General features: G+C 40.0%; 1 protein-coding gene across 1 annotated transcript; it reads right to left on the bottom strand.

Moving 5' to 3' along the window:
• Positions 1–26293: 26293 nt before the first annotated feature.
• NPY (neuropeptide Y) lies at positions 26294–49180 on the bottom strand. Its single transcript, XM_089531351.1, has 4 exons — positions 49080–49180; positions 45384–45571; positions 29190–29270; positions 26294–26806 (listed from the first exon to the last, which is right to left on the bottom strand). The coding sequence occupies exons 2-4, from the start codon at positions 45569–45571 to the stop codon at positions 26782–26784; spliced, it is 294 nt and encodes a 97-aa protein (XP_089387477.1). The 5' UTR covers positions 49080–49180; the 3' UTR covers positions 26294–26781.
• Positions 49181–72089: the final 22909 nt, after the last annotated feature.

The raw sequence follows: 72089 nt of genomic DNA on the forward strand, positions 1-72089 counted from the left end.
TTCCCCATATCAGCCATGTGATCCGTAGACATTCTTTTGTCTTTTTCTACTTGGCAAAATGGTACAAGATCTTGAGGTACTACAACTTTAGAAATAGGCAAACTAGAGAAGGGGGAGCGAATTTATAGAATTATAAAATGTGTGTGTGTGTGGGGGGGGGGGGGGACGAGGTTGATTATCCCAGGTTAAGTGGGTTTTTTTAGCAGCTCCACCTCCAACTTAATCAAATGCATTTGAAATGCATGTGAATAACAAAGATTCAATCCACATTCTATCTGGATTATTTTCACCGTCTGAATAACCCCCGGAGAACTCCTCGGGGCTATTCAAATGGTGAAAATAATCCAGGATGAATCCAAGTTGAATCTCCATTGTCCACATGCAAACCCAAGGCACCCAATTCAGTTTGGGGAGGGGCTGCCAAAAAACCCCACTTAATAACCAATGTGAATAGATCCAGAATAATTCAGGATTAAACTCTGCATGCCTTGAATACATTTTGAATACATTTGCATTGTTGACTCCATGGCCCGTTACAAACGGGCATAAAGTATGTCCCCAGGACTTATTAGGGATAGGAAGGGGCGTCACTTCCTGACGCACCTAACCCTAATACGGACTGGGTCCGTACAAAATGGCGGCACCCATTCCACACAGGTGCCACCATTGTTACGTCACAACCACGCCGCCTCCAAACGAGGCAGCGTGAAAGTGACGTACTCATGCCGTGTGAGAGTGCCTGGGGCGCTCTTTCGTCAGCGCAGGAAGGAGCTCCGTTTGGGAGCTCCTTCCAGGATTTGCGTCGTTGGCGCAGCCTCTACGTGGCTGCACCAGCGACGCAAATGAGAAAGGGGCTGAGCGGTCCCCGCCGCCATCAGGTGTCCTTGGGGCATGAAGCCCCAAGGACACCCCTTTCCCCGCAGCCTGGAAAGCGGAGGATCGGGGGCCTCAGAGGCTGCCGCTGTGGCAGCTGTGGCAGCTGAGGCCCCGATACAGCTGGGAAAGGGCCAGTTACAGGCCGCCCCAAACGGGCGGTCTGTAACTCACCCAAGTTTATTAAAGTGCTGGCATGTATGAGTAACTGAACTCCCAGAGCTGCTCATAGATGCAGATCCATATATTTTATACAGATCCATATATGTGAATAACAAACCCAGAATGTGTGAGTGAGGTCATTCACATCATTCTGCTAAAAAAAAAAAAGACTCTGAATGACCTCCTGCTGAGACATGCTGAAACCACCAGCTAGCTCCCTTTAATTTGAAATTATTTACATATTGAATTCTAGGCTTACCAGAAATCAGAACCTTCTCCCCATCCACCACCATGAACCTGGGATTTAGCCAGAAAACCTCATTAGACTGGCTATTTTCTCTCTTAAAGTCTTTGTTCTGGCCCAGAGGATTTGTAGTAAGTTTGTCCTCTTCTGGGATCTTGGCCTTTACATTGCTCCAACCAGAATTACAATGCTTCACAGGACTTCTTCAGGAAAGGTAATCTCTGACTGCATTATGATTGATTTATGACAGAATTATTATTGATTTATGGCAATTTTATGATTGATTTATGACCTCTTTATTGTACATTAAAGTTGTGGCCCTCATGAAACCCAAGTAACAGTGTCTGGCCCTAGTGTCTTTGTCCCAGCTTAATAAAGGACGTTAATAAAATGAAAACTGTAGAAATTACATATGCAGATAGAGCCAGCCCAAAACATTTTGCTGGCTGAGGCAGAACAAATGGTGCTCACACCACTCACCCAAGTCATGGTACATGGTACCTTATGCCAGCCAAATGATTACGGCACCCGAGGGAGGAAATCCTACAAACACCTCTACAGTTGCCTGACAGTGCAAATAAAATATATTTGCTGCCCTTTCATTATACTTGAAACATACTATCTGAGGTAGCCATCTCATTCTGCCTAATGGTAGGGCAGAGTTCAATGCAATAGCTGGGATTTAAACTAAGCATGAAACACACTGGTTCTGCTTATGAAGGAGAGAGCAGGTAACTCAAAACTCCAGGGAGTTCTGTATGTACACATTTGAATATGTGGGAGTGAAGTGAACTTAAGCCAGCTTCATAGCAATCACATTTTCTTGGATTGTTCTCTCAGTAGTTGATGATTGTACCTATTTGAATGGAAGGCAGAAAGGAATTCGGGTAATTTAATGAAAGCAGTTATCCAAATGCAATTGCACTGCTGTCACCTCATTTACATAGTTTTTTCCTTATCAACATGTATGAAGCCATTGCTGACACTGCAGACTATAGAGAAGAGAAATGTGTTAAACAATTCGTTTGGCTTATTAAAGAAAACCTAAAGCTTAATATGTGAGTTATTCACTGGCCTTATTTTCATGTTAACAGTGAGCCAGGATAAACTGCAGTTATTCTAAATAATAGTTTGTTGAATCAAAGTGTGTGACATGGATAGGCAGTTTCAAGACCCTTGCTCTCTTTCTTATGGTTTTTTTTATTTAACCTGGGCTTGGACTAGCAGCCATTCAAACAGAAAACTCCATATCATAGAATCATAGAATCTTAAGAGTTGGAAGGGACCACAAAGACCATCTATTTCAACCCTCTGCCAAGCAGTAACATTAGTCTATAGCACTCCTGAAAGATACTCATTCAAGCTCTGTTTGAAGAACTCCAAAGAAAGGATTTGCCATTTCTGTTTGAAAAAGCTATGTTTTATAATTGAATTCTGTGCTACAATCAAGTTTTATGTTTTATGGTTACAAGCTACCTTGTCAGGACTTAAAATAGTGTATACTATGATTAATAAATACTTTTTAAAATACTTTAAAATACATTCTGCTTTGAAATACTTTATGTGTATGTGCTTTCAAATTACCTGCCAATGAATGGCAAACTTATGAATTTCATAGGGTTTTCTTAGGCAAGGAATATTCAGAAGAGATTTTTCCTGCTCCTTCCTTTGAAATACACACAGAAACTGGCATTTGTTGGCAGTCTGTCATCCAAATACTGAGTACCTGCATAGCTTCCAAGATCAGATGGGATCTGGTGCCTTTAGCATATTTAGGCCTTATTTAAAGGCTACAGAACTACAAACGTTCTGATTTTTGTCACTTTGAAAGCCTTATAATCATTCAATTTAATAATGTTCCCAGAAATTTTGATCACACACACACACACACACTTAGGGCTGGAACAGACTTGCCCAAATGGGCGGTGGGTGGGCGCCCACACACCACAGCCCCAATCCAGCCAGCTTCCACCCCAAATAGGAGTGGAAAAAGTCTGCTCCTATTTGGGGTGGAAAAAAGCCACCCCGTCACCTCTAGAACTGGATTTTCATTGGCTCTGTGGTGAGTGGCATCTGAACGCCATGCCCCCAAGTCATCCGGAAGCTGGCTGGTGTATAATCACCGCCACAGCTTTCAGGCGACTTGGGGACGTGATGTGTCTAAATGCCACACCCCCAAGCTGGCTTTACTGGGCAGTCTGTTTCAGCCCTTATTTCTGTTTTGTCTTTGATGTATGTCAAGAGCCAGAAAGAGAATGAACACACACAAACATCACCGTATGTAATTCATGGTTGGATATACCCTTCTGAGACTATAGTACAACATACCATATATACTCACCTATAAGTTGACCTCATGTATAAATCGAGGGCAAGTTTTGGGGCCAAAATTATGGAATTTGACATGACTTGTAGATAGGTTGAGTATAAAACTTGGAGGCTCCTTCAGTGTGTGTATGCGAACAGCAAGAGGGAAGCAGCAATCAATACCAGGTTCCAGTGTTTCATCTCTCTATGGATTTTATCACAAGGGGGCTTACTGTGAATAAATTGTCATGCAATCATCATAAATCGTTAAAAAAGCATCGGTATGCTTCTCCTGTCTGTGAATTGTCACAGATGTGTCCCTACTCGCCTCTCCTGTGGGCGGTGGCAACACTGGCGGGTGACAGTGGTAGAGGTTCTCTCAGAGGCAACAGGAGTAGCACTATAGCTATCACTGTGCAGAAAGATGTATGGCAAACATAGAAAAACAGGACTTCTTGTTAATCATAGGTGATTGGAATGCGAAAGTAGAAAAAAGAGCAGAAGCAAAGATTGTAGGGAAATTTGGTTTTGGACCAAGGATTGAAGTAGGAGAGTGACTGGCTGAATTTTGTGAGGCCAACAGTTTGTTCACTGCAAACACATTCTTCAAGCAACCAAAGAGGAAACATGGAAAACAAAAAATAACAAAAGGAGATGACAGCAAAAAAGGAAGAACATGAGACATCTTCCACAAGATCCAAGGAATCGAATAAAAATTTAAACCCAGAGTGGGAATGATATATGACCAGCCGGGGAATACATTACATGACCACATAGAAACAGACAGTGGAAACAATGCACTGAAAAACTACTCTGCTCTGAAACTATTCTAGTTCTAATTAAAATCTACCAACAAATATGGGAAAATTGAACAATGGGCCACAGATTGGAAATGTTTAATATACATTCCAGTCACCAAGAAGGGACACCAGGAATTTCACTAATCACTAGACCACTGTTTTAATGTCACATGCAAGCAAAATTATATTCAAATGTTACAGCAAAGGCTTTTACCATATATGGAGTGAGAAATCCTAGATGTCCAAGATAGGTTCAGGAAAGAAGAGGAACTAGGGATCATATTGCAAACATGCCTTGATAATGAAGTACACCAAAAAATTTCAGAAGACAGCCTATGATTTATGGATTATAGCAATACCCTTGCTTGTGTAGATCATGAAAAACTATGGCTTGCTCTTAAAGAAATGGGTTGCAACAATATTTAATTGCCCTGATTCATAACATACACTTGAGACAAGAGGCCACAGGACACAATACAGAGAAACAGAATGGTTTCCAATTGGCAAGTGGGTCAGGCAAATTAAACACCCTATCTGTTTAGCATATTATATGTGAAACAGGATTAGACTCAGAGCAAGGAGTTGTAAAAATTAAAAGAAAGAACAACAACAGTTTAAGATATGCAGATGACACCATACTACTAACAGGGAATAGCAAAGACCTGGAACAATTACTGAAGAAAGTCAAGGAAGAAAGTGCAAAGGCAAGTTTATATTGTTGAAAGGACACAGAACCATCCGCCAATACCCAAGAAGACCATGTTGCCCCTGAAAGGCTCAAACATAGTAGGAAGTCTTTATCATTCTTCCTGTCCAGGAGGATCCATTAGCCAACATTTTCAAGAGGAGTGAGTCCTGGGGTTTGAGAGTACTTCATGACCTAGAAGATGCTGCAGCTTGCAGTTAGTTCCTGTTCACATGTGGAAGCTCTACACACATCTCCAGATCAGCAGTTTGAGAATGTTGAGAGCAGTCTTTCATGTTCTCCTCCCTTAGGTCAGGATGGTCAGCATACATTATATTGTTTTTACACATATCAAGAAACTTCTCATCTGACCACTTTCTTCCCATCTGTTCATTTTCACTGAAAATATGTCATTGGCTAATAGTAACCTACATGTACTTTCAGAACAGCTATTAGATCAAATCTCTGCAAGCATCATGATGATGATAATAGCATAAAGCATCTTCTTTATTTGGTGTGGAACTAAGACTCAATTATGTAAATGAAATAACCAATTGACCCCCTTTTCTGAGTAGTTCTTAGCTGGAAAGTGTGGAGGGCCATTAATTATCTGTTTGTCATCCCTGCCTACAACCAGAGCTTGGTGCACAATGGCATTAAAGTGAAAGGTGGGTGGTATAATTTGCATTCCATGTTGCTGTACCTCTTAATTTTTCGTTTATCTTCCAGTGCATCTCAAAAGATATTGCTATGCTGTTCCAGAGACTGTCTCTATTCCTCACAATCAACAACCAGTGAATCAATTTTGTTAAAATTGTTCCCATATTCAGCAGAATTGCTGGCTGTAGTGTATTTCTTATCTAAAATTTTACAAGCTGCCTTTAGAAGTGAAATGGCATGTGTTTTTGAGGCATGTAATTTCTGCTTATGAAGATGCTTAAAACTGCACAAGTTGATGACAATTATTTTTAGTGTTTTTAAAAAATGCTTCATACATATATGACATATTTAAAAATTGTATCCAAAGAAGCAAAAAAAGATAGAGACATAAATGTGTTTGAAGACCTGAGTTATACCTAGATGTTCCAGAAACCACACCAGAAAGTCTTCACTGTGAACATATTCAGTGGTGTCACTATGGGGATGCGGACCACACGTGGTGACACCTCAATGGGGGTGACACCACTCTCCTCAAATACCTGCATTTTGGCAGAAACAAGCTGTGGGATTCGCTTGTATCTCTTTAAAATGCTGAAGAGATGGTGTGAATGGGGTGAGGCTCGGAGGAGAAAGGAGAGGCCCCAGTTTAAACAAAATTTCAAAATTTAATTTTTAAAAAATTAAAAATATCACATTTTACCAAATTTTCACTTTAACCACATGAAACTATGTATATGTAAACACGTTTATTCTGTATGTATGATATTGTAACTTAAAGGTATAATTTTAATGTTGCTAGTTGTTTATGTCACAACTATTACCATTGCATCCAGTGATATATGGGAATTATGATTTATGAATAACATTAATACAAAAAAAATACTAAAGATTCTGCATGGTGTGTCATGGGAGGAGTCAATGCAGTGGGGTGACACCAAGTGACACCAATCCTAGTGACGCCCTGAACACCATTATTTATCTTCTTTTATATGCTGCTCTTTCATTAAATACTTGAGTTGTTTTATAGTACTTTACTGTATCTTATAAAATGCTTTTTTTTAAATGCCAATGCTGTGCTGCCAATGATAGGGTAAAAGTTCACAATATGAACTACTGTGTAGTCTGAGCTACTGTGAACGTTGCCTGACTATATTGCCTCACTCCAATTACTCCATTCACGGTTAGAATCATTCTATGTTGCATTATTTGTTTGTTCACTATTTTTATATATGGTGTGAATATAATTGGGCTGTGGGACATATCCTGCGGCTGATTTGTGGTCCTGGATGATAGCAATGCTCAGACAGTCTGATGGGGGGGGGGGGGGCATTTCTTGGTTCCTCCTTCCTAGGAGGCTATTTTGGTGCCTTCATGGCAAGACATAGGAAAATCGACCAATGAGATTCAAAGTGCTGTTATGGAACTCGGGGTGTGTGGCAGCAAATATGGGTGGAAGCACCTTGGCCCATGTGTATCTGTCCTGTCTCACATCCATTTCTAGCTACAGCCAGTGGGTAGTTCACTGACCAACAGGTGGGTTGGTCAATGCCAGAATCCAATCCCATGTGCTTGCCAACCATATGCAGCTTTAATCAATAAATAGTTGTGACCTGTTTGCTTCCAAAAATTTGGAAGAATTTCTTTAAAACGTACGCGTGAGAGCCTTCCACTGCATCTGCTGCCACCACCCCTGTCATCAGTTGCTTGCTCTGAGTTCAGAACAAGGTGCCCAGCCATATGATCAAGGCTGGGCACCTTGCTCTGACTTCAAAGGGAAGTAACCCGTAGCAGCAGCAGCAGATGCACTGGTCAGCTCAGTGGGACACATGTGCAATGAGCTGCCCAGCCTAGGAATGTAAGGCCGGAGGGTTGAAGCAACTCTGGGGCCAGGATACGCTAGCTGCTCCTAACCTTGTAGACAGCCATTACTATCACAAATAATCTTAGCTGATGATTGTATTGCATCTTGGCATGTTTTAATTGATTATTTTATGTAGTATGGGTTGTGTAATTGTATCGTTTGGCTTTTATTAGTTGTAATCCTACCTCGATCTGCAGGGAGAGGTGGGAAATATAAATAAAAATTTATTATATTATTATTAGCTATCATGAGACATTAGTTGATAATGTTTGCTGAAATTCAGTAATACATCTTCATAAGTGGACTTACATCTACATGAAATAGAACTGAGCAGTTTTGCCATGTCCATATCCAGCAAGGGCTGCCATAATATTATTATGTACAGAGCCAGTGAAATGACCAGCATGCAACTGGACTGATGCACAATGGACAGTGTGCATGAGGACATCAGCTCTGAAGTGCTGATGTGCATTGATAGAGTTTGATGCACATTGGGACACTCTGGCCAGTGTCCTGATTCACATCTTTGCAATTCACTAATAGGTTCTCTTAGCACCTCTACTACATAGCTAAATATATGTAAATTCATGTAATGTAGACTGCAATAGAGAATTCCAGTCATAGGTGCTTTGTAAATAAATAAACCTTCCAATTGGAGGTGTAAAGAAGAATAGTAGTAGTGGAAAACAAAGGATGTCTGCCAAGGGCAAGACAATTCTGACAGGTCTTTTTAAAAATAGACTTGAAAGCTGGTATTTGATTTGAAATTTTGAAGCATTTAAATCTGTTTTAATAAATCACAACAACCGAAGCACACAACCATTCTCCTCATCATATGTACATGTTTGCTAACTGCTAACTGTAAGACAGAACCTTGGGGGTCCAAGTGCCATTAGGTCTCCTGCTGTAATACTCATTGAAATATTGTAGCTGAGTGCTCCAAAACTGTTTATATCATGAGGCCTATAGTAATTTAAAAATCATATTAACAGCAGTCAGCTTAGAGGAAAAGCAAAATACAAGTGAAATAATTATCAAAATGTGGGTATTTGTCCTCAGACAGATGAATCAGTCACGAAAGCACTGAGGTATTCTATATGCAATACTCTAGAATGCTTTGCTCAAGAGTAGTCACATTAAAGTCAGTAAATTGTTCTTATGTAAGTAGACTAAAAGCTGACATCTTACAAGGGAAACTCAAATCTGGACATGAATCATTGTAACAATTATCCCCAAGTTTTCTTTTACAGAACAACATAAAAACAGATGTGAATCAATATTCTTTATATGAAGGGCAGAGCTGGTGAATGAACAAAGTAAAATGAACAATAATTCATGGATAACTGTGGCATAGAAAGCGTTTTACGTTGCATTTACAGACACCTGTTCACAAAAGAGACACGTTATCTCTGCAGATGGATTTCACTGCTATATTATCTTTGACTATTATGTGGGATTTAACATTATCTCACTGCAAATGTGGGTGGGAGAAGGGGTTATCTGAAAGATGAGGGAAAGATTACAGGATCATTTTCTTCATTTCCATGTCCCACTGCAACATTCTTATGGTTGTAACTTTCCTCATGTTGCAGACTAAGGGGATTACTACATGTGTCTTTTAAACTGTGATTAGACCTGGAAGAAAAGCAGTGTTGCAATACTTACCACACAAAGACATCTCTACCTTGTGTCCTACAAGTGTAGTTGGGATGTTCCTTTTCATTGCCACGGGAAAACTCATCAATGACATCCCAATCACACTAGTCCCCAGGTGTAAAATGTCACTGCCAGGACAGCTGCATTACTGACTGTCACCTGGTGTCAGTGTCCCCTTGTCTCCCCTCCTGCTCGCTATTCACAACCAGCCTGATTACCATTATATATATTTTTCAATTTTCTATTTTCTAACGCAGTAGCAGAGCTGTAGAAATGAACAAAAAAGTGAAAACAAAAATAAATTTAAATTTAAATTCAAAAACCTGAAAGGCATGCTGGGTAGGGCATAGGGCAGGGTTAAGGGGGAGTCAGGAAGAGAATGTGATAGCAGCAGCAGCCCCACCCATGTGGTTGCAAAGGTGTTATCGTGCCCAGCTTGAAGGATGACTCGGAGCACTCAGACGATGAGCCAAAGCCTCTGGGACCTGAGCCTGCAATTTGGGGAGATGCTTGCTGTAGCAGAGTCTGTGGCCTCTCCAGAGGTTCAGCAGCCAAGTCTGTCTGGGGCCAAGGCTGTGGACATAGAGGAGGATCGGGACTGTGCCTACCTTTAGGGAGCGTCGAGCTGAAAGGGAGGGCCTTTGCAGGTCACGGAGGCTTTATCAGAAACGAGTTGGTAATCACACACACCTGAACGCCTGCTGCCTGCCTATTTAGGCAGCTGGAGCATGAGTGTCTGGTTGTCAGTGATTATCTGACCTTTTTGGAGGAAAGACTCTGTCTCCCATGGCTTTTTGGACCAAACCTTGATTTCTAGATTGCTGCCCTATCTTGATTATCTGGAACCCTTGACCTTGGACTGCCTTATCAATCTGCTTGTGTGATACCTTGAATCTGGGACTGTTTGACAACTCTTTTGGTAATCCTATTTCTGATACTGCCTTTAAACTCATAGACTGTATTGCTTGCATTGACTCTGCTAGCCGGGGGTTTGTTTGTGAACTTGGCTGGCCTTATCAACCATTTGGCTGCTTTCCCAGACAGGTGTGCAGTAAAGGCTATTATGCAAACAGGTACAATTCCGTTTTCATTAACACACATGATTATGGCCCATGCGGTAAAGCCCTAAAAGCACTATGTCCCCCTTCATATGTATTTGGTTTCCCTTCACTTTAGCCCTATAAGTAATAGGCAGTGCTCCCCTTTCACAGGTGGTGAACTGAGGCTGAGAGAATACACTCCAACTCTTTTTTTATAATCTTTATTCAGCAAAATTCCATCCATAACTTCTACCATATCATATTTTTCTATATTACAGATCACTTTCTTTACATCATCTTCTTTTCTGTTTTCTGATTTATAACAAATGTATTAATTCTTTCTGTTTTCTTCTCTTGTCTTCCTGTCTTCTTTCTTTTCTTCACTTCTGTTCTCCTATTTGTGTTTACAATTTCAATTTTTATTCTTTACAATTACCTTTTATTAATATAAATTTTATCTACTTTAATCTCTCTTGTATTCCCAATTTTGATTACCTCATTTTACCTTTTCACTTTTCTCTTCCTTTCTTTTGATCCTACTACATACCATTTCCTATCTTCTTTTCCCCCTTACTTTCTTCTTAAGCCAACTTCTTTTCTTCTGTTTTCTTTATCCTTCTTTCACAGCATCTTTCTCTTTTATAACTCTCTTAACATTTCTCTGTGATCCTTCTTCCCCTCTTCCTCCCTTCTATTCCTCTCTCTTTACCCTTCCTTTATCTCCCCTTTTCTTCTCTTTCCAACTATCTTCTTTATCCTCTCCTCTACTTGCTCTTACCCTCACACATTCTCTTTACCGTCTTCACTTGCTTTACCTTCTTTTTCTTTTCTTTCTCCACACCTTTTCTCTTTTTCTTTCTTGCATCTCCTTTCCTATTGACATCTATCTCTCTTTTTACTTTATTCTACCTCAGTTCTTCCTATTCCTTCCCCCCCCCTCTCTTTTGCTTTGGCAATATATTAAAAATAAGTTAAAATAAAGATAAAAATATAACCTGTAATTTTTACATTCTTTCCTATTTCCCTTACTCAGCTTCCCACCTTAGGTTTCAGATGTTATAGCATATTTTCTTTCTTCTCCCCTTCTCTGAATTACTTTTTTGTTTCATTACCTTCTAAACCAAAATGGCTTCACTACTTACCATTCCATTTACATCCTATTTTTCATATATCAAACTCCAACTCTTGAGACTTAAAATGAGGACCTGTTCTCAGTGGGTGCTAAAGGTTCATCCACAGCCCACCTGTGGATCTTTTAACCCAATGGTCAGAACCCATTCACCATAAAGTTGCCCTTGGGTGCTCACTCATGTTCCTGGGCAAAGTCTGCACTAACCACAATGGATCAGTTACAAGCCATAAATAAATAGTGACTTGAAGGCACAGCCTCTTGCATGCATACTCCAAACCCACTCCTGAAGGTCAGGAGCTGGGATTCTGCACCATTTATATGTTCAGCTTCACTCAGCAAGTACAGCTCCACACTAATTTCTCTCATCTCCAGCAAATCATGTGGAGAGCTGTCAAACATGTGTCGAACATTGCTGTTCTCTGCTGTAGCTGGGAGGAAAGAGAAGGGAGGTGAATCAGATGTCCAAAAGCATCCTGTCTTGACTACATGGGGAAGAAAAACAAGCTTATTATCCATCTTGTTTCCCTCCCCTTTGTAGCTGAGATGGTCTATTTCTTAGTCATCTGAGTCACCTCTCACTTCCCCTCCATCCCACCCAATGTTTTAGAATTGCATTGGGTGGGAGGTTGTGGGTAGCGCATAGTCTCTTGACATTCCCAAGATCTTAAGATATGCACATGTATATCACCAACAAGTTTCCAGCCAGTGTGTCTTCCAGGATAATATGAAATGAAGCATAATTGTTTTGTTAGCAGACCAAGGCTGAGAATCAATAGAAATCAGGAAATAATATCTCCTGTTCATGCCAGCAGTGCCTTTCACGCAGTCTGATTGTTCCAGAGTTCATGTGTTCATTGTGGCTCACTTCCTATTAGATACGTTTAGGATGGCACCCTTAATTATGGAACAGTTTGGAACCCACCAGAACCACCCAGAGAAATATGTATTCCAGCCATGATAGATCGTATTGCCCTAAGTGATAACAGAAAACTATTAAACATCAATATGTGTAGCAAAAGAGCATATCAGTGCAGAAGACAATGTAATGTATCATGAGATTCCCCCCCCCCCCCCTCAAGATGTGGAAAAAGCATATTGCTCAAACTGTCTTTTATTGCCATGGAACTTCGTGTGTGAAATGGGATGGTTTTTCATTCAAGCAAACATTACAAGGTTGTTTTTCATTTACAATGCCTTACACAATAGATGTGATCATGGAGTGAGAACAAATTAATTTTGCTCTTGGGTATGTAAATTATTTTTTAATCTTCTGTCTGTTCAGTCCTATTATATATGTAATCATTTATTTCCGAGATTATGAGGGTGGGTCTTATGTGGTGTTTTTCTTTTAATCTGTTAACCATTACAACAACAACAAAAAAAATCAGCAATGCATCACATCATAGATGCATATTATTAACTCTTGTTTGGCTGAGCCATGGGGATATCTGAATAGTCACATTGGATAGGTCAAATTAATCTGGTTTGGGGTTTTGCTGTGAGAAGATTTCAGTGGGATAAGAGCATAATACCTAGCTCAGGGCTGGATAGGTTTTGGGGAGCCATTTTAACCAACTATCCAAGTCCCTCTGTTGGCCACAGGATCTCCTCCTGGCAAAATCAAGAAAAGACAGAAAGCAAACATAACAGATCCCTCCATTCCTGATTTTTACAGACCTGTAGTGAAGACCATGATGCATCTATATATCAGATGAGGGGCTGAAATAGACAGGCCAAAATAAAACTGCTCCGGGTCACTTTGGAGGTATGCTGTTTAAATGATGCATGTGTCCTAAGAGGTTGGAAGCCACTCCAAAGCCACGGTCCAGTCCTAAGGACTAGAGCGCAGTTTTGGCACTGCTTCTGGCCTCTTAAGATGTGTGTGTCATTTAAACAGCATACCTCCAAAGTGACCCGAAGCAGCTTTATTTTGGCCTGTCTGTTTGGGCCCATAGATTTGCAAAACTTGAGATCTAATAAAAGAATTCTCTGTCAATGATACCCAGTTTTGTGGTTATATAGAGAACTACTGCACCCTGTACCTTATCATCTGAAAGATTGTATCTCTCACACAAACAAAACCCACACATCTATATATCTATTTTCATGCTTGTGAAATCCTATAGATTCCTATGCAAAAATTGCCCACTGGAAACTCAATATGGAGAGAGTCAGCTTGGAAAGGAATTCCACAGACGAGGTGATACTACAGAGAAACCTCTGTCTCATATACATACCTCTTGTCATAGTGGGGACACCCAACAGGGCCTGTGATAAAGATTTCAGATTCCAGGCAGGCCCCTTTGGGAGAAGGTCGAAATGGTTTGTCCTACATGGTTTGTGTGGTCAGATGATAACTTATCCAACAAGCAGGCATTGCTAGAGGTGGTAGCTGCATAAGGCTGTTGTAACAAAAACATTCAACAAGTTTCCTCTGGCATCAGCCTTTGTGAACAGCAGCCCATTTCATCAAGCTCTTTACTCTTTTTATCTATAAATAAATATAAGCCAGGAAGATTTTATGCTTTAGCCCAACTAGAATGGAAAAACTGCCAATGATACTACTACTCGATGACATGTATATAAATAAGTAACACCTCCTGGCCTAACTCTCCAGCCCACTGTAACAACCAGCAGCCAGATAAGGTGAAGAAGGCCTGTTCAGCTACCATTTGGGACAAACAAGTGATGGTTTTTCCAAACCTTTCCTGTACTGAGCAAATCTGCAACAAGGAACTGGAACAGGGATCTCAGTTCTGATTGTTGCAGACTTCCTCTCTAGTGGAAAGTGCTGGAAATGTTATCCCTCTTGAGCCTCTATCAGCAGTTGAACAGATCTCCTTTGCTTGGTGCAGCTGCTAACTGTTAAGTTGGGCTGGCATGTGTATAGTTTTACACTAAAGGCTAAATATCCTAAAGGCACCAGATTCCCTTTGATCTTAGGAGCTGAGCATGGTAAGCCCTGGTTAGTACTTGGATGGAAGACCACCAATGAATTCCAGGTGCTATAGGCTATGGCCCAGTACAGACTACCACTATGCAGCAGCCTGGAGCTGAAATTAGGGCTCGGGAGCATGGAGCGTCTGCACGCTCTGTGCTCTCCCAGCACCATTTTGGCACATGTACATTCACATGCCACGCACGCTGATGATGTGCCTTGTATGGTGGATCCAAATGATGTGCCACACAAGAGATGTCATCGCGCCCTTCAGGGCGCTAATTTTGCCTTGGCAGCAGCATGGGAATGAGCTGCTTTTTGCAGTTCCTTTTTGAGGCAGATCATTGCTGCGCCCATGCAGTTGGTGCAGCAATGATCCAGGACAGAAAGAGGCGGCGTCTCACTGTCCCTTCCGGCCCATCAGTACCGGGCCTATGTTTCAGAGAAATGAACTGGCAAACCTCCTATGAATATTCTTTTCTTTAAAAAAACCTCTATGAATGGGGGTCACCATATGTCAACAGGTGACATGAAGGCATTTAAATACACTAAACACATTCACTAAGACTATGCAGTCTTAGTGAATACAAAGCTGTTATGGATTCATGCCTTCAGGTTATGAATCAGAACTGCAATACTGAATTCCAGCTGTTATCTTTTGCAGTTAGGGACTATGCATAAACCATTCCCTCCATTCCATGGTGAACTTTGTGGATGGTTCCTAATAGCAAAAGAAGACAGTGAAAAGGTTATGACAAAGAAGAGACTTGGAACTGATTAAAACAGTATATTGTGGCAAGACAGTAGGAGATTGTATGACTTATGTATTTAATTTAATGCTATTTTAAAAGTGACAATAAATATGGGCAGTCCCTTAAATTTTAGGGCCCACAATACTCAAGGGTCTGAACTATTTATATATACTCGCTTTCTCAATTAAAGAAAGATAATTTTAGGACATTGCTTTCCAAGCAATGAATGAGGGGTTTTATTTTTGCACCAGGCTTTCAGAAATAAAATTCACGGTTTCATTCAGTTCATCAAACTCTCTGAAGCTTGAGGCTGGATTACAAATTAAATTATCTGCTACAGAAAATGAATTTTGCAGTCAAGTAATAGAGAGAGGGAGGGGTAACCCCAGACATGCTCATTTTGAATACAGAAGGAAAAATTATATAAGGAAATCTAAGAAAAAATGGGGAAATAATAAGAAAATATTAATGACAAAATCTAATTTTTAAGAAATGCAAGTTTATGTAGAGGAAAGGAAAGGGAGTAAACAATGCAAGAACATTTCCACAGTTTGTACATAATGACTAGTAATGGTGAGTTTAGATTCATTTGAGCTTGAATATACTACAATGGACTCTTTTGCACTACATAGTTATAGCACTGTGAATCCACTTTAACTGCCATGGTAATAATTTATAGAATTCTGGGATTGGCAGATTAGGGAGAATTATTTATCCAAAGTTCAGCATCTTGCATACTTCAGGCTAAAACCAGAGTTGATTCACCGCCTCACTGACATCAAAATGACCATTCACCACTGCCTATTGTGTTAGGCATGAAATTTTGTATCTGTGGTAGAAGATTAATTTTCTAGAAGACTGAATTCATAATTTTAGAAAACTGAACAGTGTCCATACAACCACCATTCTGTGTTCACTGAATGCTTGATGTGACAGCAATCGCTTTTTTCCCCAGAGGTGTTCTCCAAATAACAGAAGACATCTGTTTGGCATAGCACATGATTTTACTTACCAAAGTATCTTGCATCCAGTGGCCTTCTTTTGTGATTGGTCATGCATACTCTGAGCCACTCCTGAAAGTCAGGGGCTAAGATTCTGTTTCATGAATTCAAAGGATAACACATGGCGTGCATAGCTCAACCCCTACCCTGCTTCCCCCCCAACAGCAACCTATTTCTCCATGAAAAGTTGTTGTGGTGGTTCACAAACTGAGCAGAAGGGAGAGGAGAGGAATCAGGTGACCAAGAAGCAGCCTGACATCTTGAAAAGAAATATAAGAAATGCTGTCATTTTTTTTAAACAGTAGTTTTAAAAACATCTATATGTAAAACTAAATTATTTCAATACTTTTAGCCCTGTCTTATATTAGACAGGAAACAGATATCTACAGTAATCTAGGTGTAATTCTAAATAGAGAAGGGTAAACATTCTGATATAAGAGGAGCTGTAGCAAACCCCATGTAGACTACACAATAATAACACTTTGATTCCAATTTTACTGCTCTGGTTCCATCCAAAGCAGTATTGACATTTGCAGTTTAGGTGCCAGCCAAACAACTATATTGCTTTAAGGATGCAGCTACAGCACTTGAAGTGGAATCCTAGTGCTATAGTGTTAAACATCCCATGTTTCCATGGGTATAAAATCAGAAGAGTTACTTTTTGGGCTACAACTCCCAATATCCCTTAGCTAGGGGATACTGGGAGATGTAGTCCAAAACCTCTCCTAAGCTCTGACATGAAGGAATGCAAATAGCATTTCTGGCTTAGCTAGATAAGACAGCCCCATTTCAGTTGCAGTTTTTTGCAGTTTTTAACATGATTCATCTTTTTAATGTAGGTCTATATTAAGGTCTCTGTGTGGCATCATATAGCTTTCAAAACAGGCATCATCATCATTTCCTCTCATTTCCCTCACTATCAGTCTGGAGGCAGGGCAAAATAGAAATAAAATCTGGAAATGTCCACCCAACTGTAAATGTAAAAGGAAAGCTCATAATCATTTCTGAGCGAAGTTACCACCTGATTTGTCAGATGTCCTTTGCCTCAAAAGAAGTGCTCCAGTCTGCCATGACTACTAATATTCTGTGAATAATATTCATTTTATGCCTTGTCAGTTAATTTGGGATCCTGCCTAAAGCTTTGAGCAGCAGAGAGAAGAAGTGTGATAATGGAACAGGCTCAGATGTACTAACTTAGGGCAGAATTAATAACTGTTGTTAAATAGTTTAGGCAGTGACTGACTTTATTACTGTGACATGCTTGGAGATATTTCCTGTCATTAAGTTTAGCATATGCTTACAGTGATAACACGTGCTCATTAAATCAGACATTTAAGTTGTCTTACCACAGGCCATTTTAATGATATTTCTGATATCAGTTTCATAGATCATAGTGATTAAGGACAAATCATTCAGGCTGGCCAAGCATGCATGCCTTGTTCTGGTCTTATATATATCTGCATGTTTAAATGTTGGATGTTTTGAGAACTGCATGGCCAATTTCAGCCCATCTGAAATGGAGCATTTTCTGCTACAGTGTACGTATGAGAGATTGCTACCACTGTGTTGAAATGTGTGTCCAGTGTGTAACAAACAACATTACAGTTTGAGTATCCCTTATTAGGAATTCTTAAATACCAAATACTCCAAGATCCAAAATTATCCACATGGGTAGATCAGATAGTGACACATTTATTTTCTGATGGTTCGGTGTATACAAACTTTGTTTCATGCACAAAGTTATTAAAATATTACATATAAAATTACCTTCAAGCTATGTGTATAAGGTGTATATGAAACATACATGCATTTCATGTTAAGGCTTGGGTGTCATCTCCAACATCTCATTATGTATATGCAAGTACTACAAAATTTTAAAAAATGAATAAAAATAAAAGCTAAAATACTTCTAGTCCCAAGCATTTCCGATAAGGGACACTCAAGCCTGTATGGGTGAAAATGCTGAAAGGTTTTTAAAATTCTGGTTATATGGAACATTTTTTCCCCAGTATCAAAAATAGAATTACTGTTGGCCCTCCCTGTTCATGGATTCTTTATCCATGGATTCAAGCATCCACAGTTCAAAGATATATTCAAAGAATATATACATTTCAAAAATGGTTTTGCCATTTTTATAAGGAACACTATTTTACTAGGCCATTAAATTTAATGGGACTTGAGCATCCATGGATTTAGGTATCCATGGGAAGTCCTGGAACCAAATCTCATTGCATACCAAGGGCCCACTGTATAATGCAAAAAAAAGATTAGAGACTGGAATAGAAAGATGGATCCTAACCTTTTCATGAGGGAATTGATCACTGTGAACAGCATCAGGATTGAACACTACCGTGCATGGATAAAAGCCACCAGTCATAGCTCTTGGGATGTTATAGAAGGGAATTAAGGGGGAAATAATATAAAAAGAAGGGCTTAGCTGTTTAACTGTTAGGAAAAAATTACAATACGATGAGATAGAAGGGTCAGATAGTGGTGAAGCAAAGATGGAGTCAGTTAGGGTAGGGACAGAGAATAGATAGGAATGGATAAAATCCATAATGGAACAAGTTATGGTCAGATCCAGAATGGAACAAGTTAGTGGACAGTTATGGTCAGATGGAAATAGGTAAGGTGATAGATTCTGGTTCTTTGGGAGTTTGGTTGGAGTGGTCGGTGATGAAGTGCCTGGGAGTTCATGGAAATTGTTAATAGTTAACAGTGATTTAAAATATATCAAACCACTTTATACGTTATCCAATAAACCTGTCATGGCTTGCTGTTACATATCTGCCTGACAATTCCACCACCACCCCATCCTCCAGTCATCTGAAGTGTGAGACTCAGAAATAGGATTCCCGTCACAATTCCTCTTCATGTTAGAAATCACTGGCAGGAGGGCAGTGGAAATGATAGTATGCTGCACCCCAATGAATAGGAGAACATACCTTTGTCTTTTGCAGCAGCTTCTGCGCAGTAAATTAGGATTGGGGAACGTTTACTATCATTATCAGCAACAAACCATGCCCAAGACTTCCCCGTAAATGGTTTGTTGCTGGAGCATTCCTGGATCTTCATTGGTTAAGTCCTAGATAAGCGTGATGCATCTGAAAATCTTCAGCACAATCGCTCAGCTTTGCTAGGAGTACGCCTTTTACTCCCAGTGTTTTTCCCCCCATCTGATAATCTCCTATGAATCAGTTATATGTGTAGGTTACACATCAATAACTGCTATAGTGATTTCCAGCCATTATATTTGCCTAGGTTATTGGAATTTACCTCCATTTTGCTTCTTTGGCAATCAAAATCCCCATATTTCTTTTTGCCTCTATTGAATCCTCCCAATAAGTTGCCAAAAGATATGGCTATAGGTATAAATATAGATATAAATAAAACTATGTGTCCATATTAATCTACTGAAGCAAAATTAACAATAAGTTTGAGCGACTGTAACAGAATTTCTGCAACATAAGCTTTTGTGGACAGATTAAATGGGCACTAGACCATAAAAACATACATCACAATCAATTTTTTAGCCTTTATTATATCCCATGATTCATTGTTATGATTGGCAGCAGGAACAGTGCTCAGCCACATTTGCCTGGGGGTCAGTTCTCAGTTGGATTATAAATCTCTTGGGTTGATTCATCCTAATTTTTTGGTAAAAGAGAAAATACTCCTCACTCCCCAATCAATTCTCCTCACTGAGACACACCGAAATTGATCTTTCTTTCTTTCTTTCTTGTCAGATGCCTGTTCCCATCCCTATTCTGTCCTAGTTAATCAATATCAGCATAGGAATGTACAGATAAAATATATTTTCATTTCTATGTTGTTAAAAGAACAGTATGATTTATACACAGAGAACAGTAATGTTGGAGGCTGAAAGTATATCTGTGTCTCTTTCCACCCTTACCTTTCACTTTAGCCTTTACAAAGAAATATGTCTGGGGGGGGCTCCATATTCCCTTTGTAATGATGTTGCAGTACAAATCAACAGTGTTATTGCATGAGCTAAAATACTAGGTGACATTAAAACTGCACATAACTTGAGTAAATTGCAGCTTCCATGATTTTACATTCGTTTTTGACAACGTTGTATTCAAAGTAGTCAGGCTACTGGAGGACATCTTAAAGGGTTGAAGTAAATGTATGCTACTGCTCTCTTTGTCTTTTGTCCTTTTAAAATCTTTGGCGGGTTACAGACGGGCAAAAAGGGGTGTGTTCATGACGTCATGAAGGTATAGCCTTCAGACAGCCCTTACCTGAATACCGCCATGAACATGCCGCCCGCACGCCCCAAGCGGGAAGAAGCGGCATTAAAAAGGTGCTGCTTTTCCCCACTTCTTTTCTATATACTGCGCAGCTGCGCATCTCCGTCTGTAAGCTGCTGCACCGGTACGCCAGAATTGTTACGCCGCTAATTTAAGTTGCCCATTTAAAAGCTCCGTGTCTGCTGCGTCGCATAATGAGTCGGGGTCCTGGAACATGCGCAGTTTGCACCGAGGCTCTAATTAGAGCGTCAGATGCCATGCAGATGTGGAAGCTGCAGCACAGCTGCACTCTATTTTAATGCTCGTAACCCTAACCCTAACCCTAACCCTAGAGCAACATGTACGCATGCACTGCTAGAATTGGGGAAAGTTTGGAATTTAAAGTGAACCCCTACACACATTCCTGTGCCATTTTCACCTAACAATAAAAAACCCCTAAAACTTTAAATATTTACATATGTACAAGGGAGGAGATGGGGGATGGCAGGGGGACAGCGGTGGCAGCGACGACAGCTGTGGCTGTGCACTGCAGATTCAGCAAGAGCGTGGGGACCAAAGGAGAGGAGGCATCCATGATGCTGGTGACACTACCAACGTGCAAGCGGACAAGGATGCCAACACCGGCTGATCACCAGCTGGCAGGAGACCACCATTGTTCTTGGGCAGGGTGAAGGAAAAAGTTTAAAGGGGCCTGGGCGCTTTAAATGTGCACATAGGCTTTCTGCCGCCGGTGCTGAGCGCCGCAGCTGCGCATCCGCCAGCCGGCAAAAGAAAAAAAAAAGCCCCGTTTTTGGCCGCCCGTGCAGAAGCTGCCTCTCTCTTTGCAGCGTCCTCCGAGGCGGCGGTATGGAAACTGCGGGTCAGAAACGGCCCCAGGTGAGGCGTCTTCACTGCCCCCATGTGGAAGCCCCATACACCTGAGCCACGCCCCCGGGGCGGGCGGTCTGGAGGCTCCGTATTCAGCAGAATACACCTCCAAGAAGTCTTCCTCTGCCCATCTGTACCCCGCCTACGTAGCCTAATGAGTGTGAATAAATGAGATACATAGTAGAAGAAAGAGACAGGGACTTCTTTCATTATTGTATTTCACACCAGTAATGGCATTAGATGCTATTAGAGTGGAATTAGGTTCTGTCATTAGCCTCTATGGGTCTTGCCAGCCATCTCCAAGATTACTTTTCATTTCTTCGATAAGCCACCTCCAAGAGTACTTTCCACTTCTTTTATAAGAAAGAAGTGGAGCACTTCTTAAAGATTTCAGTTTTACATTGTGCTGTGATTTAAAAGACAATCTGTATGAAATGATGTATAGATGGTATCTAACTCCAAATAAGCTGTCGAAAATATCCCAGAATGTTTCAAATCAATGTAAGGGATATTATGATAAGGGGAGGTCCTTTTTTCCTATGTGATGGACTCATAAGAAAGTGAAAAGTTTTATATATTAATATGTTTGTATGTTAAAATTTATGTTAATCCCAAAAAAATTAAAAGTAGATTTTATAATGTTACCAGAAATATTTTTGTTGGATATTATGGATAAAGAACTAGAGAGTAAATATGGATTACATCTTCAAGATATTACATCTTCAGTATATGATGGCAGCAGCAAGAATATTGTTTGCTCATACTTGGAAATGGACTGAAATACCAACAGTGGAAGACTGGATTGTTAAAGTTACTGAGTTAGCCCAAATGGCCAAATAGATAAGATAAGCCAAGTGAAGACTTCTTGAAAGAGTAGAAAACCTATGGATCTTTTAAGCAATAAGAAATCTAACAACGGAATAATCTTTGGTGATGGTTTTTAGTAATTTAAGTAGGAGCATTTAGTTGAATCTGTAACGGTACCCCCCCCCCCTTTTTTTTATCTCTCATTACAGTCAGGATGGGGGGGGAGGCCTATTGTGTATTAGTTATTATTTTTCTTTCACTCTTTATTTTCTTAATGTAAATTGGTATTTTGTAAATTAGATTGTTCATGTTAAAATTAATTTAGAAAGAAAGAAAGAAATGGAGCAGGGAAAGATTAGGAGCAGCAATGAGATTACTCTCATGAACACTCCATTATTTGATGTCTGCCGCTTTCGACATTCAAATACAGACCTTCCTCCTTTTTTCTCCTGTACTTTCTAAGTGAATTATTCACTAAGTGAATTATTGCCTAAGTGGGGAAAACAATGATTTCATCATAACTGAATGACTCATTAAGCTGGCAGCACAAATACTGTTGATATACTAGGGTACTTGCACGTCACAGTGACAATGCCTCCATCCATGTGGCAGAAATAATCTGGTTTGACACCACATTAACTGCCATGTGGAAAACTGTAGTTTGTTGTGGCACTGGAGCGGAGCTCCACTTTGGTGCCACAGTAAACTACAATTCTCAGAAATTCATAGCAGTTAAAGTGGTGTCAATCAAGATTATTTCTGCCATGTAGACACTGCCAATAATGATGGACATGCTGTGGGCAGAGCCTGGGAAGATTCATGGCCATAATGGATGGTATATCCTGGAGTTTGAGTCGCAGAAATAATGGCTGGTATCCTGTTCAGTATTTGCAATATTGTAAGTCTGACTCATGGCATAATCATTATTCCAATTCATGTTTATGATCATGACATAATGACAATGACCAAAAGAACCCAACAAATTCTACTTTAGAAACTTTGCAACCCTTCCTCCTCCCAGCACACATCACTTTCTGAGGCACAGTGGTAATGACATGTCCAATCTTCTTCAAGTCACAGAGTGCGCTGAGACACACAACTATGACAGGATGTCAATAGGACCGCTCTGGAGGTTTTTGTAGCTGTCTGTCTCAGTGTGCCATGTGACTGGGAGAGGGCTGGACACATCATTACTCACTACCCTGGTCTCCAGTGCCTCCGAAATGGCTACAAGGCTTAAAAGATAGGATTTTGGAGGGTAGCATTTGGAAACATTGGAGCTACATCTCCCGTTGCATGATCTCAGCCAACATTTTCAACCTCTGGCTGCAGGATGTGATTACAAGATTGCAAGATTCAGTGGCGAGGAGGAAGAACTTGTAAGCTTATGAGTGTTCTCATGTGACTCTATCAGTTGCAATGTGTTGCAGACCTGTTGCTTATTTAAGTGTAAAATAAGTGAAGTCCGCTGTAGCAGCTTTCCCTAACTAGTGCCCTCTAGATTTCACCTCCCATCAGGTGCAGCTCATAAAGCAATGGTTAGCCTGCAGGGCTGTAGTTCAAAATGACTGGAGAGCACCAGATTGTTCGATGCCACTGAATTTGCTTAGCTGGGGGACAGAGGAGTTATATCACGTTATAAGGAGTGTTACAGGCACTGTCCAATATGCCCATGACCTTCATCTGGAATACTATGCGCAGTTCTGGACATCACAATTTAAATAGGATGTGGCCAAGCTGGAGCGTGTCCAAAGGAGGGCAACTAAACTGGTGAAAGGTCTGGAAACCATGCCCTATGAGGAGAGATTTAGGGAACTGGGTATGTTTAGCCAGGAGAAGAGAAGGTAAAGAGGTGATATGATAGCCTTGTTTAAATATTTGAAAGAATGGAGGATGGAGCAAGCTTGTTTTCTGCTGCTCCAGATAACAGGATTATGGGTGTAAGCTACAGGAAAAGAGATTCTACCTAAACATTTAAGTTTATCACACAGCCTCCGGGGACGTGATGGAGCGGGACGAAAAGGAGCCGTGCAGCATTGTTAACCCTGAAAGTCTGTCATCTTTGGTTCTCATATCTATTCAGAAAATCTCCACATGAAATAAAATTTTCTGTATATCAGGGGTTCAGGAGTGTCTGGGTTCAAAATGAGTTCCTCCAAAGGGTGGTTCTTTACACAATTTGCAGTAGAATTCACTAGTTCTCAATAGAGCAATGGTCATTGACCTTCAGAAATGTGTTAAACAAATGAAGGGGGAATACATGGGTCAACAAGTATTAATAATGGTTAAATGGCATTGCCAGCCACAGTTTCCTTAAACTAAAGGGCTCAAGCAAATTAGTTTTCTGTTCGCTTGTGGCTTCCATATTCAGAAGCAACATAGCTCTGCAAGTCAGATAATGAGGGCAAGCAACTGTACAACTATCATCTTCATGAGTGTATTGTGATCTTACAGAAGTGACTGACTGATGATTTCTAGAAACAAAAACCCGGAAAACATGAAGCCAGCAAACATTCTATTTCTTTATGCCTGTATGCTAGCACATTGCTTAAGACTGAAGAACATAGATAAGTCATAGGAACCATAGAACTAATGGTTTAAACATATTTAAATCTGAGTATGTCAAATCCATTAAAAAAATTATTTCATCTCTGGAGTATTTTTTTAAACATAAGAATTTAACTATGGGCCGGGACAGATTGCCCTTTTGCGCCATGCTGGCACTGATTTTAGGGTTAGGAACCGCACGGTCCCTCACCCTAGCACGGTGTGGTGGCGTAACAATGGCGGCATCCTGTGTACACGGGTGCCACCATTGTGCTGTAAGCACCATTGGCGCACTTGCAACATCCGCCCTGCAGTTCTTTTTCCTCCGGAGGGAAGCCGCGCGGTTTGATGGCTGCAGCTTCCTTCCGGAGGGAAATATGCTGCCGGCAGGTTGCCCTTTTGGCGTGGTCTGTCCCATGCCTTTGGCTCCAAGAAGTGACACAGACAGGCCAATTGAAGTGGCTTCTGGACGCCTTGGAGACATGTTGTTTAAATGACGCATGGCTCCAAAGCAGCCAGAAGCTGCACTGAAGCCACACTACGGTCCTTAGGACCATAGCAAAAAGGAGCTAGATAATCCAACTTCTGGCAGCACTATATGGACAGTGGATTCTGACCTGCTTCCAGCCAAAGAGGACTCAGGCTGCTCTTCTGTGCCCTTCTACCCAAGTTAGAAAAATCTTTTCATATATTACTATTGAACAGATATTCTATGACTATGGAATATTTGGTTATATTGAGCTTTGTGCTATTCTTTCTGGTTGGAAAGCTGAACACACATGATAATGGACACACCCTAATTTATGGCATTATAAAATATGACATCAATCTTCCCAATCTGCACCATTTATGAAGTGATACCATTTTATAAAACTATTGTGATTGGGCATAAATTTTGTGTATTAAGAGCGTATTACAAAATGCTGCTGTGGTTATGAATGATTCTGCTCAGAATTTTAGCCAGTCATACTTTTTTTTCTTCAAAATACTCTATTCCATTCCCCCCCTCACACACACACACACACACACACACACACACACACACACACACATGTTTCTCATTTTCTCTCCAGTCAGACAGCATTCTGTTGCCTCAAGCATGCTAGTTAGGCTATTTTGACTGTCCCTATCCCCATCCATAGGGTTCTTCTTCCCCTCCCCACAAAAATTGTTATTCTACAAACTTCTGCATGCACTAGCTGCATGGAGGATATCCTTTGGATTTTGTAAGTATCCAGGCTCAAGTGAGTTAGTTTGCTATTGATATATACCCAGAATGGCTTTCCAGATTTTGTTGGACTGACTCCCAGCATGCCTCAAGAGAGTTGGGGTTCAAGGGAATTGCAGTCTAGCAACAAGTGAAATGCTGCACTCTTCCCCACACTGATATGTAGGATATACTTTTTTCACCATACGTAGTCACTAAATCAATATCCTGAGTGTTATCAAATCATACAGAAGTTGATCAACAGTATATGAAAGCCCACCAGGAACTTGATAAGCCTCCTATGTTTGTTGTCTACTTGAAGTTGTAAAATGGGAGGAATTGCCAAGAACCTGATAGGATGCAATACACTGATCCCCAGGGTCTGGGATAAAGGCTGGGTGTTATTGGATTTGATAGAATTCAGTGGAGAATGGACCCTTTCCTTGCACTATATATATGTTATTAAAGAAGAGATTTACGAAGGTAATAAATAATATTCTGTACGCTGATTAGAAAAATATGCACTTTCCATGTCATTTTATTTTTCTCATTTGCATCACGGGGTGTAATTGTCATGAAACAAATAAGGTTCTATAAATCAAATATTGAGAGAGCCTCTATTTTGATAAAATGTTAAATAAATGACACTTTTTACAACTATTTGAGTTGGCGCTATGAATATTGTACATGCTACTTTAGACAGTAAGAAATAACTCAACAGCTTAAAAACAAATCTTTACCCACTGTAATGGCCTTTTTCTTGCGCACGCATGTAAAATGGTAACATTTAGAGTGCACAAGTAATTTATTTAAATAAGTATATGTACAAGGATAATGAGTGGAAAACTACAGAATTCAGTACAATGGCTGCATGCATGCACTGGAGGGGAAGTGAAATTCCAACAGGTCTTCTAGCAATGGAATCTGCACTGAAAACTCTGAAAAAGACTGAGGATTGGCTGTTATTTCCATCACCACATTGCAGGATCTTCATACCTGTAAAACATCATGAAAAGAAGAAATGTATTTTGATAGTCAGTAGGAGAGAAAGAAAAGAGAGGGGTTCATCTGTTGTTATTTTTATTATTTCTTTCATTATTTAAAAGTATCATGTATAAAATTACCTTCAGGCTATATCTCTAAGGGGCATGTTGCTTTAATTGTTGTGTGCCTTCAAGTCATTTCTAACTTATGGCAACCCTAAAGCAAACCTATAATGGGGTTGTCTTGGCAAAGTAACTAAGTAATGTCTCCTGGTCTGACCCCAACCTTCAGACTACTTTAACATCTTACTTAAAGCCATTGCCTTTCCCTGAGGCTGAGAGTATGTGACTTGCCCAAGGTTATTCAGGAGGCTGAGCTGGGAATTGAACTTTAGTCTCCAGAGCCATACCACTATGCCATGCTGGCTCTTTTTAAGGTGAATACAAAACATAAATAACTTAATGTTCAGACAAGAGTCCCATCTCCAAGATCTCATTATATGTCTGTAAATATTCCAAAATCCAAAACACTTCTGGTCACAAGCACTTCAAATAAAAGAGACTCAGTCTTATTAGTGAATATAGAGTACTTATGTATCCATACCTCTAGGTTATGAAGCCATAAATGTAATACAGAATGTAAGGCATACTTTTACTTATTTTAAGAAAAAATGATTTCTAATGTAGGCATATTAGCACCTCCTAGAACAGTGGTTCTCAATATCATACAGATGTTTTGGGCTTCAGTTTCCCCAGAGCCCCATCTAACATGAGCAGCAGACAGGAGTTACAAGAGCTGAGGACCACATTTTGTTGAACACTGCTCTAGAGCAAATTAATCCACTAGGGTTATTATCCCATGTATCTGCCTGTGAATAAGCTTCTCTGAACTCAACAGGAACTATTTTGATTAGTTTGTTGTATGCCTTCAAGTCGTTTCCAACTTATGGAGACCCTAAGGCGAACCCATCATGGGGTTTTCTTGGCAAGGTTTGTTCAGAGGAGGTTTGCCATTGCCTTCCCCTGAGGTATAACAAAATGGAAAAGTATTGCTGAGCATTCCACTATAGTAACATATTTGTTCCCTGTTAAAGTTGCACTATTAAAAATGCCAAGGGTTCATTTAGTCAAATTATTCTACACGCCACTTCCAGTGTTGCTGCACTGGGAATAGACTTTAGCAAGAGGGAGATCAATAAAAATAATTTAAAATTAACAGCCAACATTTATGACATTCATCTTTTAAACAGACATTTTAATCTTTTGCTAAGCTGTAAAACAGACATTTTCCACCATCAGCAGTTGACTCTTATAGCTGACACCCATTTTCATTCAAAAATCATTTTTAAAAAGCTTCAGACTTTCAATTCCAAGCTCCCTTGTGCCAGAGCTGGTTAGAAGTCGCCCTTGGCATTTATTTTAACAAGCACAGAAATATATAAAGTTGGAATACATTACAGATTCTCCAAAGAAGACCTGTGTGTATTTCTCTTACCATTTAATGAACTGGAAGCTTGGTTCTTCCCAGATGTTAATGTCAGATAAAATAAACACATTGGGCAACAGGAGCAGAACCACAGTGAGAGGTGTTTCCAGGTACACAGGTCCATTAGAAAAAGCAGGACTGGCCCATTATATTTTGCTGTTTGAGGCAGAGGACCAGATAGATCTTCCCTCTACCTTTGGCCTTACACTTTTCATGTATAGAATCAAATAGATTGGCAGCTCTCTCTTACTTTATGCACTGATAATGAGATAACCTCATCCACCACACCATGCAGGAGCATACTGGCTTAGTTAGCTCAAGAGAAGTGATGCAGGGCTACCCCCCTCCCCAGCATCTAATGCCTAAGGTGTCTGCCCTACTCTGTGTAACACAGGGATGGACACCACAAAAGGTCTAGGGACCACCCCTGCCTCAATCTCTAACTGGTGCCTGTTCACACTTAACAATTATAGTGTTATATTCCACTTCAGCTGCCATGGCTACATATGTGCTGCTGCTACCACTAGGTGGGTGCAGCCCATGTAACCTCCGGATAGAATCCGAGTTCAGCTAGCTGATTTGTAAAGCCAGGAGCCGATTTGCAAAGCCAGAACACATGCTAATGGTCACAATGCACACAATGCAATTTACAGCCAAAATGTAAATCATTACTATATGTGAAACTCCCTTTCCAGAATATATCTATTATGCTATGGTGAATCATTTGCCACACATGTGTAGCACAGCTTATGCCTGCATATTTCAATAACAAAATATCAGCCTTTGACTACAACTCCCAGAATCCCCAATTACTTTGTTGACTGTGGGATGCTGGGAGTTATAAAATATGTTGGAGAAAATGTGATACAACATAATGAAAATAAGTATCAGAAAGACTGCATATGCTTACCTAGACCTGGGGATATTTTCTGTGCTTTCTCTCAACAAAAGATCAGAGATCAGTGTCTCTGGGCTGGATCGCTTTCCATACCTGTTAAATGGATTTGCAACACATATGCATAAAACTAAGATTAAGTTATAAATTTTAGTTTAAAAAACTTTTAAAGTAAAAGCATTACTACCTGATGCACACATATCCCTAATGGTATACATCACACGGCTGCACAGCAACCTGTGAAATTCCTATTTTATGGGAGAGAACTAGAAAATGAAGGAAAGATCTTTTTAAAAACAAAAACAAAACAAAGCCTTAAATATATATTTATATATTAGAGAATACAAGGGAGAAGAAAAATGGAAATTATTTAAACTGTTTACACATTTCAACACTCTGGCTGTGACTTTTTCCACAAAATCACTGGCAGATGATCCAGGGATGGTCAACACAGAGGTGTTGCTAAACACAGAACTTGGAAATCATTTAAAAAAAAATAGAGCCACAATGCCCCCAAAAGTAATTAGCTGTCATTATAATTTTTAGAAGTTATGTTTTACTTCCTTGATTCTCAAAAGTAACTGAAACAAATTGTTGGCCTCTGTACAAAATTCACTGGTTTCTCATCCACTTTTTCTCAACATTCATGACAGATCACACAGCAGGATTTGAATCAGACAATAATCTTCCTTCACTACCCCTGAAACCATACATGTAATTTTAGAAAGTTACAGTTATACCAAAGAAGAGATTATGTTATCCTGCAATAAATTATAGTTGTAATGTAAAACAGGAGATTATTACATTCGTCTTGCTGCCAGGATAGACCTGGGATGTAACTTTCTTAAAGCGGATCTTATTGCATTCACCCATCGCTGGGCAGTATGAAGCCCATATGCAACACGGGCTTTTCTTGCAGCTTTTCAAGAATGGGATATTCTTGTTCTTGAAAAGATGTGGGACAAGCCCGGACAAGCTGTATACTGCCTGGCGATGGGTGAATGAGATAAGATCTGTCTTAAGAAAGTTACATCCTGGATCTATCCTGGCAGCGAAGCTAATGCGATAATCTCTTTAGTTACACCTTTGTTATTGGGGAAAGGAACTAGTTATAATTAACCAGTGATTTGTAAGTACTTACTTCCCAGCTGTGGCTAAATATCACATTTGTCTCCAGCATCTAGTGGAACCCTCCAGATTGGAGGTCTTAAGCAGAGGTTGGATAGGCATATTTCAGGAGTGCTTTAGCTGTGTATTCCTGCATGACTGGGGGTTGGGATAGACGGCCCTGTGGTCCCTTCCAATTCTAATATTCTATTATTTTAAGTTGATAGACTGCAACTCCCATCAGATCTAACCAGCATAGGCAGTAGTGAAGATGTTGGTTGCTGAAGTTCAATAATATCTGGAGGATAACACTTTGCCCACTACTGGATTAGATGCATAATCCTTATGAGCATGAATGTTCTGCTTTCAGCTGTCTTTGCTAATGGCTTCTGAAGGAGCTGTCCTTTGTGACTCTATCTTCATTTCTGACCACCATCATAAGTTTCTAATAAGCAATCAATCACTTTTGAAATAAAGCTTTCCTGTTACAGGTTTTTGTTTTGTTTTTTACATTAAGCATCCTATACATCCAAAGTCTTTCTCTGTTACATAACTGACAACATTTCTTTCAATATTTATCTCAGAAAAGCAAAATCTTGGTTTTAAATAAACAATTTGAAGAAAACCAGCTGCATTATTAATCAGCCCATACAGTAATTTAACAAAGTTAAACTCAGTGTTAAACTCAATCCTTTTCTAGACTGAATCATCCCAGATTCGTTTCTGTTTTCTTTCTCCAGTGTATTTAGACATGCCCCAAGCTCTGACAGTAGAATGAGTTAATATCCTTAAAGAAAATGCCTGGGCTTTTTATATTAGTTTACCAAATTAAAAATCCAATCCTGCTACCCATTATGAGGCAAAATCCTTATTGATGTAATTTAATAGTACTTCTGGATGCTGTCTTTTACAATAAAGATGACGCTCAGCTGCAGTAAATATAATGGAAATCCAGCAAAATTGCCCTGTGCTCATGCTTTATTGCCATAAACCAGGGCGCCTGTTGTAAAAAAGAAAAGTCTTTAACATCATGAGATTAGGGTTCTTTGTTAGTCTGGCTTGCAGTCTTGATTGGAGCGTGGAAAGTAACTGTTTAAAAAGTAATTTGCTGCACAACGTGTTTCCAAAAACCCTAAAGTAATTAATTAGCACCAATATTTACTAAAGAAAGACACTGGTCTCTTGTGCTATTTGCTACACTTTCATAGCTTTTTCATTGTCTTGGGGAAGGGCACCTTTGGACTGAGAACACCATAAAACATGGAAAATTCCACATAGAAAGCTGCTAAAATGCAGTTAACCAGTAACAAGAAGTAATTAACTAGAAGCATTACACACACAGACACACACACACACACACCTTATTACCACTTATTACACAGCTTTCAAAAAGTACCATTGTTATATGCTCATTACCCCTGAATCGGCTCTTGGCTTGATACAGACATGTTCTCAAATATTTTTCCTTCACCATAAAGCATCCTTTTTAAACAAACAAATAATGATTTCTCCAAAGAATGGCAGTCTGATTAGGAAATATCATGAGGTATAACAACCATTTCAGCTACTTTTGATTTCTGTTTGTATTCCAGGAAAAGTATATCATGGCAAAATATTGTCAAGATGGATGCGTTCAGATAGTTGTGTTACTTGAATAATGAATAGAACAGTAACATGGTATCCTGATGTTTTTCTCTATAGAATAATTCCTGCATGGGAATTTCAGGACATTGACTCCTATGAGGAAAAATTCAGGTAATTCTCACTGGTCTATTCTTCTTTCCACCATATTTGGGGATGTCGTGGAGGAGGGTGTTTTACCCCCCATTTTTTCCCCTAATCATGTCCCCAGCCCAAATTGCAAGTACGTAACTACTATTTGCATTTAGGAGGAAACCACCTGTTCCACTTCTTGGAAACAACAGGGTTTCAATGGAGAGGGACAGAGAATGAGTTCAATGCAACACCACAATGAGAATGTGTTTAAAAAGGGGGGGAAAGGCACCCCATGGCATCCCTGATCTAGTTCAGGAGCCCCTACTAGCTTGGCTTTTCAGTAACAAAGCAGTCTGTTAAATAAACAAGAAGAATATGCAAAAGGTGAGAGTTCAGGTTCAAGACACAAATGGCCATGATCACATCACTTTATAATTTTGGCTAAATAATTTGACATTCTTGTAACCAAGAGTAGCACAGGCAATTCCATTTCTGTTGGCTCACAGACCTTAATTCACAAAATGTTACCTGTTCTTAATTTTAAGACATGATTCCTTATTTGATAAACAGTGGCCTCAATCTACTTGTAGTTCCAGTTAAAGGAGATCCATTGAATCAACAAATATTTCTTAAGTGTTGACATACCGTTTAACAGTTCATTCAATAGCTCTATCCTAGTTGAGACTACCAGAATGTTTTAGTCCAAAGTGCTGTTTTTCAGCCTAATAAAGAACACTTGTTCCACATCAGCATGTCTTTAAAAAATACACCACAATCCTTCAGTGCATTGCACACCACACAAGGTAACAGGAAGTACCTTCAGATACACGCATTTTTAAGAGATAGCAATGTTCCTTATTTTGCAGCTCTTTAGTTGACAGTACTACAAAGAGTTACATTCATACAGCAATAAGACTGTCTAGAGGCACAATGGTGACCTGCCACATATAGACATGAAGAAATGTGATAGAAGAACCAATGAATCACAACTGTAGCCAGAAGAAATACACCTGGATAAAATGCCACTCTTGTGGGAACTGTTGCTATCAGTTCATCTACGGGATTATTCTTGTGAGCACATCGTGCCATTAAAAACTTTGAAGAGAAGCATTCCTTTTACCCATTATTTGGTAATTTCATTGCACAGACAGAGTTGTCAGTTTGGTAAAGGCATCTTAAACAAGATGATATTATCTTCCTCCCTTCTAGTGAAAGCAAAGAGCCAGTGAAAACCTAATTAAAACTATCTCATCTGGTTTGAATAGTAAATCAATTAAGAGATGAACCAAAACTGGACTGTGTTATGTAATAAGTGGCTGAATTAAGCTATTGTGCCATCTAAGTCAAGAGGTTTTCACCTTTTATTTGAATTCTGAAATTGAGTTCATAGAATCTCTCTCTCTCTTTCTGCAATTATGGCCACATCTTTTTTCTTTTTTGCAAAAAACTAATCCCGCCCCTAAAACCTGTGACCAACTGCATTATTTTTTATTTTAGAATTCATAATTTTTTTTCAACAAAAATTTATAAAAGTTGTACAATAAAATCACAAAACATCATAAGCATTAAAGATGTAATGGGCTGGATCTGGATTTAGTAATATTTAAAGTAGACCCACAGAGTCATAGTATGACACTGTGCAAGTTTAATCAGAGGTGTCAGCATGGTGTAGTGATCTGAGTTTTGGACTATGACTCTGGAGAACAGGGTTCAAATCCTGTCTCAGCCGTAGAAACCCATTGGGTGACCTTGGGCAAATCGCACTCTCTCAGCCTGAGAGGATGGCAATGGCAAACCTCTGAAGAAACTTGCCAATAAAATCCCATGATAGGGTCGCTATGAGTCAGAAATTACTTGAAGGCCCACAACAAGAAAAACAACAACAAAAGTCCTATTGTACTCAATGAGACATACTCTAAGATTTACTGCATTATTTCTGCAATGCAGATAAGACCTGCAATATCTTAGAAAACAATATAGGCAAGGAACACATTTTACCAAGAAATTAATTCCAGTGTTTCTCTTTTTCCGTTGCTACACATAATCTCTTTACATACTGCCTGCAGGATGAAGATGCAAAACAGCATTTTTGTCAAAAAGCCCTGACATTAATACTGCACATTTATTATATATACATGAATAGGAATTCCAGAGTTGTTTTGTTTTTGTTTTTAAAAAAATAAAATAAAAGATACACTGTACTGCACTTATTTTCTGTGATTTTTAGCAGCAACCTAAAACTTCTAGTACTTTTATTTATAGTTTTCATACTAAAAAGAGAAAGAGAGAGAGAGAGCATTTGAAAAAATTGAAAGTGGAGCAAGAGTAATCTTTGCTTCTTAGGATGCATACATATATTTGCACCCACTAGCATAAGCATAGTTTTTAAGCAAAACAATAACTTGTTGAACCTGTTTACTAAAGCTGAAAATGGGAAGAAAATTAAAAATGGAAGCTGGGATGCCTATTTCAAACTCCTTTCAATTCTGTCTTTCAAATATTTGACCCCAGCCTTAAAACTGAGTACAGATGGGCAAAACAGACTGCTTCACTTTGAACTTTATCGCACACCTTTTTTTTGCCCGTTACAGGAACTGGAAGGGGACTCTCGTGTGCACGCACGACCAGCCAAAAACAGATTTTATCACACACCAAAGCATCCTCCAAAAGGCCCCATTCCATCCCCTGGCGCCAAGCCATCCCCGTTCAGTGCTGATGGGTGCCATTTTCCTCGGTCGGAAAACTTCCAACCAGAACATTTAGCGTTCCTCAGCATGGGAGATATATCAACCACAGGTGAAAGTAAGTAGTTAGTTGTCCAAAATGGACAGTAACCTGGATGTCCCACAGATGAATAAGGCTTATTCATCTGAGAGCCTTATTCATCTGTGGGACATCCAGGTTACTGTCCATCTTGTACAACTAACTACTTACTTTCACCAGGTGTATCCACATATATTGATATATCTCCCATGCTGTAACAACAGCCTATTCCGACCACTGACGAAGACCCTTTGTCGAAACACATTTGGTCCTATTTTATCAATTTACACTTGTAATGGGCTTTCTATGTTATCCCTCCTATTTATGTCCTTGGAGGTGTTGAAAACTTCAGTTGTATTTGTATTTTATATGCATGACATCTCCAATATTTGATTTATTTGTTGGGATTTATAGTTCTTAAGCCTAGTACATATTGGCTACACTGGCTCTTTTACTCATTTGTCTCAGAAGTTTTTGATTTTATCTTTGAGCTTTGCACATAGACCACAGCATTTTTGTCTGTTTGCAGGATTGAATATATTTTACCTATCCCTTTCATTTTTTATCCAACTCTTCCAGTTTGTTTCCAATAAAACTATTGCTATTTTATGAACATTGCTCCTTTTTTTCCCCTAGATTTTTTTTATTCTGCAACTCTTTGTTTGGGTTTAGGGTCACACCTCTGTGGCTTCATCAGCTTTCTGCACCATCCAGCTCTCACACCCATACGTAGTGATGGGCAATACAATGGCTTGAACCATCCTCACTTTAGTGTTCAGTTGTGTAATTTTACACTTCAGGATATTGTCTAGTTCTTTCACAGCTGCCCTTCCCAGTCTTAGTCTTCTGCTGGTTTCTTGACTGCAATTTCCATTCTGGTCAATGATTGATCCAAGGTATGGGAAGTCTTTGACTATTTCAATTTCTTCATCATCTATAGTGAATTTGTGTAGATCCTCTATGGTTGCTGTTTTAGTTTTCTCAGTGTTCAACATTAAACCTGCCTTGACATTTTCTTCTTTGACTTTCCTTATTATTCCAAGTCCATGTTATTTTCTGCTAGTATTATGGTGTCCTCTACATATCTTCTTGTTGTACCTTCATGTCCTTTTCAACTTATGATGATGGGATTTTTTTGGCACAGTTTGTTCAGAGGAGGTTTATCATTGCCTTCCCCTGAGGCTGAGAGCATGTGACTTCATCCAAGGTCACATAGTGGGTTTCATGGAAGAGCTGGGAATCGAAACCCTGGTCTCCAGTGTCATAGTCCAACATTCAAACCACTATGCCACACTGGCTCCTATGTTGTTGACATTCCTGCCTCCAGATCTTCACTCCTCCTTCCTCTAATTCTAAGCCTGCTTTGTGTATGATATTTTCTCTGTATAAGTTGAACAAATAAGGAGATAAAATGCATCCTTATCTGACTCTCTTTCCAATTGGGAACCATTCTGTTTCTCCATGTTCTGTTCTGACGGTAGCCTCGTGTCCTGGAAGGGCACCTTCAGCAGAAGTACCTTTAACGATCATGTAGAAGACAGATCTTCAGCAGCTGTTGTTACCAGGTTTCATGACAAACAACAGCTGCTGAAATTCCCTCTTCATACGGCCATTAAGTGTAAGGAGCCCTCTTCAATTTTCAATATAGCAACCATAGGATAGGGTTATTATCAATGTCATCCCATCTGATAAATTTCCTATATGTTCCCACTGAAGGTGATCACACAAACCTAATTATTAAACAACCACCACTAACTAATCCTCTTACCTCATCACTCATCACATACAAGGTAGATACAAAATGTTTTCAAATGAGTCCATGTTTTAGACAGATTATAGATTCCTAGAGCTGGCAATGTTACATGTTGGATTGCAACTATTCTGGGAGTTTCAATCCAAAAAAGTACCTTTGCCAGACTTTGAGAGTTTCTGCTCAGCCTCAGAGGCAACCAGAAAACTGCAAAAACATAAAATAAGGAAGGGTGGTGAAAAGCTTTGAAAGAAGGCTTAGTTCAATCAAGACAAGAAAAATTCCCCTCATTGACAACAGTATGACAAGTGCTGGTATATCAATGGTGTATGCACCTCTTTCAAACTCATCTGTAACTCTGTGTGTGTGTGTGTGTGTATGCGTGCACACACGCACACACGCACACACCTTCAAATCACCTGTCAACTTAAGGCAATCCCATGAATTTCATAGGGTTTTCTTAGTCAAGGAATACTCAAAGATGATTTTCTCTGTTCCTTCCTCTGAAATATAGCCCACATCATTAGCAGTCTCCCATCCAAGTACTAACTAGGGCTCACCCTGCTTACCATTCAAGATCAAAAGGGATCAATGCCTTTCAGGTATTTAGGAAAACCCATCTGCAACTATACTTTCAGATCAGTCACAGCAGTGACACTTACTCTGTTTCCACATCATATTAGAATTAACATTCTCTCCTACTTCACACATACACTTTGTATGAGTTAGAATTTCTCTGTTAATATGTTTGGCTAAGGTAGATTTTCATAAGCGTCATTCATTTTAAATTTAAATCTTCAAGCTACACTTTCCCTATGGACTAAAATTGAACAAACCAAGGAAAGATAAATATAAAAATGAAATGGAAAAATATATTTCCCTTATGTAATTGCCATAGGGGAAGCAGTTTTAAGTCTATTGCTTAAAAGGGGTGGGAGAGACTTGCTATACCTTAAAGGCTCAAATATGTATGATGGTATTAGGTATCACAGACAAGTCTACTCATATCTGATGATGTGGAATGTAGTCTGTAAAACCATATGCCATCACGGCCAGACTCTCATTGGGAACTGACTCAAGTTAATCTTTCAGGGTGGCGGGGACACACATCAGGAGCTCTGTTAAAAATGTCATATTCTGGGCAGGCTCATGTGCGAGAAGGTGGTCTTTCAAATATCCTGGCCCCAAGCCATTAGGGTTCTGTAACTCAAAACCAACAGCTTGAATTGAGTTCAGAATCAAATTGCATTTCTGGTAGTGTACACAAATATAGCCACACATTTGAAAAATGTAAATGAAAGTAACTGAACAGCACTGCTTTGATGTAGAAACTGAATTTCAGAAGGAAACTGTAAAATTGAAGTAGATTTAATAAAACAATCAATAATAAGTGCTTATAGAAAGCACTAGATGTTTCAAGTTCCATCATCTTTGGTGCCATCCACTGCAATGCATTAAGCACACAAACACACTTTATTCCAAGATAAAGTGTGCACAATAATGTGTATGATAGAAAAAGGCATACAAAGATGTATACAACAGAGAAATGTTCATGCAAGAAGGGAGAGGAGAGCTCGGCCACAAGATATAGAACTGGGATGGAATCCGAATACTGGTAGGCTTCGGAGAAATACAATGGGAATAAGACCAACTAATTTTCACATCCCTACAAGCCACCAGAGTATCATGTCAACCCTTTGACATGAACAGTATCAGGGCTGGCTTGACCTATTATTTCTTTCAAAAAAAGAAGTGTATAAATATTGCTCAGTGAGAAGATGTGTGCCAGTCCTTTGCATCATGTCTAGTTCACCAGAACTGCCCCTATAGACGTATTAATTCACATAAAGGCTACATGAGGTTTACAGTCTTAAGATCCTCAAGGGATTTCTCTCAGTTCTACCACTATGACAGTCCTATCTGGTGAGCAAATAAGGAAGCCTTCTTGATGGCTGCTTTCAGGTTGTGGAATTCTCTCCCCTAGGAGGCTGGACTGGCCCCTCCTCTGCTCTCCTTTTACTAGCAACAAACACCTTTGTATTCAAACAGGCATTAAATGATCAATTGGCTGCAGGGAGTCTTTTTACAGGATGTTATTTTCAACTTCAAGTCACCTTGTCAGAAGAAAAGTGTGATATAAAATAAATAAATACAGAAATAAATGCATTCTCATCTTCACCTGTTGTGTTACAAAATGAGGTAACCTATGAACAAGGGGACCAGACATCCTCCTTTTCCAGGACATGTCCTACATTCCAACCTTCTGTCCAGGGGGAATTCCAAAATGACCTCCATTTTGAGCATAGCTAAGAAGCATGAACTTATATTTACAGTGGTGTTTTCAACTTTTATTGTGTAATGCTCTATATTTTTCTTGAATGACCTACATTTTGTGGTGCCTTGTCCTACTTTGCAGTTATGGCACCCTGCCTATGAATGACATTTGTTGAGTGAGCTTGGTGGGAGAAACTTCCACAACCCCCATTTCAAGTTTTTTTTTTCAAAAGCAAAATTATAATAAGGAATGGACCCTATAAAATTTGCTGCTAGAATACAGGTTTGGCTCCAGGATGTACCTCCTATTAGTTCAGAGAAGACCTGTTTATCTAACTGTGAAGAATCCTCATCCTATTCAGCAGCATCCCTTTGTACAGTACACCCTCCGTATCCAAGGGGGATATGTTCCCAGACTTTCCCCAGGAATCACAAAACCGTGGATAATAGCGAACCCTATTTAAATGAATGACTTACAGAGGAGGTTGACCTTAGAATCTTACTGGAGGATCTAGAGATCCCTAGCAAGAACCCCTCTCTAGACATTTCTAGGTCCTGCAGTGTGAGTCTATGGTCAACTTCTGCCAAAAACAGAAATCATGCTGCAGGGCCTAGAAAATCCCTAGAGAGAATATTTTTTTGAACATGGGTAACTGAAACCACAAGTATTGGTCCCACAGAGGATTGGAGGGATTGGCATGGAAATGAAGTGGGCAGAGGAGACTGCTCCCATCAACCCAGTTGCATGCCCCTACATCTGGATTTGCTTTGAGTCAAAATATACGATGGACAAAGCATTTTGAGTTGCATTCTCTGGTTATTTATTTATTTATTTATTTATTTATTTAAACACGCCAGTGACTACTTTACATGGTACAAAATTTTTCTACTATCCAGTGTGTCAAGCAGACACGTTGCTCCTTTGAGACATAGTCACAGAAGTGTAGAGGTTTTAGGAATCCCTATGTAGAACTTAGTAGTCACAAAGGACACTTTTTTAATCATCAGAGGCAAGAAGATAATGCTAAGTATGCAATTAAGGAACACACTTTTTGGGAACTCATTCCCAATAAAATCAAGCAAATTGACAATCACAAGCTGTCCAAAGTGGCCAGAGGAAGTTGACCCTACTCAGCTTGTGGACACTAATCTTAGACTAGCTTAGTGTTTATTTACAGAGCTGTACTCCATTAGACTGAGATCTCTCACAAATAATAGATCTGTGTCAAATAAATTGATAATTCAGTATTTCACTGTCTCACAGACTCCTGTTTCCCTTAATCCAAGAAACATTCAGAATATGCTCACACAGCTATCATCACTCCCTAATAACTTTAGCAACAAGCAAGAAAAACTGCATTCAAGTACCTTTACAAAATGATTTCAAGTTGATGAGGCCACTGAAAATACACTAGAGATCTGAACTACCTGTCAACAGAGGTGTGGAAAAAGCTATTGCAAAACATTAAAAAAATAAAAGAGAAGTTTTTCTTTTTAAAAGGGGATGTTTATGAAAAGTGTATGTGCACAATGCAATATTAGTGAACAAAGAATGTTCCATGGGTCACATGTACCTTCTAAATATATATATTTTGGGTCCCAAACCAAACCTTTACCAAGAAATGAAACAAAAATGATACGCTACTGAAAACAAGCAGCATGATCGGCGATATTTTAAAGATGGGGGGCAGAGATAGCTTATACATTTGGAGGGGAAAATTAGACTACAATTCCTAGAATCTCCCAACTCATGGACCAAAAATGTGGGTGTTATAGTCCTCCTCCCAAAAAACTTTGTCAAGCTCCAACAAATGAGTGCATCAATAAAGCAGTTTGACATTACTTTAGCTGACATGACTCTACCCTACAGTAAACTGGGATTGTAGGTGGATGAAGAACCAGTTTGCTTTGACAGACCAGACTGAATACCTCACCAATTTACAAATCCCAGAATTCTGTAGGATGGAGCCATGACAGCTAAAGAGGTGTCAAAGGATTTTTTATTTCTGCAGTGTGGAAGAGCTGAATATCATTTAGTCCATCACTCACTATACAGCACTGGCTCCATTTTACTGTTAGATCACTGCGTAGTTTCCAGCACCTTGGCAAGAACTGCCAACTTACTATTCTTTAACAACAGATGCAATGTTTTGCTGTCTGAATTAATGGATGAAATAAAGAACATTTGGAGAAAGTGGATTTCGATGTAAGAACTATGCTCCATTCAGTTTCAGTATTCAAAACAAATTCTTAAATCCAACAACCTTAGAACTGATGTAGTGATTTAATTATTGGACTCAAGCTCTGGGAAACAAGGATTCCAGGCCCTGCTGAACCATGGAAACCCATTGTGTGACCTTAGAGAAGTAACACTTTCTCAGCCTAAGAGGAAAGCAAAGGCAAAACCTCTGCTGAATAAATCTTGCCATGAAAACCCTATGATAGGGTTGACTTGAAGGCACAAAACAATATGTTAGCCACCATTTGGTAAATGTTTGCCTGTACTGACCCACAGCCAGTTTGAGTGTTGGACTATGATTCTGGCATAATAGTTTTGAGTGTTGCGACTATGATCCTGGAGACCAGGATTCAATTCTCTGCTTGGCCATGAAACCCACTGGGTGACCTTGAACACGTAACATTTTCTCTGCCTCAAGGGAAAGCAATGGCAAGCTCCTATGGACAAATCTTGCCAATAAACTCCATGATAAGTAGGAATTGAGTAGGAATGCAACATAAGTTGTATAACTTATTGTATTGCCATAGGTAAGAAATGTAAGTTGCATCACCATAAGTAGGAAATGACTTGAAGGCATACAACAACAAACTGACCCAGAGATTAGACCATAAGCACCAAAGTGAGAGCACAGTAACCCAATTGTATGGATGCTCTTGGCATGAATTTCATATAGACTCTACTCTCAGCTCTTGGTAGCCAGGTGATGAAGGATGAACATCAGCAAAGATTCTCTTATAGATGACCTGCTGACTCTCTGTGGGGTATACCTGGGCAGACTGTGTAATCTGGCTGTCTCATCACATCCACAAACAGACAAACATTGATTTCTTCAGAGCTCCAGACATGAATTATAAACAAGGTTAATTGTCAAAGTTCTCTGCCTCCCACTCGAATTATAGGTGCTTCAGAGGAGAACAAAATGATAGCAGAAAAGTGGTTTGTCTTTGGTTTTTGCTAAATGCTGCATCAGTGACAACTCAATGGTGATTGCCTATTATCTATTTCACTCATGTCTTCACATGATAGATGGTGAACAATTGTGTGGAAACTAGTCCCCATCAAAAGAAGGTAGATTTTTAACACTGCCTAGTTTAGATTCGTTGACTTTTTAAACCTAGTCTAGAATCTAAAATTATTTTCTGCCTTGTTAATATAAAACTTATTAGCTTCTCCACTGATAAAGAATCTGCAAATGGAAGCTAACATGCTTCAATCACAACAGAGACAGCTTTGAGTTTACAGCTGTGTTTTATATTTTCAAAAATGGAGTGAAATTTTCATGCCTTTTGCACGTTGAGATTATTCTTGATGAAAGGTGAAAGCATCGTATTACAGGCTGAGTATCCCTTATTTTAAAATATGAATTCTAAAATGCTCCAAAATCCAAAACTTTTTTCATGGGTGGCTGAGATAGTGATACTTTTGCTTTCTGATGGTTCAATGTACACAAACTTTGTTTCATGCACAAAATTACTGAAAATGTTATCTATAAAATTACTTTCAGGCTATGTGAATAAGGTGTATACAAAACATAAATGAATTTCATGTTTAGACTTGGGTTTCATCTCCAAGATATCTCATAGTGTATATTCAAATATTCCAAATCTGAAAAAATTCAAAATCCAAAACACTTCTGGTCCCAAGCATTTTGGATAAGGGAGACACAGCCTGTATTACTGAACATACAGCAATGTCTGTAGACACTTCCTCCCTCAATCAGGGCATCATTCAGACACTGTGACCTCAGGTCAGGGTGCCTTCCCACAGTTCTCTTGCCCCCACTATATTCCAACCTGGTTTTGGTAACATCCTAATGAAGAGATTTGGAGATGCCAAAAGCTTGCACCCATTTTTGAACGATCTAACAGAAGTATTGCAAGTATATGGATTTGAGATGGCTATTTTGTTTTTGGAAAGCAAGGTAGTCTCCTAACACCACATCTGCTTCATCTCAGAAGAGGAAACTATTCTGGAGTTCAAAAGGCTGCATATGTGCATCAGTGTGGGAGCACACTTTTAAAGCAGTGGTGTAAATGACAGGCTTTCTTTCCCCGTGTATACATAATCACACATTCCTCTGCCTCTGCCTCCTCCTCCTCATTGTCTCCTACTCTCCTGCAATCCTGGAATCTTGTAAATTTTCACCGCAGTTCTCTAGATTCTTTGCTTAGAAAAGAACAATCCGTTCCATATCTGCTTTTAAAACAAACATTCTGGCAGAGGACACCAGAATGACAATAGGGGAATGAAGGGATGAAATAACCCACTCATCTGCAGCATTATTGACCATCCCTCTACTGCAGGTGAGTTAATTCCATTACTTCATAGTTAAAAGACTGCACAGTCACATGTGAAAGACTACAATGTATTTCACAAAGAAGGGCATGTGGAATTACAGTGAGACAAATTATAGGAGTGCAATCATTTGTGTAGTAGGATCTCTAGAAATAAGGTATAGAAGGAAGGACTAGTTGTTGTGAACCTTCAAGTTGTGGTAACTCAAAGTGAACCTATCATGGACCTTTCTTGGCAAGATTTGTTCAGTGGGGTGCCTCTTTTGGCTGCCTCTTAAGCTGAGAGAGTGTAACTTGCCTGAGTTCATCAGTGGGTTTCCATCGCTGAGTGGGGATTCAATCCCTGCTCCTCCAGAGTCCTAATCCAACATTCAGACCACTACATCATGCTGGCACTGGAGTCTCAACATAAAGTACAGAAGAAAGGCACATTTGTCACAGATTCTCTAAAGATTGTTATTGTTATGTGCCATCAAATTGTTTCTAACTTATGGAGACCCTAAGGCAAACCTATCATGGGGTTTTCTGAAGCTGAGCGTGACTTGCCCAAAGTCACCCAGTGGGTTTCCATGGCTGAGTAGAGAATCAAACCCTGATCTCCATCATTGTAGTCCACCACTTAAACCACTACACCATGCTGTCTGTCTGTCTGTCTGTCTGTCTGTCTGTCTGTCTGTCTGTCTGTCTCTCTCTCTCTCTTGCTAAAGATACAACATATTTAATAGTTACCTGAAAGGGAAAAGTGAGTAGAAGTCAAGAGTGACAAATGTGCTGTGGGATTCCTCCACAATGGAACATCAATAAGAATTTAGAATAAGAATACAAATTTTGTTGTCTCTATTCCTGTCTCTAGGTGTTACATTTTTACCTTTCTGAAGGCAAGGCAGACTACAAACTATGAAGATACCTTGTTCTGGGCAGTTGTATTGGATGCAACCTGAGATTCATGATACACCAATGGCAGCTAGTGGCTTTCATATCAGTGAAGTGAAATGCTAGATTTCAGCCTCAGGGTTAAATGTGCTGAATGCTATTCCCAAAATAGGTTCAACGTCTTGGATGGCATTTTCAAAGATAGGACTGAATTTCAGAGTGGATTTGCTGCCTCACTGACATGGGAACCACCAGCCCCCACTGATATGCATGTGATCAATTAAACTGTAGTTCACAAAAGCCCATGCCTTTGTGATTTTTTTGGTATTTAATGTGCTACAAATTCTCTTTTTGTGCATGTTTGCCTGCCCATAACAGACTAAAGTTGTAGATATTGATTAACGTGGATTCTAGGAACCATGTGCAAAGGCTTTTAAGGGACAGAGGAACTTTGCCTTAATAGAAAATGGCTGCTCCACAAACAATTCAAAGTCACTAGAGGTGAGGGGACGCTTCACTGACATTTCAGAAGCACAATCGGCTTTCACACTCTCACATTTCAGGTACATTTTACTGGCACTTAACCCACGGTAAGCAGTGGTGTGAAAATCTTCATTGAGAAAGAAAAACATCCCCTTACATGATTTTCCTGAACCTAGTTGCCTTCAGATGTTTTTGGACTACATCTCCCATTATCCTTGACATTTGATGATGTTGGAAACAGTTTATGTAAGTTATTGACCAAAACATCTGGAGCAGACCATGCTGAAGCAAAACCTTTTGCATGGCAGGAGTCCTTAGGAAAGATGTAAAAGTCACTTCTAGGAGTACGATTCTCAGAAAATTCTCCAGGGAGCATAGCCAGTGGCCATAGGGAATCCTAGGTGCTGCCACCCAATAAAGTATAGTAGACCCTTGGTATCTGCTGGGTTTGGTTCCAGGACCCTGCCCCTCACCAAAATCTATGGATGCTCAAGTCCCATTAAATACATAGACACAATAAAATGGTATCCCTTATATAAAATAGCAAAATCAAGGTTTGCTTTTTGAAGTTTATATGTTTTTGGAACATTTTCAAACCATGGATGATTGCATCCATAGGTAAACAAATCCATGGATATGGAGGGATGAGTGTAATTTTCTGGTTGCTGTACCTTCCGTCTTGCCACATGGGTTAATGCTCCAGTACCTACCTCTGCCGTGTGATGAGGTTGATGTAATGCCTCAGGGCCGAGTAGTATCTGGCCATGTCTTCTGCTGGAGCATCCTCCCCTGGACTGTCCGGTTTAGATGGATATGCTTCTGCCAGCGTCCCCAGGCAGATCAGCAGGCACAGAGCAAGGGTCATCACCGACAGCCACAACCGCATGGTCCCCTGCATCTGGAAGACATCAGAAAGGATGGGGAAGGGAGGGCAGAGACCATGGCATGAAAGAATTCAAGCAACATTTGCTTTGTGTGGTGGGATAGAGAGACTGCAAAACCATCACCAGCAGTCCCTTGTTTTCAGAAGCACCCTTTCAAGTAACAAATCTGCCCAAATCTTTTAAACAGTTTGTGATGAGTCTTTCTATATTTTAATCTTAACTATTTGATTACACTTTGCTGTATGCCCAACACAGCTACTCCTGGATATGCTTCTTATTTTTAATGAACTGTCCAAGGCTGCATCCGCACTGCAGAAATAGTCCCGTTTGACATTGCTTTAACTGCCATGGCTCAGTGCTGTGGAATTCCGGAAAGTGTAGTTTCATGAGACATTTAGCCTTCTCTGTCAGAGGGCTCTGGTGCCACAACTAACTAGAATTCCAAGAATTCAATAAGATTGAGCCATGGCAGTTAAAGTGGTGTCAAACTGGATTATTTCTGCAGTATGGATGTAGCCCAAGTTGTCCAACCCTGAAATAGAAGGGACAAAGACCAAAGAAGAGTTTTGTGAAGCTTAAAAGCTTGCATAGAATCTGTCACCAGAAGAAATCGATTCAGTTAGCTTGCTCCTTTGGAGGGGAGGAAGTTCCTCTTAAATCTTCTCAATATGTAAGTTCATTATCATTCTTACAACTTCTCCAAGGCTATTATACCCTATGCATGAAAAGAAACAGAAACATCTAATGAACTTTCACATTTCTCCTTTAAAGATGAGAGCCTTCTGTGTTACGTCTTTTTCAGCATAAAAGATGGGGAGGAAGGGTGGAAAAGAAGCATGGTGTTATCTCTAAGACTGGTTTATTTTAGCCTGAGCTTTCCAGGATTACAAACCACTTTCTCAGATACATTGATGGAGGAGAATATTCAAGCTTCAGGTACATATATGCAATTGAATAGTTGTGGGAGTGAGAGTGAAGTAGGATACAGAAAAACCCAATGGTTGTACAGGGGACAGAAACCCAGCTTGGTGTAGTGGTTTGAGTGTAGGACTCCAGCTCCGAGAAATCAGGATTCGAATCCCCGCTCAGCCATGGAAACCCACTGGGTGGCCTTATGCAAGTCACACTCTCTCAGGAGGGGACTGCCAAACCTCCTCTGAACAAACCTTGCCAAGAAAACCCCACGATAGGTTCACTTTAGGGCTGCGGTAAGTTGGAAATGATTTGAAGGCACACGACGACAACAACAAAATGATGGGAATAACCCTTTGGAGGACTGGCTTAGCAGAGACATTCTGGCATCTAGAAGCTTGTGAACAGATTTGCTAGGCTGTTGTCTTTGAAACTGAAAAGCAATACATCCCACTTTTGAGGAAGTTAGTTCTCTTAAAGCTGTTAAAATTAATACCACAGCAGTAATGAAAACTAGTTTACAATATTACCCAGTTTAGCTGTCTGCCTCCCTTTCCAATCTCCCTTGAAATTCCCTTGTTGGTCCCTTCAAGCTCAGCTCAGGACTGTCAATAGTCAATTTCCAAGGAAATCTTCCCCATGCTGTTTAGGAACTGAACTCAGGACAACCTGCATTTTAAAACTCCTGCCAGAATAAACAGGTTCGTCTCAAAGATATTCCTTGGATCCCTTTGTACCTTTTATGAAAAGTAAAACTGAGGTTCAGGATGGTTAATTTTGAGACAAATTGTAATGGCAAATCACTTTATAGACATAAGATTATGTAGGATAACAAGATAAGAAGAAGAAATCATGTACACAAGCATTGAAGATAAGGATAAAGAAGATAAAGAAGACGACGATGGACATTTAAGTAACTTAAATTGTGAATTTGTAACCAAAAGCTAATCTTTGTAGTCGAAGATATCTATTAAGTCCATGCATGTTACCAGTGATAGTTATGGATTTGCCTATATGAATGAGAGCGAATGTATGAATTTAAATAAGTGTATTTTGTACTATTTAGATTAATTTTTAAAAAAGGGGGGGGGGAGTAAAACTGAGGTTCTTTGCCGCTGAACTACAATCCCTCCCAAAGACACATGGTCCTGTGGATTTCAAATGCAATCTATATTCTTTCGGATATTAATATATCCAAAAGGACATTTTGGAAATATACATAAGAGCCAATGTGGTGAAGGGGTTTGTGTACTGGATTGAGCTGAAGGCACATAACAATATGTTAGGCACCATTTGTATCTGTACTGACCCAGAACCAACGTAGCATGGCAGTTAATATTGTTATTGTGAAGCCACTCTGAGTCCCAGTTCTGGGAAAAGAGCGGGATACAAATAAATATGGTGGTGGTGATGGCGGTGGTTTGAGTGTTTTTAAAAACATATTTGTATGGGGTATTCCAATTAAAACATCACACGTTTATACCATACATTCAAACCATCGACAATCATCATGCATCTATAACAATCTCCTATACACTTCTATAGTATTATAGTTTCTATAATTTCATAATAGACTAACTTAAACACGTGTCTCTTTGTCTTTTCAATTCAGCAATCGATCAGGTCAATGGATCTTCCCTTTCTTCTCCCCTTCTCATTTCCTTCTATCTCTAACCCTATCTATTCCTTTCTCCCTTTTTCTCTCTTTCCCTTTCTCTTTCTCTCCTTCTCCTTGTTTTCACAGTTCCTCTTACAGTGGCTTGAGTGTGAAGACTCTGGAGACCAGGGTTCAATTCCTTGCTCAGCCACAAAGCCTCCAGGTTGACCTTGGCTGGGTCACACTCTCTCAGCCTCAGGAGAAGGCAAGGGCAACCCTCTTCTGAAACTTTGCCAGGAAAACTCCCACGATAGATTTGCCTTAGGATGGCCATAAGTCAGACACAACTTGAAGGCACCCAACAACAACGCTTCAGGCAACTTTTGACACACCAAGAAAGAGACATTAGAAAGTGTAGATTCTTGAAAAGCAAAGGAAGGAGGAAAACCTTCCTTTCTCTCTCTTGACCAGGTATTCTTTCCTTTTTAAAAAATCAGGAAAGGATGGAGGATTGGGCTGCGAAAAGAACCTGGCTGCCTTTCCCCAAAAGTAGGAAGGGTGTTGTTTTTTGCTGGAAAGTAACTCTGACCAGAACAATTCCAAGCAAACCCACTTTAAGAGACTCTCATCAAGAAGTTGCCAGGTTTAAAAGGCAAGTGAAAGACAACTCAGGAGGAGAAACCCTCCATCCCTGAGAGAGAAAAGCTGCAGAAGAAAGAGGAGTTAAGTTATGGGTTTTTGGAGGATGCAAAGTGCATCAAAAGAGATGGCAGGCGTCCACATCAGGGAAATGATCCGGTTTGATGGCGCTTTAAGTGCCCCAGCTGCAGGCTATGGAATTCTGGGCATGGTCGTTGGTTGTGGCGCCAGAGCCTGCAGCTGGGGCACTTAAAGCGCGATCAAATCGGATCATTTCCCTAATGTGGATCAGAACTAAAGGGGGAAGAGAAAGAGAGGGACGGAGAAAGAGAAGAGCCATGCCCAAATGAAGCAGGAGGGCACCCACTGCTCACCTTTTGCGTAGCTGCCTCCCTGGCTTCTGCTCCTGGACTTGATCTTCCGCCGCTTCCTCGGCAAAGTGTGGCTGTGAGTTGCGAGGAATGTGGGGCTGGGCACCTCGTCGCGGGTTTTTTATGGCTTTCCCAAGAGGCAGGAGGGGCCTCGGGCGATCACGCCGCCTCTGCTCTGGGCCTCCTCCCCCCATCATCATCACCATCATCATCACCATCATCATCACCATCACCATCATCATCGTCAAAGGATGCAGCACCCCTTGGCACCGCCTCTCACAGACACAAGAGCCTCTGGGGGAGAGGGAGGCGAGATGCCCGCCTAGCCATCCATCACTCCCCAACCCAGGTCCAACTTTAGGGCAAAGACGGGCATCTTTCCTCGATCCTTAGGTAGAGGGAGATCTTGCAGCCCCTTTGAGACTCATTGAAAGAAGCCTAGATTGAGGATGGAGAGAGATCTTGTAGCAGCTTTGAGACTCTGAAAGAAATGTTGGCAGCCTGAGCTTTCCTAGACTAAGTATGGAGAGAGATCTTATAGGACCTTTGAGGCTCTGACAGAAAGAAGTTGGCAACATGAGCTTTTGTAGACTTCAGAGGCATCTGAGGAAGTAGACTGAAGTCTACAAAAGCTCATGCTGCCAACCTTTTTATTTCAGTTAGTCTCAAATGTGCTACAAGATCTCTCCACATACTGATTCTACAGGCTAACACGGCTAGGTCTTTGTTTCCTAGGCTAAAGCCTGCTTCCTCAAATGCATGTGGTGGGGTGGAAGCCAAGGACAGACCTATATATGCCATTGGTATGTGAGAATGTCAATTCAAATTCAAAATCCTTTTGTGTATGGAAATGAAGTGGCAAGTCCAGTTCTTGTAATGAATTCCTCTGAGCTTCTCCAGGAACATTTGTAGAAGGCATCCTCCTTGGATCCCTCTGTTCTGGGTGAGACAAGCATGACTTGGAAGACAGAGGAGAAAGTCTACTTCCTCAGATGCATATAGAATTCAAAGACATAGCCGTGTTAGTCTGTAGAATCAGTATGTAGAGAGATCTTGTAGCACCTTTGAGACTCACTGAAATAAAGAAGTTGGCAGCATGAGCTTTCGTAGTGCTGCCACATTCCTTCCTCATTTTTATCCAAACGCCGCCAAGACAGACTTTGGTCCTAATGGCAAGAAAGGGTGTCTTCCCCCTCCCCCCAATCTTCCTTCTGACTTAAAGAGCTATCTTTAACTACACCCAAGCCATCCCTCTGCCCCTCAATTTGCCTTTGGCCATCTGAGTGTGTGGGGTTAGACTACAATTCCCATCATTCACCAACAGCACAGCTCAGGTGCCCGGAAGCTGTAGGTCAAAGTAACTGGGCCATTCCATGTAGGGAGGGAAGGAGATAGGTAACCCTAAATTGAAAGAGAGAAGAAGAGGCAATTCGGTTCCCTGGGCTTTCCCACCCTCACTCCAAATCTCAAATGTATTCCATCCCAGATCAAAATTAGTTGTCAGGCAGCATTTGAAAGGCCGAAAGTCAGTCACACAGCCATACACACAGATGTGAGACACTAGTTGTAGACTTCAAAGGGAGAATAAAGTCTGTCTTGCCTTGCACCAAAGAGATTCAAATTCTATCTGGTACCTGACAAGAAGCGTTTGGAAAGCCCCCTCCCTTCTCCCCCTTCAACTCCAACTTTGATCTTGAAACACAATTATCCCAAAGAAGCTCAGTCCTCATTGTAATCCCACAGAGTGGTGTGACAAATTACAAATCCAGAGACTGAATCCTGCTGTATAGTGGCTAAAAAAGCAAGCCGCAGCCCCACCAGAAGAAACAGGATGGCTTTGGCCTTCCACCCGTACCTTTGGCATCCACATACTACTTTTCTGTGCAGAGATTAAATTTGAGACTGGCAAAGTGAGGGAGCATAATGCAAAATTGCCCCTTTGCCATAGATACTATCAAGGAGCTTCATCCTATAATATAGCGCCCTCTGGAATTCAGGAACCTGTCTACTCACACTTTAAAAATTGCAGTTGACCTTAGATACTAAATCCATACAAACTCAAATCCACCTCAAGGCACACCAGGTACGTCAACAGAACATAAACATCATTATTAAATGAAGTGTTAATTTTAGAATCTGGGCTTCGTGGTCTTATAGGCCCCAGCTAAAGCCGGTGTGGTGCAATGGCTTGAATGGTTTGGACTAGGATTCAACAAAGCCAGGGTTCAAATCCCCACTTGGCTATGGAAACCCACTGGGTGACCTTGGGAAAATCACATTCTCTCAGGCTTAGAGGAAAGAAATTAATACTCTAAACTTTGCCAAACAAACCCCATGATAGGTTCATTTAGACTGCCATAAGATGGAGTCAATCTGAAAGCACATAACAACTACAACAATGAAAAGGGCCCATCTTCTTTTGATGATCATATGTTTCACTACACTTCAAAATGTTGTGAGGCAGTCCAGAAGCCTGGAATTCTGACCCAAAGTCCTGCCCTGACAGCACCATTGGTAATTACCCTGTATTGTATTATTACCATTGTTATTATTAACAGTAGTAGTAGAAGCTGTACATCTATTTATATCTGCCTTTCCCTCCAAAACTGACACTCATTGTGGCTTATAAACTAAAACCCTATATAGCTATTACATACAAAACATCAGTACAATTAAACTATCAATAACTTTAAAAACAGTTTATTTAAAATGTGCAATAAAAATGAGCAAAATCTATTTTTAATTGTAAAAACAGTACAATTAAAAGACCTGGGTGGAGCCCTGTACCAGGTTATACTTGACTATACATAATTTAACTAAGTACTTAACTCTGTAACTTGTCCTGGCCTGCCCTGACCTCTAAACCTGACGGGAACATCATTCAGCCACATTCTCATCATTGCCAGAAGGGCCCTCCTTCTCCCCATGCAGCTGATACCTGGTAAAGTAGGAGTGAGTTACAGTTGTGGCAATAGTATAAAAATCATGACTAAGAGCCTTATTGCATGAGACAAGAGCTGAAATGGAAAGAGAGAGCAGCTTTCTCTGTGCCTCTCCTCATGCTGTCAAAGCACTTCTGTTCTCTTTCTAAGCGAGATGGTTATAAAAGCATGTCTTGTCTCATTGGAAAAATTTGTTTGGCAAAAGACACCCTTTTGCAACTGTCTCCATCGGGAAAGAAAATGGCATGCAGAGAGTGCTAAAATGGCATGCAGAAAGTCACAAAGAAAAATGCTACTCCCCCACTCTGTTTCAGCTTTCTTTTCTCATGCAATAAGGATCCAAGTAGTGATCATGAATATGAAACAGTTACCTAACCATTTTAGCGCCCAGGAGCTGCCACCAAAAAGGCCCTTGTATTAGGAGGAACAAGAAGAAAGTGTGCCCTTGACTTCTTGGCCAGGAATTCTGCAGGTCAGCTTTGCTTTGCTTGAGAAAGTTTTTCTTTGTGTTCATTTTGATGTTACTATCAAATTATCTCATAGATTATGGAGATGTTGACATGAGTTAGAATTTCAGCCTCGGGTGCATCTATACTGTAGAAATAAGGCAGTTCAATACCATTCTAAGTGGTGTATCTTCAACCTATGGAATCCTGAGATTTGTACTTTTACCAGTTCTTTAGCTTTCTCTGCCAAATAGTACTGGTGCCTCACAAAACAACAAATCTCAGAATTCTGTAGAATGAAGCCACAGAAGTTAAAATGGTGTCAAACTGCCTTTTGTCTACAGTGTAGACGCACCCTATTTAAGAAAGCTGCTCCACTTCCCCAAACATGGGAGTTCCACTTTTCTACACTCACTGACCTGATCTAATGACATCTTTCTTCAATCTGTGTCCATTAGAATTGCGATATGGATTCCAAAAATAGGATGGCATTATGATATATTTGCTGGTTTGCTTTTATGATTCTATTTCCTAACCTTTCATGGCTTTGAAGATGTTCTTTTCATGGCTTTAACAAACTGAGCTGATGATCATCATTACATTACAACCCCCACATGCTCGTCGTTGGTTTTTCCAGCCAATTGAGAACCTATTGGTGTAAAAAAGCCATTTTTGTACACTGAGCTTAAATTGTAATGTGCTTAAAAGTAATATATTGTGCTTGTGGCAAAAAGGGAGAAAATGGGAGAAGAGAAAGACAAGAGTATGTGGTGGGAAGAGAAATAGCTGAGTGATAAACAGACAGTTGGGAATTTCATTTGCTCTGCAATTGGAAGCAAAATGACACATTTTGCCCTTCCTAAACTAATGTGCAGCCTAGAATGCAATAATCCTTCATTTTATGGAATTCCCCCAGTGCTGCAATGCATATTTCTGCTTTAAAAAGTGCCAAAATGTATATATTAGATTAATTTTGTATTACATCCATATTTTAAAATAAAATCCACCTAAAACGAGTGTATACATTTTATGAGTATTATTTTTTTCCCACACGCATGCCCCTAATGCTGAAATGAAACAGGACTGGTTTATGAACAGACATATACTAAAGTGGCACAGATCAGAAATGGATTAATATTCCCATTTCTAGAATTTCTCTGTTTCCACTCATAGGGACCAACAAACACAGTGTCCAAACATGAATCAAGGAACATGAGAGACACTGCAGACTGGGTCAGCCAGAGAAATCAGCAATAGCAGAACACATTATAAACTATCCTGGACACAAAATGCTGTTTGAAAACACTGACATTCTGGACCATGCCAACAACTATCAGGTCAGAATGCACAGGGAAGCCATTGAAATCCACAAACACTTGGACAACTTCAACAGGAAAGAAGAAACCCTCAAAGTAAATAAAGTTTGGCTACCAGTCCTGAAGGACACCAAAACCAGGACTCAGCAAATGCAAATGAGAAACCAGTCAGGGTCAGAGGCTTTCCCAGCAAACAATGATCACCAATTAACAGACACCAATCCTCTTTTGCATATCCTCCTACCCTGAGGAGGCCATCAACAACAGAACAATACACAGATTAACATGGGAATCACTCCTCCTCACCCAGGGTCACACAGTGTGTGTGTGTGTGTGTGTGTGTGTGTGTGTGTGTGTGTGTGTATACATATATATATATATATATATATATATATATACACACATACATACACACACACACACACATATACATATATACTCTCTCTCTCTCTCTCTCTCTCTCTCTCTCTCTCTTTCAGGTTAGCATTCTCTGAAGATGCCAGCCACAGATGCTGGTGAAAGGTCAGGAATAAACTCTTATAGAACATGGCCACATAGCCCAAAAAACCCATAGAAAACCATGAAAACCTTCGACTTCACCCATGGAAATAGATTAGACATTTCTTGTGTTTTGAGTGGGGGGGGAATTACAGTCCTAGCAATTGTGCGACCAAATTAGACATGATACTAACAGCAATGTGACTGCCAAACTGAAAAAGTATAGGTTTAGCCTTTTCCAGTCCTATCACAGTTCCGATTAAAAATGTCAGAGAATCATGGAATTGGAAGAGACTACAAAAGCCATCTATTACAGCCCCTTGCCATGCAGGAATATAGAAGTAAAGCACTTCTCAAAGTGTCCTCCCACTAGCTGCTATTATCTTGGGAAGTAAAGTTCTGACTGGCATTTGGGAATAAGGCCCACTGAATTGTACTCACATGTGGTGTTGTGTGTATACAATTTGAGTTTTCGTAGTAGACAACCTGTTGCCTTAAGGAACAGACATTGTCAGTAGAAGCCTGAAACAGCCAGTGATACATTTGTGATAGTCTTTGATATTGTATGGATACGGAAGAGCTGACACTGTTTACTCCATTTAGCGCAATGAGCATGGCTGTCAGTGGTGGTGAAAGCATGTGCAAAATATCCAGGAGTCCTGTAGTAGCTTGAACATGGACTCAGAAGTGAACAGCCAGTGGTACAAGCAGAGCACATCCTTGTAGAGTTGGAAGAGACCACAATGGCCATCCAGTCCAACCCCCTGCCATGCAGGAACCTTCCATCAAAGCATCCCCGACAGATGGCCATCCAGCCTCTGTTTAAAGACCTCCCAAGAAGGAGAAGATGATAAGAGGTATAGAGAACAAAACATATGAAAAGAGGTTGAAGGAGCTGGGCTAGTTCATCTTGGTGAAGAGAAGATTGAGGGTGGGTGACATGGTTGTATTATTTAAATACTTCAAGGGCTGTCACAGAGAAGAGGGGACAGACCTGTTCTTTGCTATCCCAGAGGATAGGACCCTCTCTCTGCTATCTACCCCTGGGCTTATCAAAAGTACAAGAAGATGCCACCCATCATGGATCCTAGCACCCATTAGATTTGTTCTCTTGAAGGGCTTGCTTGCTTCAAAGACACACAGCTACAAGGCTGACGTTAATCACATCTAACCATACCAGTAAGGACTTCTTTTTAAGTTTTCTCTGTCTTGCTCTTTTCTCCATGGATAATTTTATGTGGTAAAAGAAGCCAGATGGCTAATTTTCTATTGCTCTGCTGTTCACAAGACAGGTTTTTCAATGTTCTCCTCCTGCCACAGGATGCTAGAGAGCCCAACTCTCATCAGCCCCAGCCAGCATAGACCCTGGTCAGGGATGATGGGAGTTGTAATGCAGCATCACCAGAAAGGCCACAGATTGCCCATTTTTCTTCATGTTGCTTCTGGCAGATGTATGGGATGTTTATGTATGGGATGGGATTGTAACCTCAGATTTTAGCAGAATTCTTTACTACCAAACTGGGCTAAATGTACTTCATCTGATTTTAATCCCAGCAAGATAAATGGGACCAAATCAGATTAAAGCCAACTACTGAATCTTAATTGGGCAGCAGACTAAAGGAGAACCCATCCCTTGGCATTAGTGCTCTTTGGCTGGCAGATAATTTTTGCTCCCATGGTCCAATTCAATTCTGAAAGGACCTTTATTTATGCTGACATTTAAATATAAGCTTTCAAAAAGAAGACTTTCTGCCTTCATAATTGCTCCAAAGGCATAATAAACAAAGATGTGCTTTACTTTTTTAAAAAAGAAATCTGACTGTATTACATCACCATCCCAAACATGAATGCCCACATACTAACACTATTCCTCAGATCCAATAACTTTTGTAGAACAGCGCCAGTCAGTTTCATGTTTGACCTGACTAACCACTGACAGCCAATCTGGTGTTGGTGGGACTTGAGAGAGCCAAGTTCAAATTTCCACCTCATGCCAGCCACACTCACTTAGCCTGTCCTACACTGGAGGTTTGTTATGAGGATAACAAGAGAAGGAGGGGAGAGAGCTATGTTAGCCACCTTGACCTCACTGGAGGAAAGATAGCAAGGTTGTAGGCTGCAGAGACACTAACTTGAGCAGCAAAATTCCAGTGTATAGGGAGAAGGGAAGGGGTGGAAAGATTGTTGTTGAACATGTGGCAATTTTGTTTGTGTGTGTGTGTGTTTCTGATAGAGGTGTGGAAAGGAAAGGAGGATCTGGGTTGTTGAAACTGATTAGCAGCACCAAAAAGAGGGAGGAGTGTGCAATTTGGGTTGAGGAAGAAGCAAAAGGGATGAGTTCAGCATAGTTCCTTCAGGCTCACAGCCTTCTTGTTTGAGTCTATCCATCTGGTGTGCAATCTACCTCTTTTTCTCCTACTTTTCCAAGCAGCATTGTCTTTTCTAAGGAATCATATTTTCACATGATATGGCCAAAGTTCAACAACCTCAGTTTGGTCATTCTGGCTTCTAGGAAAAGCTGAGGCTGCATCTGTTCCAGTACCCATTGGTTTGTCTTCCTGGACATCCACAGTATCCCCAGCACTTTTCTCCAGCACCACATCTCAAATGAGTTGATTTACTATCCATAAGCTTTCTTCACTGTCTAGTTCTCACATCCATACATGGTGATAGGAAATACTACGACTTAGATGATCCTAACTTTAGGGTTCAGTTGTATATCTTTTCTTGTTATGATTTTGTCTAGTTCTTTCTTAGTCCTAGTCCTCTTATTTCTTGTACATATGTTTGAATAAGCCCTGTTCAGAAAACAGGTAAATATAGAATCATTAATAATTAAAGAATCTAAGCAAGGTAAATGGTTTAACACATAGATTTGCCATATATATTTATCTATTATTATTGTGCTGGCCAATGGTTAAATACAAATTACTACACAAAAGCATTTGTATCACATCGTTGCAATAAAAGATATATACGGTAGTTTTATTGACTTTTCACTATCACCATTTTTCTTTTCATTTCTTGTACAATGAACCATCCAAAAATTCTGGGTCTATGTGAGAGCCAATTATCTCAAACAAAAACAAAATAGGTTTGGGCCCTTAAACGTTAATCAGTGAAGCGATCACCAAATACACTTTAGAACTATTTACATATCATGTATCTATATAAACAGGAGCATCTAATTGACATCAAACAATGCAAATACACAGCCAGTCTGTCCCTTGATTCAAGAGAAAGGAGCTGCAAAGACTGTAGATCCAAGTTCATCATGTCCCCCAGATATTTGGCTCTTGAAATATACTATATACAAAATGCTTTCTATGCAGTAATCCACGAGGACTGCATGGTATTTGCAGGCCCAGGATAAAATCAAAGACCTAAGCCTACATAAATAGCTTTATTTATTAAACTGTGTCATTCTCCTGCATGAACCACATTCTCCTGCATGAACCTGCATTTTGCCATTTTATATAAGGGACACCATTTTGCTACACCATTGCATATAATTTACAATCCGCCTTGTATCCCCTTCTGGGAGAAAGGCGGCATAGAAATTAATTAAATAAATAAAATACTGTAGTAGGACCTGAACATCCACCAATTTTAATATTCACAGAGGGTCCTGAAACCAAACTCCAAAGGCCCACTGTACATAGTAAAGTACAAAAGCATTCCTCAAAATTTTTTCATGTGAACTCAAAGATTTCACCTTGAGTTCACATGTGCTCCATGTTTGTCAAGCTGGAGACAAATCAAACTTCACTTGAATTATGTAGGTAGCAACCTGTCAAGGGAAGAGAAGGGTTAAACTTCACTTCTCCATTTGCTGTGGTCTCATTGAAAACCTCTACCACCTGCACAACCACATAGTATTAAATTTGCTTGCAATGGTAGTGAGATTGAGAGAAGGACCTCTCTTGATGATCTCTGGGTGAGGATCATTTTTTCACACACACTCCAAAAAAGAGATTGATCATCTTGTTAGTGATCCTGTGGCATATCCTCTAGCCATAAAGCTTGTCCTTGTGTCATCCAGTGCCTCAGTAGGGAAGCAACAGGTAGCTCAACAGATGTATTATCACTGGGGCTGTAACAGCTTGTTTTCACAAGCAACCCCAAATCAAGGTTTATTATATAGGCTGTAACTGGCACAGGAGACCCATAGATAGACAGACAGACAGACAGACAGACAGACAGACAGACAGACAGACAGACAGATAGATAAAATAAAATATATATAATAAAATTTCAAGCATATGCAGGGAGCTCTAGGCAAAAATGGCTTGCACTGAGAACAGATTAGCTGGATAACAGAAGAGGAGGAACATGCACAAAGAGGAGGCAGTATCAGTACAGGAGACAACCAAGGTCTCAGTTTTCACTATTTGAGGAGCTCAAGTGAAGAGGAAGAAAGAGCCTGGAAAGGTCAGAAGGTGAAAGAGGAGTGAAAAACAGGGATGGGATAGGTAATTTTATCAAAGGTAAATTCATTGGAAAAATACAATTGAGTACATAGTAAAATACAGTACATGTAATACATTTATAAACAAATCATATTTATATTAGTGTTTTTAGCTTGTATTTTGCAATGTCCTACATTCTGTGGTGCCTTGTCTTCCCCCATGGTTATGACATCTGACCACGTGTAAGTCTTTAAAGTGTCACAAGACACTTCATTGTATCGTCTTCAAGGAGTCTGTACTTTAACTATATTGTTCTCATAGGTTCTAAAAGCCACATCATTATTATGTGCAGTACTTAGAGCTTTTTTTGATACCTAATAATATGTTCTGTAACTAGAAGTCAATACGTATCCACTTGGTTTTTAAATTAACAAAAAGAAATTTATGGCATTTATCTTGGCAACTAACATACTCTCAACTGCCCAGAGAATATTCCATATTTTTCCAATATGTCCCATAAGATATTAAGGTACACAGAAACTATCTCACAAAGAATCAGTTGTTACAAAAGTTATTGGACCAAAACTACCTTTAACTCACTTGGGTTTATTTCAATGGAGTTACATGATTTAATTCACTTCCTTGAGGCTTGCTCACTGGGAATTTTCCTCACCTTTCTAATTTCCCATATTAAAAAACCATTAATTGAAAGTAAATCCTGCTAATTTCAATGGAATGCATCCAAGAACCTTTGTTTAGGGATATGAAAATATTACTAAGCCACTCCCCAGATTATATCTTTTTACATCCACACAGAAGAGTAATTCCAGTTACTAATATCACTAGCATTTAGATACATGTAAACTACATAGACTTTTCCCCAAAAACATTCATTGTGCTTGCCCCTCCCAAAAAGCTGTGTGGTAGGTTTACATGGTATATACTTTCAAGAAAGATTTACCTTAAATTTGGTCAATGTCTGGCATGCCAAAAGCTGCTTAAACTCATACTTAGAAGAGATTTGGACTAGGCCAGGGGTGCAGATAAATTGAAAAGATATATTGGATACCAAAGTCAAGATTGTCCACACCATAATATTTCCAATTTCACAGTATTTCCAGTTTCTATATAAACAGAGGCTGGATAGCTGTCAGGGATGCTTTGATTGTTTATTCCTATATGGCAGGGAATTGCACTTGATGACTCTTGAAGTCTCTTCCAATTCTATGAGCCTATGATTCTATGTATGGCCTGGCAGTGAAGAAACCAGACAGGAAAGAAACCAGCTCATTTGAAATATGGTGCTGGAGAAGAGTTCTACAGATACCGTGGACTGGCCAAAAGACAAATAATTGGGTCCTATTTCAATTTCCATTAGTAACATAAATGTAACTTCTCTTACACAGATATCCCTGGAAGGAAACAAAGAGGAGACAAAAAAACTGGGACAACTTTTTCAGGTTTTCTACCTCCAACAAACATAACTCTTTCATTGGACTACAATTTGGCACAACAATTTGACAAGCTTTACATATACAGCACCAAAAAGTTTTTCCAGATGTCACAGTACAGAGACTGCTTGAGAAATTCACTGTCGTCTGGCCTCTGCCAAACAAAGGAGCAGTTAGATCTGCACAGGACAGGGACATCTGGATCTCAAGAGAAATTACTTAGTGTGTCCAGAAGAGGGCAACCAAAACAGTGAAGGGTCTGGAAATCATGTCCATATGAAGAGAGACTTAGGCAGCTGAGTATGTTTAGCCTGAAGAAAAGATGGTTAAGATGATATTCCTGTTTAAGTATTTGAATGGGGTGTCATATTGAGTATGGAGCAAGCTTGTTTTATGCTGCTTCAGATGACCCGGAACAATGAATGCAAGGTGTAGGAAAAGAGATTCCACCTCGACATTAGGAGGAACTTCCTGACAGTAAAAGCTGTTCGACAGTGGAACACACTCCCTTGGAGTGTGGTGGTGTCTCCTTCTTTGGAGGTTTTTAAACAGATGCTGGATAGTCATCCCTCAGGGATGTTTTGATCATGAATTCCTGCCTGGCAGGGGTTGGACTGGATGGCCCTTGTGGTCTCTTCCAGTTCTATGATTCTATGATTTTGTTGGTAATGGGAATAGAAATGTTATTACCTGCCTTTTATTGCTCTTTATCTCTAGTCCTTATGTGGCCAATAAAAGGATTGGCCTCTGCCTCCCTTGAAATCCCTTAATACAATTTTAACTGATAACATCTCACACAGAATGTGGGCCTGTGACTCTAAGATTGTCACCATTTTTTTTCCTGTTTGATTTCTAGCATCTTTGCCTGGTGAAGACACCAGTGAAACTTTGAAATCTTTCATAATGCATTTCATGCTTTGGAGCTGGCCTGTTAGGTTTCCAGCAGATCCTACCATAAAAATGGTCTGCTGTTGTTTATTGTTTCCCCTTTGCTTTGGTTATGCTATATTTGATGCTTAAACCTTATAGAATTGCTAGGTTTAAATATAAATATATTGGCAGTATTACAAACCTGATGTTTCAAGAAAGAAAGATTTTTTTAAAGTTACAAAAAAGGTATAGCTGCTTGTGGATTTTGTATTTTGTTGTATTTTGCTGCATAGCCAGCATGGCTACACCTCAATATTTTCATCAAAGACATTATACAGCTGCTTTATCTTTCTTCCTTTTTTCAGGGAAAATGCTTTCCATTTTTTTTTCTTACTGATAAGAGAAAAGACTGAAGCGGTGGTAAAGGGGACTACAATTGGAAGCTGACAATATCTAGATCTCCCCTGAAATTCTACGCAACTGTTTGATAAAAGCTTAATTTGGAACAACCTCATGAATTAATATTCCATGTGTAGTCTTCCTAGTTTTGTAAATTTTAAATAACTTCAATTGTTAATGCTGCCTTTCTTTCAGTATGCTATTAGATATGTGTCAGATTCCTTTTAAGGTACAGTTCAGCACCACATCCATGCACAACATTCTAATTCTGTGCTGTTTCGCTATAATTTCATTATGTAACGTATGCCATTATGTGAGATAATTTTATTCCAAAGAATAAAGGTTTAAAAAGCATTGCCACTGCAGCTCTGTAAACTCAATAAAATATATTCACTGTCACTAGAACTGTATATTTCTTCGTGATTGTATTTATTTTAAACTTTTTAGGTACTACTGAATTGCTTCTTATTATCAGCCACACATTATCTTGTGTGGACCAGAACTTTAGCAAATGATTCTAAATCAGAACTTGTAGCAGTTTGTCAGCACTGTTTATAGGCGACTGGTCAATTTGAGGGGGGCATGGGTAGGGGAGTTGTGAGGGTCTTGACATATATAACCTCCCAGGTTTTGTATCTTGGTGTTTAATTTTCCCCACTAGATTTACCACAAGGCAAACATTGTTATCCTAAGCCTCTTGTCTGGCCTTTACTAACTTTGACTAAGTGCCAGTGTTTAGCACAACCTTGCCTTCTGGTTCTAATTGTCTCAGACTTTCCTCTGTGCTAGAAACATTTCATAGTAATTCAGCAGGAGTTCTAAAACTCTCACGTTCCACCTCTAAGACAAACACTGACAATCATGTTATCCCTGATTTCTGGTATCCTATCTGTTACTCTCAGATCAATTTGACTGATGCTGTGTTTTGAAGGACATCTCTGGTAAAAAGTGGAAACAAAGTTACTTTACTGGCATGACAACATGGCACCAGAGGGTGAGTAGCAGTGGCACAAAGTAAGGCAAAGAGGGAAGGGAGAGTGGGAGAGGCAAGTGTTGGAGTGCAAGAATCAAGAGAGGAGATCATGATGAAGGTGCAAGGTGGATATGGAAGGGAAGGAGGCATTGGGACAACACAACATGGGGGAAGAGAGGAAAGGCAGGAGGAGAGGGTGTGATGTGGTGCAACGGGAGGACACAAGGAGTAGGAGGAGTAGATACAAGATGATGTGAAGTACATGGAAGACTTAGTTTTTTGTGGGTTTTGGGGGCTATGTGGCCATGTTTTAGAAGAGTTTATTCCTGACGTTTTGCCAGCATCTGTGGCTGGCATCTTCAGAGAATGTTGGCATAGAAGAGAGCTGGAGATATATGTATGTGTGTGTGTGTACACACACACACACACACACAGTAGGAAGGAAATTCCATGTCAATCTGTGTATTGTTCTGTTGTTGATGGCAGAGCTTCAGGGTGGGAGGATATGCAAAGGAGAATTAGTGTCTGCTAACTGGTGATCATTATCTGCTGGGAAAGCCCCTGACCCTGGGTGATATCTCATTTGCATTTGTTGAGTCCTCATTTTGCTATTCTTCAGGAGTGGTAGCCAAACTTTGTTCACTTTACGGGTTTCTTCTTTCCAGTTGAAATTATCCAAATGTTTATGGATTTCAATGGCGAAACGTCAGGAAGAAACTTTACTAGAACATGGCCACATAGCTTGAAAAACACACAAAAAACTATGGATGCCGGCCACGAAAGCCTTCTTCAGTCGGCCTTCTCCTTACACGGGGGATCTGTTCCGGATCCCGCCACATAAGGCGAATTCCGCCTATGCTCAAGCCCCATTGGAAACAATGGGGCTCGTGCACGGTGGCGCGGCGGCAAGGCAGCACGTGGGGCGCCATGGATGCACGCCCACATTCAATTGAATGGGACGCACCGCCCCTTCCATCCCGCGCGCTACCCGTGGCTTGAGCATGTACGCTCAAGACCGCGTATGGAGTGCCCGCATATGGCGCAGGCGTGCTGTACTTGACATACATGGAAGACAGCTATGGTTTGTATTTGCTCATAGCCAAAAGGCAGAGAAGCTGTGGCTTGGAAATTTATCCTTTCCTCTGAATTTCCCCTGTGAATAAGATGCTTGCGGTGATATCTTCATGGATTATACCTTTTGCCATTAGTAAAAAAAGCTGATGGCAAAAATAACACTACAGTGATCTAACAAGAAGTACCTGTGCATGATGAAATGTCATTATCACAACCACTGCCATCAGAATGTACATCATCACTTTACATGGTTTCTGTCTTGCTATTACTCCCAAACAACTGTGCAAGATGGATTTGTTGAGAGGAAGTAATGGCCCAAGATCATATGGTAAATTCTATGACCAAGCAGGCATTATTATTCCTTTTTAAGTGTTTCTCTATTTGGGAGGTGGGGGTCCATAAAGCAACTCAACAACCACCTCTATTTTTTATTTGTTTTGTTTGTTTCTCAGCTTCTGAGAGGTAAAGGCTTCTACACCCCATTTCTGAGCAAAACTGCTACTCGTGGACAGTTCTAGATGCAGAGAACCTAATTTTCTGAAGTTAAGAAAATTAACCTGGAAAAAAACCTGTATTTGTCTGGATCCATGGGAAAAACTTACAGGTAAGGTTGTTGATTAGCAATAGAGAACAGAATACATCATTGCAAGATTGAAACAACTAAGTCCAATAAAGAAGAAACTAATATGTTTGGTAAAATGAATAAGCCCTGATCATCAGTTTAATATTAAGTGAAAATATGAAAACCTAAGACCCAAAGCTGTGTGACAGGATGCATAATCCAAGAGCTAATTCAAGCACAAATTCCCTTCTAAAAACAATAGGATATTTTTTTTCTCAATTATCTAATAAAGAGAGAGAACAAATTACTTTCCACCCACTGTTTTCTGTAGTTTCATGCTTTAAAACATCTCTTTATTGGCATGCAGGTTTTAATTCAAGCCTTCATCTCTTAATGTCGCCCTAATCAATCTCTTCTTTCCTAAGAAGTCTCCAGGGGCTCATGGCAGGAATATCACCAGCATAGCAGATGATGTGGCCTCAAAAAAACAGGAAATGCATAATTGACACGCATGACACAGCCCACCTCACAGGGCATGTTGTTATTGACTTGGCCAGTGTCCCTCTGAGTGCAATTTGGTAAGAGAAGCTTCAGTGGGATTATTATCCACATTTAATGTTACCCTGATCCTCTCCAGGATAGAGATATAGATGCACATGCTGTGCAGTTATAGCATCTGCATATAATGTGCCACCAGAGCTTCAAGAAGTTTGAAACAGTATATGAATTCGAAGGAATGAGATTAATATGGTTAGAGAAATTACAGCTCTGTTCGGGTATTTATCTGAACATGCATTTACCTAAATGCTAAAAGTGGAGGTGTATACATGGGTGACATGTCTTATCCCCAACCTTGTCAGGGTACCTGCTCATAGGAGCATTTCATTTATGATCAGCTGAACTTTTCAGACGTTAGTGCTTAAAGTACAAAAATATGACTTACTTCCAGGTGTATGGAGACTTCGGAGTGGAGCTTATGTGTTCACATCCCTTTCCCAAGTTTTAGCCCTATGTGTATTCAGGCAAATGCCTAATCAGTCACTAGATAGGTCAGGGAAACTGATCCTGCCCGCCCCCCCCATGGATTCCATCTTATAGTGGGTTTTTCTTGGCAAGATGTGTTCAGAGCCTTTGCATTCCTCTGAAGCTGAGAGAGTGTGAATTGCCGAAGGTCACCTAGAGGTTTTCCAAGGCTGAGCAGGGATTCCAGAATGATAATCCCATGCTCAAACCATTACACCATACTGGCTCTCATTGCAGAATGGGAGGCTGTTTAAAAAAACAGTTCCAGATCTCTCTTGAGCCATTTTGAATCAGGCCAAGTTGTATCTAGATCTAGTCCAAGGGTGGGAATTGTGTAGAACTCCAGATGATGTCCGACTGCAACTCCCAGCAGCTCCAAACAACAGTGAAGAATGGTGGAAGCTGCAGTTCGGCATCGTCTGTAGGTGCTGCTCATTTCCTACTGCTGATCTGATCACCACCCAGCTTTGTACAGTAAATAATCAGATACTCTGGGGAAATGAACAAGAAGGGCATTAAGGAAACAGATCTCTACTGTTGTTACTCCACAGTAATTGGTATCAGCATTAGGCAGGATGAGGCAGCCACCTTATGCAGCAGATTTTGAGTGTCAAGTAAGGTAACAAGTTGGTAAGTAGAGCTTGGGATGTAATTTCCAAAAAGTGACTCATTTGTTGATGTTTTCCCAAAGTAACACATTGCTCATTGCTTGTTACTTTAACATGCAAAGGCCAAAAAGCCCACAAAAGATCCCCTACAGCAATGTAATTGTGATGTAATTATTATATTCATTACACCAAAATAATGACATATCCATTGATTAAAAAAAGCAATGACATTAGACCTTCATTAACTTCCCCCAAAGTGACTAGTGATGTTACCTGTAAAACATAACTTCCAAGCTCTAATAGTTATTATCATCATTATTATATCTTTACTGCTACAGATGCCAGAGCTGTTTGCTGCCATAGACCCTCAAATAACAAGGCTGACTTCAGTTTGTTGTTAATTGCCCTCAGGTCAACCTTGACTCATGGTGACCCTGTGGATGAGACATCTCCAAGACCCCCTCTCAACGGCTCTACTTAAGTCTTGTCGATTCATGCCCATGACTTCCCTAATTGAGTCTAGCCATTTGGCATATGGTCTTTCTCTCTTTCTACTACACTCTACCTTTCCTAACATTCTTGTCTTTTCTAGTGAGTCATGTCTTCTCATGATGTGGCCAAAGTACGACAGCCTCAATTTGATCAGCTCGGCTTCTAGGGGGATTTCAGGCTTGATCTGTTCAGAGACCTATTTATTTGTCTTTTTGGCTGTCCCTGCTATCCTCAGCACTCTTCTCCAGCATCATCAAATCTTAAATGTGTAAATGTACTTTGATTGTGGTAATATTTTTAAATTTTCCCTGAAACCTTATTGACATGATTCTATTTGACTTTGTGTTGTATCCTTTTACTGCTTTTGCTATATCTCTCTCCATAATATGAAAGCCACCCCACTCTTCGTATCTTTTCCTTTCCTGAGTAAAACACTGTCCAGTTGCCTGAATCAAAATATCTCAGCCCTGTCCATTTTAACACACTCACCCCTAGTATGTTTATCTATATTTATTTTAATTGTAAGCCGCTTCAGTTGTACTTGTGACAGAGAAGAGGGGTAAAAATAAAGTTTTAATTTTTTATTTATTTATTTATTTATTTATTATCTATTCCGTGTCCTCCCCCCCCCCCCCCCATGTCTAGCTTTCCCTGGTTCGTGCTTCTCACATTCCACACTCCTGTAATATGCTAGTGCTGCTTCATACAATCTTTGCATTTTTGAACATGTCTGCTGTTTGGCTTCCCATTTTTGAGTTCCTCTGTGCCCTTGATCAGCTCTCTGTTGAAGTTTTGCACTGTTGTCCCTTTCTATCTCTTTGTTTGTGTGCTAGTTCTTCCTTTTATTTCATTTCAGTTGTCTCATCAAAGGGTTTTTTTGGTGAAATAGTCTCACAAGAAGGCTCACCTTTGCCTCCTTTGTGCAGGGCTAACATGTGTTAGCTATAGTGAGACCTTTCCTCAGTGTCACTCACCACTACTGCTGCTGCCCTTAGTACTTTAACTTGAGTAAGTGGGAACAAACAGAAATTGTCTTGGGTTAGCCAAGACTAATATTGAGGGATACTGCCTCTAAAACCTTAAGGCTGTCTAAAGCCACCATCATTTTTACAATTCAGTTATCTATAGCTTGTGTCACCCTTATCCAAAATGCTTGGGACCAGATGTGGATCCCAGTTTTTGGATTATATCCTGGATTTTGGCATATTTGCATATAAATAATGAGATATCTTGGAGACAGGACCCAAGTTTAAACATGAAATTTATTTATATTTCATATACACCTTGTACACATAGTTTGAAGGTAATTTTATACATATTTTAATAGTTCTGTGCATGAAACAAAATTTTCATCAAAAGGGAAAGGTGTCGTTATCTCAGCCACCCATGAAAATCTGTATTTTCCTTACATAACAAATTTATCTAATCTCCTGTCTCAAAGCTTTCTAAACTGGTGGCTGAATCTTGTGACCAATGAACAATCATTTATTCTCTCAAAATAAACAGTTAAATGTGTATTTTTTCTCCAAATAATCTTTCGATAGGAAACCAAGTACTGAGTTACAACAAGAAGATATGCACATGCAGCATTCAGTCTACCGCTACATTTTGATCCTCACATCAGTCCAAGGTACAAATGAGCATCTATAAGAATGCAAATGCCTATATCACTAAGCATCTTATTCATCCCTAAATAAGTGGTTCCACATTCACACTTGCATAAACAGCTAAACATACTTTGAATCCAGTACATTTGCAAATTTTAATTATTTCTAAAATGTTGTACAACTACTGTAATACACTTTCTCAACGGACATACTGCCCATTAACGTTTGTGGAGCATGTGTCCATGTTTTGTCTTTTGTATGTGTTTTGCGCTATGAAATAAACATAAGCAGGAAGCTTGTTAAATCCTCCTCTAGAACAACAGTTGTTTGCTTTCAATTGCAAGTCGACAATGCAATTTGCACTTATTTGCATAACAACAAGCTCTTTGTGATCTGTTACGTGGACCAAAAGAGCTCTCTAATTGTATTCTTGGGAGAATGAAAGGTGTATAAGGCTAACACATAACTTTATGTACAAAGTAGTCACTAAACCAATGAGACAACCGGTCTACAGTGTACACTTTATAGCACAACTTACATAAGCACAGAAAGTTTCCCTGGGAAAAGCAATAGTCAGAACCTAGTCAAATCAAGGTGTAGTTCTACACTAAATTAACTCTTTACGATACTTTGTTGAGCTCAGAGCGGCTCAGTGAAAATGTGGATAACACACCATTTTCCTGTTTCCAACAAGGTTGTATCTGGATCCTCTCCCTCAGTCTTGTGCCCCAAATGGGAAGTAGCTTGATGTTCATATCTAGTTTTGGAAAACTGGGATTCCCCCTCACCTGGTAAAACCGTAGAAGAGTGCAGCTTAACTAAGGAGCTTATCACACTCATTTTTGCCCCTGATCTGGGCACGGGCAGGGGACACATGTGACCAAGTGAAAACACATTTTATCACATGCCATACTGTCCTCAAAGTGTCCCCATGCCTAGCCCTAAGCCATCCCCAATCAGGGCTCAGGCGGGTGATTTTGCTCAGCCGGAAAGCTTCCATCTTTCAAAATTCACACACCTGAGCCCTAGTTGGGAGTGGCTTATGGCCAGGCAATGGCATGGGGACACTTTGAGGACAGTATGGCATGCAATAAAATGCATTTTCACTCAGCCACGTCTGTCCCCTGCCCGTGCCCAGATTGGGGGCAAAAGTGAGTGCAATAAGTTCCTAAAAGATGAACTGCCATGCCCACAGGGTATCTACAATTATAGTAGTCGAATACCACTTTAACTCAACCCTATGGAATCCCAGGACTTGTATTTTGGGGAGGTATAGTGAACTGTCAGCCACAGAACTCAGGGCAATCCTTTGTCAAACTACAAATCCTAAGATTCTATAGGATAAAACTACCACAGAGGTATCACACTGCTCTATTTGGGCAGTGCAGATACGCTCCAGTTTCCAGGAGTGGCAACTAACATTTATTCTGCCTATAAAAACGATAGCACCATGGAGTTAGGAGACACCTGCAAATACACAGCCTTGGAGGCATTTGCAGAAACCTCTGATCTAGAATATGGTGGAGCTGGGATAGTGTAGTGGCAACAAAACAAAGCTATGAGTTCAGAAGTCTCCCATAAAATCCCACTTCTGCAATGACCTCAGAAGAGGAGTACAGAAGAGAGCATGGAGGACCATCAATGGCAAAAACAGCACCTTTGTGCTACTACAGAGATACGCTTTAATTGAATGCTCCCCAACCAGTATGTTTACATTTTATTTCATTAACACAGTTGTGGCAAGACTGAGGCTTATGTGATAATGACGGGCGGGGGGGGGGATGCACAGATATTCTGCTGTCTGGGATGGGTGGCTGATGCTGCTGTAAAGCCAATAGAGACCTTCTGTATGACTGCTTGGTTCTCCATCCTCATCCCACAGTGTGTAACATATGTGTTTGCATATAATTGGATAACTGCCAGACTCCACAGCAGAAAATGCTTTTTCCTGCACAGAAAATGTTGTTTTTTTTTAATACACACCAAAGTGTGATTTTTTTTCTGAAGACGTTCTGAACAGCAAAAATTCTCCTAAGTCCAAGATTCCCCTCATCAGGATTTTCTGACCCTCAAGAAACACATTTTGAACATTTTTCAAATTTTCTTTCTATACCTTTTATATTTATGGATCATGCTGCTCACATACACTGTTAGTGCATGCCAATGGACGTTGGAACAATTTCAGCCCTCCTTGCATGCTCACGCAATGATGTAGCCCCTGACAGTACTCTTTACCACATGCTTTTGTGAGGTTCTATTCAAATCCAATTAAAAAAAGCAATAGCCACTGTGATCCAAGTCTCTGCCCAATAGTTTCCTCCAAAGAGCTTTTCGTTTTCATTGACGCAAATGTGGATTATGGTGGAAGAGTCACAGAGTGTCATTAACTGGATTGGGAAAGGAGCTATTGGAAGACCTTAGAAAAAAGGGTAGCAATTGGATTGAGTATGTTCTGCATGTCAGACATAACTGTGCTTAGAATTCTGCTGGGCTGCTGGAAGTTATTTTCGCCTGTAGTTAACAACCTCTTTCTTCCAACTTGGCTACAGTGATAATTAAATCAGCTAGCTTTATCATCAGCCATAGTGACTTACTACATTCCCCTTCCACCCACACTTTCCTGTCAAATAAACAACACTCTTTGAGGCCATAATAAACTAGAAAGGGCTACTCTGCACAGCAGAATACTCAGAATACTTTATTGTTTTAGTGACAAAATGCCTGCAAGACTATTACCCACAAAAGGAAAGGAAAAGTTCTTAGCCTTGCTCAAGACAATGTCAACATTCTCATTGTGTATTCTTTGACAAATTGATAGAAAATAGCAAAATACATCCACCTTTCATGTAAAAAAAGAAGTTAGCTGCTGTGTTACATACTATAAGCCACATTCTGTAATCATCTCTTGAAATGAATGTTTTGACTTAAAATGGCCCCAAAGAATCAAGATCATGCACAAGAAATACCGTAAATCCAATAAATAAAACCATTTGGTTCAATCCACTCGTGTGTCAAGAAGCCTTCTGTGTTTCTTACTTCCACATCACTTAATCAACATTTATTTATATCCTGTATTTTCCCAGTTCAGGACTCAGTAGAGCTTTAAAAAAAACAAACATAAATATTAGGAGAAGGAGGAGGATTCAGCCATAGAGATCAGTTTTTGGCCTTGCACAGAGGTCAGATTGGGGGTGGGTTCCAACCCTTCTCCCTTCATGCTGATAATCCTAGAATTTGGTAATCTGAAGAGGATTCATTTTAAAGCAAATTGTTATTAATGTTGTTTTATGCCTTCAAGTTGTTCCCAATTTATGGAGACCCTAAGGTGAACCTATCAAGGGGTTTTCTTTGCACGTTTTTTCAGAGGGGATTTGCCATTGCCATCTTCTGAGGCTGAAAGAGTGTGACTTGCCCAGTGGATTTTATGGTCAAGTAGGGAGTTGAACCCTATTCTCTAGAGTCATAGGCCAATACTCAAGCCACTACACCATGCTAATAAAGCAAGTACAGCCAAACAATACTCTTCCCCCAGCCAGCATCACCCTCTTGTAAGAGATGACAAAACACTCTCTTCACCAAATTCAGAGCTTAGAAAATATTTTCTGGACAATAACCCCTGAATACTTCTCATACATGAACCAAAATCAGGCAAAATTGTGCTACAATAATGGGACAGTTCTATACCCCAGTTCTCCTGTTGTCCCTTCCAGTCTGAGAATCAAAAGCAGGTAAGTAGGCAATAGGTTGGTGCCAAAGTCTTGATCAAGATTTTTCACTCTCAACTCTTGGATAGCTTAGGTCGGTACAATACAAGAATTCTCGTATGTACAGCCGTTCCACCACAAAGACTTCTATATTTATAATTTGGATAAACAGGTCTCTAAACATTATAATTTATACAGCTGAATGCCCCCTTCTCCCTGACAGAGGGAGTCTACAATAGGAGTGGGAATCATGCATCTCTCTACATGTTAGACTGTTGTTTCCTGCATTTCTCACTGCCAGTTATGTTTTCTAGAGCTGTTGGGATTTGTAGTCCAACACCATCTGGGGGGCTGCCTGATTCCCATGCCTAGTCTCCAAGGTGGTCAAAAGAATTTCATGGCAGGTAGGGGAAGAAATAAATTGTTATAAAGTTTCATTTAGATTATAACAAGAAATCAGTCACTTGTTTAGCTGAATTGTTCCAAAAATTAGCAAACATATGGATCGTGAATCTGTAAGCTTGCACCTGGTCAGGAAACCATGAAATGGGACAACAATTTCTCCTTTGGAAATAATTATGTTCCAATTTAATCCTGAGCACCATGACTTTTTTAAAAAATGGAGCTACAGGAATGCAA

The sequence above is a fragment of the Sceloporus occidentalis genome, unplaced genomic scaffold (assembly GCF_023333645.1).
Source record: "Sceloporus occidentalis isolate IW3139 unplaced genomic scaffold, rSceOcc1.0.p SCAF_7, whole genome shotgun sequence".
Lineage (NCBI taxonomy): Eukaryota > Metazoa > Chordata > Lepidosauria > Squamata > Phrynosomatidae > Sceloporus > Sceloporus occidentalis.

What these genes read in the sequence shown, in the direction of transcription:
- NPY (XM_089531351.1), bottom strand. Translation starts at nt 45,571, where the DNA reads ATGCAGGGGACCATGCGGTTGTGGCTGTCGGTGATGACCCTTGCTCTG. An exon ending in AACCTCATCACACGGCAGAG is followed by an intron (nt 29,271 to 45,383) that starts GTAGGTACTGGA and finishes TCCATTTAACAG; the next exon opens with GTATGGAAAGCGATCCAGCC. An exon ending in GAAAATATCCCCAGGTCTAG is followed by an intron (nt 26,807 to 29,189) that starts GTAAGCATATGC and finishes GATGTTTTACAG; the next exon opens with GTATGAAGATCCTGCAATGT.